Below are 71,380 nucleotides of genomic sequence, written 5' to 3'. Positions count from 1 at the left end.
TGTCTCGGAGCAGACGGCGATAGGAGCTCGGTCCCCAGCCCTAGAACAAGGTGGGGTGACTCCAATCGCCAGCAGTCGGCACAGACAGGCAGAGCCAGACGTGTCTCCTGCCACTGTGTCCGTGTCAACCACAACCTTCACAGCCCCTTGCGGGGCTGCCCCTTTGTGACGCGCTGGCCCGTGGTTCTCTCGTTTCCATGGCCACAGAGCCCCCACCCCAGCTCCATCCCCTTCCCTTCCCAAGGGCAGCCAGTCCTGGGCCCGGCCAGGCCAGGTCAGAGGGTTTGGCACTGTCTAGGAAGTAGCCGCTTTCCTAAGCTGCTTTTCAAGGCCTTTATTTCTGTAATTCCCACTCCGTTCTGCCTTGCAGCTTGTTGGTTGCGGATTTTGATTACTTCTCTTCACAACAAATAAAGTGGTGCCTTCCCCTCAGCAGCCCTGGGGATGTTCCTATGTGAAGCCATCTGTCTCACACGGTTTTAGACAATTTAAAACAGAACACTATGGATAAGCCGTCTCCTCTAAAGTGTTCCAACAATCCCGTTTCCAGCAAGAGGAAGTGAACAGTAAGAGATAAAGGTGGAAAAAAGGCCTGCCTCACCGCCCACACGGCCTGGGGGAGAGACAGCTGGGCCCCGATCTGGCAAGGGCCCCAACCTCGGCTGCTGGCAAAAGGAAAAGGAAAACCACCAGCCCACCACTAACACTACATACAGCAAACGCCAAAAAACAACCTTACAACCAAAAAACTCATCTCCGCTTTCTGGCCGGGCCCTACAATCCCAGCCCTGCCCCGGCGCGGCCTTAGAAGGCTCCTTATGGTAAAGAGCTCCGGCCGCCCCACCTAAAAACAATCACAGAACCCTCTGCTGCCCTGGCAAAATATTAACTTTTTCACTGCCCAAAATATGACTTTACAAATACTTTATTCTCTGTCCTGTGGAAAAAAGGAGAACCAAAATGATAATATGTACAAAAACAGCACAAAAAACACCAAAATCAAAGTACGAGAAGAGTCAAGTCTCAGCTGAGGGAAGGAAGACATAGAATGAAATTCTTCCCTTTTTTTATGCTACAGAAAAGCAACCCTTGTTTCCCTATAACACATAAAAAAATATGGGGTGGATTAAAGATTCTAACTCTAGATGTAAGAAGAAGCGTTGGTGTTAAAATAAACCAATGTTAAAATTGCTGTAAGTGCCCTAGGTTTAAATAGTGAAAAAACCCCTGCTTCTCCCTAGGGAAGAAGAAAAACACCCTCTATTTTTAAAAGTGGAGTAAGCTTTTGTTTCAACTATTATAATCCTTTAAGTGTGCCTCATAATTTGATATGGTCCTCAGTATTAGTTATGAATTAAAATGTTAGTTGAGAAAAAAAATATTACATAATAACCAGATCTCTATCCTCCCTGACGGCTAAACACTAGAACAGCAAGACCACCTAAAAATGGTTTCTTATGAAAAATCTCTATAGGCTGAAGAATCTCCTCTCTGAAAGAAACAAGTAAATGACTATTTTAGAAATGGTAAACTAACTGAGTTGTTCTTTGTATGCTGTCAATGCAAAAAAAACAAATGTGTGGAAAGAAGAAGAGTAGTCTGAAGTTTTATTCTAATTTTTCTTCTTCTTTTTTCCCCTATAGTTTCTGGTAATAAAGTTTGTCTTTGTACCATTTAAAGCTAAGCCTGTTTTATCTTCCTCCTAATCCTATCTCACAACTAAAAACGTTCAAATTAACAATCCAAAACCACTACACTAAAGCAGTGTCTCCACCCAAACTCAAACTGAACCCAAAACACCCCACTGTGGAGACCCTAAAAGGCATTCCCTAGTTAGGGAGACACGAGAGGCTTCTCTCATAGCAAGCCCTGTTCTGTCATGCCAATGTAGCCCTGTTCTGTTCCCTGGGCCAGCCCCCTGCCCTCTCCCTGTCTCTCAGGCTTTTGGTCACTCCCACCCTGTTTCCCTGTTGGCTCCCATGCCCTAACCCCACCTTTGTGCCACCCCCATGTCCCCTGGTAAGTGCTCCCTGATGCTCCCCCTGCCCAGGACACCCATCTGCTTCAACCTGGACCCTCACCCCGACGTTCCCCTTTGTCTTTGCCTCTGACCCTGGACTATCCACGCAGTGGCTGAAATAAGCATCTCCGTGGATCCCATACAAAGGCCCTTGCTGCTCCTTTACCTGCAACCATCTTAACAGCTATCCAGGCTACAACACCTGGGGAGACAAAGGAGTCAAGAAGGATGTCCCAGCTCCCAACATTTCCTTTATCCCTACAGTAGCTGTACTCCAATTACTGCATACGAGAGTTTTACTTGATCCCTTTAATGCCAAGGGACCATGAAGGACTTGAACCTTGTTCAAGTCCAGCCTTGCCTGCCTATTTTGGAGTGGAGGGCAAAGATGCAGACAACTTTGGGCGGGGGTAGAGCTGAAATTGCATTTTGCTGCTTCTGATTTCCTCCCTGCTTTTGCAGCAGAGGGACATCTTTGTCCCTGCAAACCACTCCCCTTTCCAAGTGAAATGTGGGCCTGGCTACCAACTCCAGGTTCTTGAAGAGACTGCTGCGGTTGGCAACAGGAATTGTTGCTGAACTTTTTGTGTTACTTAAACCCCCCCCACCAATTCCACCAAGTGGATGAGGAAAGAGGCAAAGAGATTTCGGTGGAAGAAGGGAGGCCAAAAGCTTGAAAAAAGGATGAAAGAAATGCTCCGATGATGATGATGATGTTAGTAACATGAATGATTTATTTTTGGCAGCAAATGAACACCCGCTGCCGTCCAGCCCTCCCAGACTGGCAGGTCGAGCGGTGCCGTTTCCATGGCATGAGCTGCTGGTAGCCTGGGGACAGAAACCAGAAAGCCACGGTCAGTGGCAGCAGGCTCCTGTCCCCCCTGTCCCACCATAGCCTATACTCAGGCCAGGCTGCTGGCTGTGCTCAGAGCCCAAACCTCCCAGCCCATTCCCTCCTTGTTAGAGGAGAGCAGCGTGGCAGGACACGCTCCACCTCTTCTGCTCAAGCATGGCACAACAACCTCCTCAGCAGCTGCAAGAGCGACATTCTCGTGTGCCTGCTGCCATTTGCCCTATGCCCTTCTGCCACCCGAGCTGTGGAACCGGGTACCCACCTCTGGAGACCTGCTGCCAGGAGAGGAGCCGATCCCACACAAGGTCCTCATCCTTTTGCAGGGGACATCCACACCGTGGACCCTCCCCGGGTAGCACCGGCACGGGATGCACTCCAGGGACGGTACTGGTGCTTCTCCATCTGGTCTGGACACAAGCTGCAATCTTTCTGGAAAAAACAAAGAACAATTGCATGAAAGTCATTTCAAAACAAGACCTGGAAACAAGAAAAAGCACCAAAGGTTGTCACCGTTTCACAGGACTGGGGAAGGTCTGACCGCTCTTTATGATACTAAAATCTCTGCTGTGGTGGGGAAAAACCCTACCTTTCCCACCTGTATGCCCACCCCTTCCTCAAGGGCCTGCAAAGCAGAGCAGCTGGGCCATGGCTAAAGAACCCGTCCCCCTCTGCTGCTCCCCATCCACACGGATGGACGCTTATGTCAGGCCGGATGCCCCCACCCCAGCCTGTGCCATGTTGGCAGGAAGAAGCTGTCAGCGAGGCCAGGAGCCGGCTCCCCTTCCACAACATCCATCCCCTGCCCCACCAAAAAGCAGCTGAGCAGTTGGCAGAAAGATTAATATTGTCCACTGCCACCCCACGGGGAACCACCGGCACGTGGCCAGGCCGAGCCCTGCCATGCCTGGAGGCACGAGCATCCCCCCACCCCTGCACCGCCTGGGGACTCATCTTGATTTCGTCGGGGTGCAGAGCGTGTCCTCTAGGAAGGGGCTGCAACCAAAGCCCATCAGCTTTGCCCTGCCAGTGGCCAGCTCGAGGACGGCGTTCTCCAGCTCTGCGCTGATCTCCAGAAGAACACGCCAGATGTGCCTTGGCTCGCGGGGACATCACGAGGCCATTGAGCTGCAGGGGGATGTTTCCCCTTTTCCACTCTGTGGCAACTTCACTGCACTGTGCCACAATTTCTCCAATAGGATGGGGAGCCCTGAGCCGCTCCCTCCACAAATCGCCGGGGACCTGAGGAAGCACCTCCTTGGCTGTGCTCTCTGCTCCATGCCAGGGCCACTGGGAAATGCTCTGGGGAATTCTTTGAGAGCCACAAGACACGAGCAGCTGCTGCTTGCGGGCATCCTGGATTCTACTGTGCAGAGGGATGGATCTCTGCTGTCTCCTGGGCCAGGTGGGGCTTCTGCACCCAAGAATGTTCTAAAAGGTCATCCAAGGATGGCCTGTCTGCAGGGTCCATGGATAAGCACCACCTGATCAGGTGCTGGCACTCTGCAGAGAGAAACCAGAAACTGCTGGTCAGCTCCTGTCCATGCTCTCCCAGATTTCACAGTGCCCACAGCACACTAAGAGTGCTCAGAGCTGTTCGCACAGCTTCCCATCCATCCTCTCTTCTGGAAGAGAGCAGCAGAGGTACACGTGCTGCCTCCTCCAACTCAGCCCAGGAGATGAACCTCCTCCCCAGCTGCAACAGCAGGACACTTATGTGCCACCTGCCCTCTCCCAAAGCCGTTCTTGCTCCCGTGCCTTGAAGGCCCATCCCCACCTTGAGACACCCGGGGCGGGAAGAAGAGCTGTCCCTGGACGATGTCCTCTCTGCTTTTGAAAGGAAGGTGCCTGCACACCAGCTGATAGAGCAGGATGCCCAGGGACCAGATGGTGGCTGGCTGGCCATGGTAGCGGCCAAAGAGGATCCACTCCGGTGGGTAGTACTCCCGCGTTCCTATGGCACACGGGCACAGCTCATCAGGCCAATGCTGATTGCTCCCTCCCTCCCAGCCAGCTCCTCAACAGCCAGCCCCAGCTCCTGCCAAAATGCAACTTGGCTGCAGCCCGCTGAAGCAGCATTCCCCCTCCCTCCCTCCCTCCCTGTGTGTTCCACCTGTGGAAGCACAGGGGAGAAGCTCCACTGCCCGGCTGGGCCCCGGCTTTGGGCTCACCGGCCATCTGGGTGTAGAACGTGTCCTGCAGGATGGTGCCGCAGCCGAAGTCGATGAGCTTCGCCTCGCCGGTGGCCAGGTCAACGAGCACGTTCTCGGCCTTGATGTCGCGGTGCAGGACGCCGCGGCTGGTGCAGTGCCGCACGGCCCCCAGCACCTGCCGGAACAGCGCCCGCGCCACGGGCTCTGGCAGGAACCCCCCCGCGTGCAGCAGGTGCCAGAGGTCCTGACAGCGCTCCGGACGCTCCATGACCAGCGCGAAGCCGTCGGGCAGCTCGAACCAGTCCAGGAGCCGCACGATGCCGCGGAAGCCGGGCCACGACGCCATCCAGAGCAGCACCAGCTCCAGGGGCACAAGGGCGCCGTCGTGCTGCGGGGGAGCCGCCATGCCGTCAGCGGCGCCGATGCTGCGCTCGCCTTCGCCACCCCCTGCCCGGCGCCACCGCAGCTCCCATTGCCCATGGCCCGGGACGCTGCGCGGCCCCCGCTCGCTCCACGCTCGCTCCCATCGCAGCGTCCCGGCTCCCACCCGGCCGGGCCTGGCCTTACCCCGCCCGCCACGCCCCGCCGCCTGCTCCCGCTGGCCCCGCTCACTCACCAGCCGCGCCCACTCCAAGACGCGGTCCCGGGACACTCGCTTGATGGCCACCTGCAAGCCAAGGCGAGCGGAGGGCTCAGCTCGCCGCCCGCCGCCCGCCGCTCGCCGCCCCCCTCCCCGCTCCGAGCCGGCCCCGTCTCTTACCGGGACGCCGTCGGCGAGCCGGGTCCCGGCGTAAACGCTGCCGAAGCCGCCGCTCCCCAGCAGCGGGCCCTCCCGGTACAGCTGCTCCAGGGGAGGCTTCTCCGCCCGTGCGGACGGCACCGCGCTCTCGGCATTCTGCCCGGGGCACCCGCCCGCCCCGGCCGCCGCTGCTTCCCGAGCCGCCCCGGGCTCCGGCGCCTCGGGGCCGGCGGCCGAACTGCCGGGCGGCGAGGCTCGCTCGGGGGAATGCGCCGGCGGCGGGGCGGGAGCCGGGCGGCTGCGGGCCAGCTGTGGGCGGAACCGCGGGAGGGGCCTCGGTCGGGGCCGGGCCAGCGCCAGGGCCCGCGCCAGGCGGAGCCAAGAGACGCTGCTGCTCCACCACCGCCACCAGCGCAGCGAGGAGCTCGTCCACAGGCTCTTCAAAAGGTGCCACAGGCGGTACGGACTGAGCCCCGCGGAGGCGGCACCGCGGCGTGCCCGACAGGGGCGGGCAGGGGGCCGGCTCGCCCATGGCCGCCTTGCGGGGCGCGGCATGAGCCGGGCTGGGAGAGGCGCAACAAGGACGGGACCGAACGGGATCACAGGGAGTCTGAGAGGGAGAAGGGCACGGAGGGCGAGCGGGAACTCGAGCGGAAAACCGATCGAGACAGGCGCTGCTGCTGCTGCTGCTGCTGCTGCGGAGCCGCCGGAGCGCGCGGCCGTTCTGCCGTTGCCTCCGCGAACCCAACGGAGGAGCCGCCGCGCGCCCCGGGGAACACAGGAAACAAAGTAAGAATAAATGAAGCTAATTCCTATCAGAGAAATAGCCAAATAAAGCAGTGGAGGAGTAAAGAAGACTGTTGGCTTGTGGCTTTCTTGTTTGAGTGAGATGAAGCATTTTGTGGGGAAGAATTGCCTCTTCTGACAATTTTGCCAGTGTGGGCTGGAGCGGAGCTTTTAAATTTCAAGTAGCAAAGAGCAATCGTGTCAGTATTGTCATCCCTTTTCATTCTCTGCTGAGACACTTGCAGGCTGCCCAAAGACATCGTCTGCAATATGGAACTTGGACCCAAATGGATTGTTAAGTGTGTCTGGATGTCACCAAATCTATGGGAATGACAAAAACTCTCCAGCAATATTTTTAGTGTTAGAGAATCTAGGAACAATGATATTCTGACCACGATGTTGTTCTGGCTGGGATGTGAAACAGAAATAATGTAATCCATACGTAGCCCTGGTGTGCACAGAAATTTTGTTTGTTTATTTCCTGTCAGTGTTAGTGGCAGAAGCATCCATTGCTCAGTTTGGGAAGGCTGACCCCTGACATGGACTCTCCTCAAGTGTGTCTCTGCCTCTGACACTAGAGAACACTGAGTGCCTTGAGAGCTCGTGTTGCCTGTGGAATGTTCCAGCTGACTGCCACCAGAAGCTGTGGACGTTCTTTTGGTATCTGATGCAGAAAAGGAGTTCTCCATAATACCATGCTACTTAAACCCACATTGGGATGCGGCTGTGTAGTGGCTCACCATGGAGCAGATTGCCTGCTTTGTCACTGCCAGCCCTGCTGATCCTGCAAGGGACCCTAGTGTATCCCATGCCTGTTTTGCCTGCAAGCAAAGCTTGGCTTGCCTTAGTAGTGTGGAGTAAATAGAGAAGTAACAAAATGGACAATTAAACAAGTTACTTTGGAGGAGATCCTCATGCTTTCACACATCAGCCCTGCACCTCATGCTCTGTATCCTAGTTTGAATGGACAGGTGTGTGCTAGGGAAAAAGCAGGACCTTCCCTTGAAATGGAGAAAGTAAAATCCTTCCCACTGAGTCAGTATAATTTTGAAATCAAGAGGTTCTCAGGGAAAGATAGGGGGACAGGAAGAACAGTTCTCTACTAAATATATAACAAGGCCAATCTAAACAACAATAACTATGAAATTAACAGGAACCCAGTCACAGTTCCTTTGGTTGTGTGCTCTTTTCCCCTCTGGTGCAGTTACCATCGCCATTGGCAGTGAGCTCTGGCAGGTTCCCAGTGGACAGGGCAGGTGTGTGGATCCCTGCACAGCTGCAGGAGAGCTGGGGGTGATGGCAGCTGTGTCCCAGATGGGAAGGGTGGAGGAGAGACTCTGCTCACGAATCCTTGGAGCAGTGTCGGTCCCGGTGCTCCAACAGGATGCTTGGAGATAGCAAACTGAAGCAGGACAGCATCCTGGCAGGGGTGTGAGGTCCAACACCAGAAGAGGCAGCTCCTGGCACTGGGATGGCGCGGTGAGGTTTCCCAGCTGCCTTCCTCCTTCCAGAGCCAAAAAGGGGTGAGTACCAGTAACTGCCCCCCCACGCTCCTTTACCTGCTTCGAATCTCGTGGCCTTGGCCCCCTTCCCCACACTGGCCCCGCCCTCCCAGAGAAACTCACAAAATCAGGGAGGCTCTCCCTTCCCCATCTCAAGCTCTCAAGGACCTGGCCACCCTTAGCATGTCAGTGGGAAAAAATATAAAACTATAAAATATAAAAAAACAAAACATACCACCAAAAATATACACAATAAAAAATATAACAACAAAATTATTAAGATACAATCAAAATATATTTATTGAAACCTACAGATAACTATCAGAACATATGTACATCTGGAACTATACAGGCTAATGCATAAATCCTTGTCTTCAAACGCTCATTGGATAGGCAGCAGCTTCTTCCTGGGCTTGGAGGAAAGAGCTCTTCTGGACAGCAGGAAAGGACTTTGTGGGTAAATGCACAAAAGAATGTCCAGAGAAAACTTGGTGGAAACACAGAAGCCAGGCAGGTCTGCAAAATGGAGACACAAAATGTAACAGAGGCTGCAATGCAAACCTAAAGCATCTGAAGCTCCATATTTCATAGAACACATTTCTTGGAAATTCATAAATAGCTGCACAGGGAAACATTCACCTACCATCACCCTCTGGAGGCAGGCCAGGGGCACACCCTGAGCCACTTCCACAGAGCTCCCAGGGGAACTCCCTGGCCTCTGGGCTGCCCTGGGACAGCAGGGAGCCCAGAGCCCTGTGCTTCCCAGCAATGGCTCAGCTGCACATGCAGCCTCCTGCTCCTCTCCCTGCCCCACAGCTCAGCAGCCCTACAGCTCCACGGGGCACTGGCAGCAGCACAGCTCATGGCAGGGGGCACCTGCAGGGCACAACTGCTCCCTGGCAATGTGCACAGGCTCTCCAGGCTGGCACAAGACCCTTCCTCCCACCAGAGAGCGGCCCAGCTCCCACCTTACCTCGGTGGGAGGCTTGAGCCATGCTAGTCCTTCACTTTGTCCTCAATCCAGAGTGTCTTCAGGCCCCTGAGCATGCCATGACTAGGAAGGGCAGTGGAGAGAGCAGGGGCAGATGCACACCCTTCCTGAGTATTTTGTCAATTTTGGCCCAGCTAAAAGGTCAGAAGCGCAGGTGTCCATCTCAGCACTTGGTCAACTTGCTGGAGAACATCAAGCCTTCACCAGCCCAGGATGTTGGAGAGGTTTTCCTGGACATGTGGGGACTGGCTGGCAGCACGCTTCTTCAGCTTGGTGCCCATCACCTCGTAGAGGGCAGAGGCGAGCCTGGTGACCACCGTGCGCACATTGGCGCTGCGGACAGGCAGCGCCTTGTTCTCCAGGAAGGACCAGAGCACGGGCAGGGCGTAGCGCTGGGCCACTTCAGGGCTCCTGGCATAAACCCCTTCCACAAGCACTGCCGGGACAGAGACACAAGCTTCTGAAACAACAACCTTAATGCAAACAAGGATCCACCTCGAGATTTGCTTCTTGGAAGCCTCTCTGGCTAAGAGCAGTGAAATAGCACACAGAGCCCAACGATCCAGAAATGGCCAAAGCAGCTAATCCTCCCCAAAATAGAACCACCAACACCTCAGGAGTACTGTCTCCAAACAAATACTTGCACCTGTGGCAGAACTTGTACCTTTACTGGATCATTTCACAACCTGTTTCAACATCAAGAATGACTAAAATGTCAACTTCCCTTTCATTTCCATTAGGAAGTTGTCTAAACCCACACTGAAGATTTGGAAATGCACCATGGAGATTCAATTGAAAGGTTTCTAAGAAAAAGGACAATTCCATCTTTGTGACCCTTGATGTCAAAGTGCCAGAATCCAATCTGGCTCTTCCCTTTGCTCAGTGGCACACAGCAAAGGGCACTATTAGACCAGACTTCCAAACTCCAGCCCACCAGACATGGGTGCTGCTTGACAGCTGGATTAGAAACATCAGTGACTAGCTGCTGTCTTTGGCACAATGCTTTTGTGCCTTCCAACAAACAGCTGCTTCAAACCTCAGGGTGTCTTAGGTAATTACCCAGACCTCATTGCTGTGGCATTTGTGCATCTCCACATTTTAATGTCATTCCCCCTCCCAATGTTAATGGCATTTTTCTTGCAATGTGCACTGGAATAGTAGAATGTAGAGAGAAAAATGCAACACAGATGAATGAAATTTAACCACAACACGAGTGTCTTCTCCCTTTCTCTCTGAAGCCTACTCCCTGCTCAATTTCTGAACTGAACTTTGTCAAACACAGGCAAAAAATTGACAACCAACAGGCTCCTTGCATGGCAGATGTGGCTGAGACATCAAAACCTGAAATACTCTGGACACCATTCATATTTTCTGATCAGGGAAAATGTTATGCAGTAACCACTTCTTATTCTGTGGTGGAAGAGACTTCATTTTCTCTATGCTCGTAATCCACCAGCAATCATCAACATTTAAACATTTCCTGAAAGTGCCCAAAATCAAATCTGCCAAGCAGGAAAAGGGTTATGGCATCCATTTCAAAATGGGTGTTAATTTCAGTTAAAATCCAATTCAAGACATTGGTCACAATGGAACTTGAGAAAACATTGTTTGTTCCCACTAAATCTCAGAGAGAACATCTGCTCTTCCTAAAAGAGTCCTAATTTATGTTTATTTCCATTATTTCAAGAAGAGATCAAAATATCTCCAAAACTAAATTCCCTCTTCCTAGACATCTACTTTATCCCAATGCCCTTTCAAGGGCTTTTGACATTCTCAATCACCGAACACTGAGCATTTGAGATTGCTGAAGAAGACACAACATCTATGAAACATTGCATTTAAAGATGCTGGCACACTTAGCAGTGCATTTAGACCCCGTTAAAGCAAGGCTGTAAATCATCTTGTCCACTATATATAGAGATTATCACTTTTCCATTCCTGGGCTGTTGCTGACATAGCAAGCTCCTCTGAGGAATCAATTATCAGCTGCATTTGTAGCATTTTGGACAGCACTGACACAGGAAGACAATGTTGGCACACCCTGAAATGCTCAGTCCAATGCCACTTTGACAGCACAGGCAGGGAGCCTCAGCACTCTGCTTCTGCCCCTCTGGCCCCAAAGGCTGCCTTGCACCAAATCCGTGCCCCCAATCTGGGTGCTGAGTTTTGACCTAAGTTGTGACCCCCAGGCACTGCAGGGTTCAGTCTCAAAACTTTTCAAGAGCAAGATGAGAATTCTGTGAGGACAAAAGAAACGGATTGCCTGAAACAGCACTTGCTACATTTTCCCTAAAGGACCAGAGATGACCCTGAGCTCCCAAGAGAAGAGCCAGGTCGGGTATTTTTAACCCCTCCCTTTCCTGGAGGTGGGCTCTGAGATGCCCCAGTGAGAGCTGGGCCCCAAGGCCGAGCACCACCCCCGTGCCAGGTACTGCACACCTCTGCAGCAGCCAGGGAAAACCTGCCAAACACAGCTGCCATGGGCATTGGGCAGGAGGGACAAGCTCAGCACCTCCCGATTTGGAGCAGCTACTCTACTGTCTATTGCCAGGAATGCCCTGGAAATGCTCCCTGGGGAGACCTCTTGGCTTAGCAGAGGCCATACCTGTGATACGCTCTGTCACATCCAGCAGAGCTTGGCCACTCAGCTGACTCCATTGGTGGCTGAACTCTTTCATCAGTGCTACTTTATCTACAAGAGAAACACACGTTTCTGCTCACTCTTCTGAGGTCCTAGGAGAAAGGAGAGTGGGGAGGGGAAGGGCAGGGGCAGCCCCAATTTATAAAATCAAGTAATTTTCTGCTGATGTATATCTTTCCTTCCAGCCTACTTGAGGGGGGTTCAAATTCCCAAAGAAAACCTCTCCGTTCACATTTGTCAATGCAAAGTTGTCTGCTGGACCTGGAGCTACGTTAAACATTTCAGATCAAGGACCTCAAGAGTTCAATCACACGTAAGCAGTGAAAAGGTTTTGAACTCCAGAGCAAACAGGAAGAAGCCCAGACTTGGGATACACAAAGGCACAGCGTCAGGCAGTTCAGGAGTTCACAGAGCAGCTGAGGTGGAGAAAGTGGAAACTCCCCTTGAAGATCTGCCTCTTCAACACTCCATTTGTCAGGCATATTTCTCCCGAGCAGCATTTTCAGTGCTGACATAAATCTCTGTGACAAAGGAATTTAGAGCAGTCCTTGCCTGTGTAGGTAATTGCCACAGCCATCCTGCTCCATGAAAACAACATGTGGAACAAGACATCACTGACAGCTGTATTTCTATCTGCTTGTTTTAAGGAAATGCACTTGGTGAATCATAAGTGTCCCATTTGAAAAAAGAAGACAAATGGGAAAGGTGGAACGGAGGCAGCTACTGCCTATAATGTGGAGCCTTCCAGGGGGCTGCTCTGCAGAAGCCATGATGGGCCAGTGTCCCTTCATGGCAACAGCAAAGCTGTTCATTTGGGAAATCTAATGGGGTCCAAGCAAACTCCAAAATCCCCTTTGCCTCTGAATTGTAGCAAAGCTGTAGTCCAGGACCTCCTCTCCAGACAAGCAGCACAGAGCCAAGGGCTCCTGGCACTTGTGGGAAATGCTGATGCACATTCAAGCCTCTTGGGGGACTGGTGCCTAAGGACTGCACCCCCACAGCTTCTGGTGGATGTCAGCTGCAGTGTTCCACGGGCAACAAGAGCTCTCATGGCACTCAGTGTTCTCTTGTGTCAGAGAGGCAGAGACACAGTTGAGGAGAGTCCATGTCAGCCTTACCAAAATGAGAAACGGATTTTTCCAGCGCTTTCACAGCTGCAGCATGAACCCCGGTATCCTTTGAGTTCAGGCTCTTTAGTATTCCTTCCACTAAACGGACAATCACGGGGTTCAAGGCATCTTCCAGGATGGCTATCATTTCTGCCAGCACGTCCAGCGCCATCTGCTTCACTCTCTTGTGCGTGTCAGATATTCTCAGGACAAAATGATCAAAAATCTGTGAAGAGAACAAGCAGCAGGAAAGGTGGATTAAAATGTCCTTGTTTGGAGAGGGGATGTAGAAATGAGCATTCAATACCCGAGAAGGTTACACACCATCTTTACCAAGTGCAATAGAGACAAGAATGGAAACGAGTAGCCACAGTTGTGTTTGTGCAAGACAGGATGGAGTTTGGAGAAGTATGTCTGTAAAAACATTTGGGTTATACCAACCCAGCCTGATACTTCTCTTCCACATCCAAACCCATTTTTCATCAAGAGAAGAATTGCCATGCTTTCAGTGGCTGGATTCCTTTCATTGAACCCAGCTGGGAGTAGGAGACAGCAAAGGTTAGGGCAGTGGAAAATTCTGTCATCATGTGATGAACAACATCAATAGGCACCTGCCAGACAAATACAGCTGGACTGAAAGAACTTGTCCTGCATGCTGGACCTGAATTAAATTTGTCTGGGTAAGAGGGACCAGCCTGTCCCAACAAGGCAGGATGTAGTGCCAAGACAGACTGAATTAACTTCATTGCTACAGGCTTGGGAGAGGAGCTGAAGGGAAGGAACAGTGAAGATACCCTACATACTTGGACAATGTTTGTGGTGATGAGCTTGGGGCTGTTTTTGCACAGGTCTAGGAGGAGTGCCACTCCTTCCATCCGTGTCTCAAACCCCTTGGCTTCCAGGAGATCATAAAGCTTCTGGAGCATCTCCATTTCATCCACAGCTGGAGGCAACGTGACCTGGACTTTTGGATGGTGTAGGAGGCGTCCATCCGAGGTCGACTTCACCCTGGAAAATAAAAGCAAATGATGGCTTGTTGGTGATAATACCTGCAGATAATTGTGAGCAAAACATCCAGAGGTGCTTTACTCATGATGTGATTTCAAGCTAGAGAATCATGAGGCTCTGAAAACAGCATGGACTTCAAGACAATCATTACGGGAGACAATCTACAAATATTATTAATGCAGATATAGGCATTTTTATCAAAGAAAATTTGTAGGTTAAGGAAAAAATCAGTGGCACAGGCCATCTCTCCAGAATGATCTTCCTGAGGAAGAGAAATGTCAAGCTTGTTGTGTGCTTTGTCACATCTAACAAAAGTGCTCAGTACCGTTGACTAGAAGGAAATGTGGCCTGGGGCTTCTTTGAGACATGGCTCCTCATCTTCACAGGGCTCTTGACACATGGGCGTTCACCCTTCTGCTCTTCCATCCCCTACAAGGACACAGAGAAACCCCACCAACATTTAGAATATAGAATAGGAAACTGTCTGCTTAAAAACACAAGTTAGAACCTGGATCACTGCAACCAAGTCTTAGGGAAATATTTCCAAACCTACAGAAGGAAACAGACCAGAGATTCAGTGATGCCAACTCTTTGTTTGCAATAGCCCAAGGCAGGTTATGGGTGCTGCCATAGTGAGCAGCAGTTTAAACTCCCCAATTCATGAGTCTCGAGCATAAATGGGAATAATGGAAACTGCTAGGCACCAAGAGTTCTTATAGGAAAAAGCAGAAAAATTAGGACTCTTTGGGGTGGGCCAATTTTGTTGGAAGGTGATTTGGTTCAACACTCGCTCTCCCTGTTTGTGCACAAAGGACACGCTCCCTTCTATAATGTAGATAAAAACAATGAAAGTCCCCCCAAGACAAATGATTTTCCTCTGGATGCTGCTGGATTCACCAAGCTTCTTCCAGCTCCACAGGGCTTGACAGCAGAGCAGTATTCCCAAAAGACAGACGGTAATTGTAGCAATTAGGATTGACTGGGACATCTGCTGCAGTTTTGGAAATTCTCTTGGCACTACTGCTTCCAGTGTCTTTTGCAAAGACTCTGTTCTCCTCAGAAGCACTTTTCTCACTTCATTGCTTTACTGGGAGCAGAGCAGGGACAGCAGGGTGGGGAGTTATGCTTAAATGTAAACCCACTTTCTCCTCTTCCCCTTTCCTCTTTGTGACCAATAGTCAAAATATTCAAAGCCCCACTTTTCCCCTAAGAATATCAGCTCCTTTGTGGTCTGCAGATGAACAGGCTGGGGATTAACAGCTCATTCCCAGGAGCAAAATGATTGAGCAGAAGGGGAATGAGATAAAGACAGATTAGGTATGTTTGATGCCCTATTAGCTGTGGCTATACTTGCACAAAGGAGACATTTCTCCTGCCAAGCACTTACTTTCTTCTTTATTCTTCTCAGAATATCTTCCAGGTCACAGGCAGGAACGGATCGCTCCAAAAGCATTTTACATTTTGGATGATTTATCAACATCTTCACCATCTCCTGTCCATAATTCCTATGGAAGGAAGGAAGGAGGGAAGGAAGGAAGGAGGAAGGGAGGAAGGGAGGAAGGGAGGAAGGGAGGAAGGATTCCAGGAAGGAAGGATTCCAGGAATCCAGGAAGGATTCCAGGAAGGAAGGAAGGATTCCAGGAAGGAAGGATTCCAGGAAGGAAGAAAGGAAGGAAGGAAATCGAACAAACAAAGGAAACCTGTTAACCGAAGAGGCTGAAATTTAGAGGTCATTGAGCCACAGACAACAGCATTCTAGAAAGCTGCAGAAGAGGTTTAGACAGACTGAATACATTAGCCCTGAAATACTTCTAGAAAAGTTTTAAGTTAACAAGAAAGATCTGCTTTGGGTCTTTCAGTGATGAACATGAGGCAACATTTTGGCTCTGTGTTGTGCACCTAAGATCAAACAAAACTGTTTGACTGCCAAATCTGAGCTCTTTTGATCTCAGGAAAGAATCCTTCAAGTCACAGGAAGTTGGCAATGCTCCTTCTTGCTGGACAACCTCAGCTTACCCACTACAGTCATTTCCCCAGGTAATCCAGAGCAGTGGTCACAGCACCAAGGCTGACAGAGCTCAAGAAACGTTTGGATGATGCCCTTGGGCACATGGAGTGACTCTTGGCATGTCCTGCACATGGCTGGCAGCTGGACTCCATGGCCCCAATGGATCCCATACAACTCCGGGTATTCCATGCCTCTATGGCCCTTATCCACACCGTGAGGTAACTTAATATTGCCTTTCGTTTCCACTCTTTTGTGGTTTTACCTTTCTAGACAGACACAAGACAGTTTTCCTGCGTGAGGAGGTGAAATGAAGATGGTTACCTTGTGTCCTTGTGGCAGTCCTGAGCAAGCGTCCCTGCCGCGTGCGCCAGCCTCTCAGCCCTGGGTGTGCCTGCGAGCTTCGTGACTCCAATTTTCTTCATCAAGGACAGCAGCAGTTGCGCCGCACACTTCCGCACCTGGGCGTGGCGGCTCCTGGCAAGAGGAGAGCAAACACTGATGCACAGGGAGAAGGAGCAACAGCAGCACAGGCCTTGGCCAGAGCGTGCTCCCTGCCACTGCTGCGGGAAGGAGGCCTGGCTTCTCCCTGCAGCTTCAGACATCTGTAGAAGCTTCTGTCCTCAGAGAAACTCAAATTAGCATTGGACACAAGGACTGTCTGCAAGGAAGACGAAGGAATTCAGTCTCCCTGCACTACCTGATATTCAGTGTCTTTGCCACAATTTCCACTGAGAAAGATAAAAAAATAGATTACATATGAATTCTTTAGAAATGAAAGACCATTCATGCTAACCTATCAGAGGGCACCCATTACACAGAGCTGCAGCAGGACTGAGGCTCATTCCAGCCATTTATCCCCAAATCTGCAGAGCTTTGGAAAAATACAGATGCAGAGAAAACACACTGTGGGCCGTGAAGTTGCAGAATATGCAGCAATGCAGCCTGTTTCTTTTGTGAGGATGGGCAAGGGGTACATCTGAATGTTTTATCCTATTGCAAAGATGGGGAAAGTGTGGCAATCAATTTACCCAGATTGTCCAGTTCTAGAGAGTGTCTTTTGATAATTATCAGGCTCAGCACAAACACTTAAGGCAGCATTTGCATCAGCTATTCCATAGTAGTGGGCCTGTGAAGGTGTATGTGCAGTGATTCATCATCTCAAGGCTAACATGAAAGACCAGTTTGATTAGAAAGTAGAGCTCTATGGCCAGGACAGTCATTCAGGACTCCTTTTGGCAGGAGCTGCACCTGCTGTGCAGGCTGTGTCACAGCCAGCACATTCTCCCCTAGGTGCTCCATACCCCAGCAAGTACCCTCCTTATTTCTCCAGTTAATGGCATCATGAGGATGCATGTTTTTTCCCAGGGCCTCTGTGCTTAGTGCAGTGAAATATCAAAGAGCACTCATAGCTGCAATTGCAATTGTCCCTCTTCCCACAGAAGCACAAGGCTCTATCCTTAGCCTTTGCAGGCACTTGCACTTCCCCACCATTCACCACATCTAGGCAACTCTGACAGACTGGGAGGACTCCAGGAAGCAGCGGGAAGATGAGTCAGAAGAGGTTTAGGTTGCATATCAGGAAAAGCTTTTTCACCCACAGGGTGCCTGGGACACTGGAACAGGCTCCCCAGGGCAGTGGTCAACAGCACCAAGCCTGACAGAGTTCAAGAAGCATTTGGACAACAATCTCAGGCACATGGTGTGACTCTTGGGGGGCTCTGTGCAAGGCCAGGAACTGGATTTAATCATCCTCATGGCCTCGTCCAACTTCCCATGTTCTACAGCACTTTCATTCTGAGAACTCATAGGCTGAGGGAGGGCAGAAATAAGGGAGAAGAGGAAAGAAATGAGGTGGATTGGAGAATCCAGTCACTGAGTTGACAGAAGATGCAGGATACAGGACCCTTCCCTCCCACCATTCCCATTCTTTCTCTCATCCCTTCCCCCACCTAGAAGTACTCTAGAAGGTGAAGAATAGCACTGAAAGAAGAAACCTACTTGACTCCACTGTCCAGGAGAGCAGTCATTGCTCGTGCAGGAGTTACATTCTCCACCATGATCCCCAGGGTGTGACTGGCTGCTTTCTCAACAAACTCTGGCGAATTACACATCATGTGCAGAAGGACCCGAGCCACCTCATCCACCTCAGAGTCCATGTCCTTCTTCAAGGTCACAAAGAGCTCTCCCAGAGTGACAATGGCCGAGTAGGACACCTTTGAGCGGAGGTTGGTCACCTGGGGAAGTCATGAGGGGAAACATAAGAATGACCTCGGAAAGAAAACCAGTTGCCTTAGACAGACGACTCAGGAAATGACAACACATCCCACTGTGTCCAGAGGAACATAAAAGCACAATAAGAGCAGAAGAGCACATGCACAGCATGACACTTCCACTGGCACCAGTATCTGGCCTCAGACTTGCATGTAACAGGCCTAAAAATAAGAAATTTCATAAAGTATCTACTTAAGCCTTCTTTAATGTCAACTGCTTTCCCTTTAGGCTCTTTTCTTTGAAACACAAAGAACCAAATTAAAGTAAGGGCTGCTTTCAAACCATAAAGGCGTCAGTCATAAAGATAAAAGAGTCACGTGCTCCTGTTTAAAAAAGCAACACCAGCAGTTGAAGCACTCAGCCAGGAAACAGAAAACACACGCTCAGGTCTACAGACTAATTTGCAGTGTTGAATGACAGCTCGGGCAGAGACTAGGACTCTGAAAATAACATAATTAGAGTATCTTTTTCTGCATTTGCACATTTCATGATAATGGCAGCTCACTCAAAGATGAGTGTCAGATACCCGACCTACCAGTGAATACAACTACATCTACACACAGATCCCATAGAAAGCTGACAGACATTAGAAATACAAGATCTAAAAAGAGAAATGAAGGCAGTCTCTGAGCACACATGGAGATGAACAAGCACATAGCTACTCTACACACTGTGTATGAAGTACAGGGCACAATTCACAAGAGTGTTCTCACCTCACTGGTAACTGCCAAGCAAATGTCAGGAAGCCTTGAAAGCAGGACTTCTGAATGGGACCCAGCCAGGAGTTTGATGCTGACCAGTCCCTTCTCCTTCATCTCCCTGAAAGGCAAGTACCAAAAAGATGGATTTTTCTCTCCACCCAAGAACTAGGCAGCACCCTCTGAAATTACCAGGCTGGCAGCTCAGTCAAACAATGGCAGGTGCTTTTCAAGGAGTACTTAATGAAATTGTGGAGCTCCTTCCTGCAGGATGTTGTTGCTGTCAAAAGCATACACAAATCCAAGAGACAAATAGAGGGGTTTCAGTGTCTTCATTTGTGGCTCTTTTACAAGACAGCCTTTCTGAAATGTCTGGCCTATGGAGTCCCTTTGTCACGGTCTCCTAGAAGCTGTGAGACTGGGTCATGCTCCTGTTTCTTGTCACCTCCCTATACCTGTCCCTAAGACACAATCCCCTTGGGCAGTTATTGGGGCATTTTCCTTCTTTTTCATCCCCAGCAGGCAGTTCAGCAATAAAAGTCTGCACTGGCACTCTGGAGCTCAGTTTCCATGCTACAATCCAGGCTTGTTTCTCACTCACTCCACTCCACCTCCACATTCCCCAGAAAAGGAGCAGCAGGGTGTCCCATAAGATTCCACGCCTGGGAAAGAACAGTTGAAACTCTGCCTTTTCCCAGAATCCCCTACCAAAAACAATGCCCACTACAGCAACATGTTATTTAAAAGGTGTAAACAACTCTGTCTCTCAGCACTTGCTCTAGGCAGCCCTGAGCTACAGAAAGGTGTGTGAGGCATCAGGGCTGCAGCACAGGGCTGGTGACCGATCCCATGGGCACCCCTGAGAGTCACCGGGACCCCCCACACCTGCAGAAGCTCTCTTGTACCTCAAAGGGCACCAAACAAAAAGGGGGAAGAGGAAGCAGAAGAGAATTGCAAAGCAAATGTGACTGCACAAAGAGATGCATGTGGCAGATTTTTCATGCTTATCCCATTGTGAATGGAGTCCGTACACCTGTGTGAATGAAGCATCCAACAGTGAGTTTATGCTAACCCCGACATCACAACCAATATCACCAAAAATTTAACTAGCATCACCTAACATTCGTAGGGTTATCACCTCTGGGCCTCCTTCTCTCTGTGTCTAATTGTGGGACACATGTTGAGTATTGGCAAAACACCTCCAGCCCATATGAAGCAGTGAGAAGAAAAAAGTTGAATTCAAAAAGTCCAAGATTCCTAGAGGGTTTCATTGCTTTCTCCTTCCCTTCTGCCATGAGCCTTTCAGGAGTAAAGACAGGCTGGGGATTTGAAAGCACAAATCAGTCCATTTCTCAGAAAGAGTGACTCCCTGGAGCTGCTTCTGGGACTCACATGCAGGAGGTCACAGGGAGACCCTGTCACCTGCCATTGCTGTCAGCACTGGGAGCAGAGAGAAATCTTACTCAGTCCCACTGGGCCAGTGCCCCAAGGCACCCAAATCTCTACACTCAAAACTGCTGCCATCCTGCTGCTGCCTTCAGCCAGCAAATCATCTCATCCCACAGCTTCCTCTCTTCCCTCAAGACTTCCTTTGCAGCTCCATGGAGCAGCAGGCAAAGCGAGGGAGCAGCACAAAGCGGCAGCAGCTGGAGCACAGCTGCAGACCGAGGCCAAGCAAAGGCTGCTCTCAAATCTTGATCCTCTCACTGCTCTGGAGTGGTTTCAGCAGAGTCCTTTGCCCTCTGGGCTGTCGGGGCTCAGAGGCACTGGCAAGATCCACTTGTAAGCTTCCTTAACGCTAAGAGGGAGACAGAGTGACCGGGGCCTTTCTTACCAGTCATCGCTGCCCAGCCAGGAGAGTGCCTGGAGCAAGGACTGCTGTGGGTCAGCAGAGGCTGTGTCCTTGTGCCCACGCTCACGGAGCAGCTCCTGTCGGCGCTCAGCACCAGTGGCCGTCTGCGAGGTCACTGTGAGGAGAGGGTCAGCCCTGAGCGCTGCAGCCCCGGGCAAGGCACCCCGCCATGGAGCGGCCTGCAGCCCCAGCTCCCAGCCAGGCTTCCATGTGCTGCAAACTGGCACTGCCTCACACACCTCCCTGCTGTCTGCCTCCTTGGGCTCCTTGCTTTCTCCCAGCCCCCCCCAGCTGGGCACAGCTCCAGGCTAAACCTGACCATTGCCCACACAGTGCCAGCTCCCAAGTGCCACAGGTAGCACAGCCAGCGGCAGGTTCCTGAGGCCGCAGAGCTCCCACTCCCTGACAGACAGGGACGACCAGTGGGAATGGCTACACCTAGAGGGAACCCCCCAGGGGCCTCTCTTGTCCCAGCGCCCTCATTTCCCCCAGCCCTGAGGACTGAGGCACTCTGCAACTCCCTGAGGAAATTCCTGCAGCTGCCCTGCCACAGCACCAAGCCAAGCCGGAACAACCCAGGCTAAATTCTGGTCAGTTCTCAACGTGGAAGTAGCATCAGTAGAAAAGAGCATTCCAATTATTATTCCTTGCTCCCTTCTTTTTATCTCACCCTAGTTGGGATGATAGCACAGGCAACCTTGGAGCACCAGGCAGCCCCTCCTGACTGTCACCTCCTACCAGCAGCCACTGTGTTTGGCTGCAGTGACACAGGAGGCTCTGCTTGTTTCCTCTTGGAATTGCAGGCCATGGGATGGTGGCAGCCAGGAGCCATTGATCGCTTCAGGGAGCAGCAGCACGACTGTACCAAGGCACTGACTGCCATGCAGAGACAACCCTTACTAGGATAGCAGAAAAGCTGGCTGCAGACCCAGACAGCAGCACAGGCAGAGGGCCCCGATGGGGAGTGGTCAACTGATGGTGGTGGTACTCGTAGGTGCACAGTGAGCACACCCTGGCACACTGCCCCCAGCTCCTCTCTGCACTTACAGCTGTCTCCTGGCACCAGCGCTGTAGTTGGGATTATCAGGATGGACAAAAGCCCGAGCTTAGGCCTTTACCTCTACTTTATTCAGCTCAACTTTCCAATGCATCTCTAAGAACCGACTACGGCAAGACAACCAAGCTGGAGGAACTCAAAAGTGGATTTGGTGCTCATTCCCGGACAGGCTATTGACCAAAGAGCCCAGTTGTGCTGGCTGAGGCAGGAGGCACTTTGTGCTCCTTTTGCAAGGAAATAACTATGGGAAAAAGCTGCCACAGAGCAGACTTACCTGAGGAGTTGCATGGGACACTGCCTTCCTCTTGGATGATGGGCATAGTGGGCAGTAAGGGCATCTTGTCCTGCTTCCTCAAGACCTTCTTCTTCAAGGCATTACCAGGGTGTTTTCTCTGCACACTGGAAACTGTGCCATTGACAGCTGCTTGGCTGAGGCCTGCAGGGACCAAAGAGGAGCTTGTAAGTGGAGGGTGCTGGACAGGGTCACTATGGAAAGGGCCAGAAAATTTGCTGGAGCTGGGTAACATCTCTGTGTTATCCCAAAGAACTTCAAGTAGAACACTGGCACGCTAGTATGGGACAAGGATCATACAATCACCCAGGAAAACCTACAACAATTTTGGTGGGAAGGCCCCTTTAACCACCATCTAGTCCAACCCCTGGGAAACGGAACATCTTCATCTGGATCAGGTTCCTCAGAGCCCCATGTAAACTGGCCTTGAACACCTTCATAGATAAATCAACAACAGCTTCTCTGGAAAAACCCTTGCAGCATTTCATTGCCTTCATTATAAAATAAATTCTACCTAATATCTAATCTAAATCTACCTTCTTCCAGTTTAAAAATCAAACTGCAGTGATGCTTCCCCTAAGAAACAAGGAGAAGCCAGTGTTGCTATGCTTTCGTTTTCCTGTTTCAGAGGCAGGCTGGGCAAGTTCCCAAAAGAAAGTGCAGATAAGCTTGGGTGGTGCCCTGGGGCTGAGTGCTGCCCCCGAAGGTCCCTGCTGCCGCCCTCGGGGCAGCGCACACAGCGCTGCAGCCAGAGCCCCTCAGCCGGGATTCACTGGGGAATGCTGCTTGCTCCTGGGGCTACAACAGAAGCACTGCCTCAGGGCTTCAGCACAGCTCTACAGTGCCAGCTCCTTGGAGGGGAGTGGCTCGAGAAGGATCTCTGGTCTTTTCATCAGAAGGTGCTGAATTTGGTTTCTTCCAGGTTGCACCTTGGTGGAAAAGCATTCTTCTGCATTCACATTGCCTGGAAGCTGCTCTTCAGAACAGAGTCTGAAGGGCAGGCGACTTTCCAAGACTGAATTTTCTACTCTGAAAGATTTTAGAGGTGAAGGTGGGAAGCTGATACTCTGTTACTAAGTGAGGCCATGGGCAAGACAATTAATGCCTCTGTGTTTTTCTCTGCAAAATGGAAATCATTCCTATGCAGGTTTCCACTCAGATGCAAGTGCAACAGCCCCCCAGTCTGATTGCAACACTGTGCAGAGGGTAAGGAAGAGCTCAAAAAGGACCAGCAGTGTAGACACCACTTACTTGCTTCAGCTGCATCCCTGGGCTCAACTCTCAGTGGAGGCAGCTTTAAGGATGATAAAATTTCATTCCTCTTCTTCATCTCATTCTCAAAAATCTCAGTTTTCTTCTGCTCTAACTTCTTTTCAGCCAACTTGCACAATGAAGAACGAACCTAGTTGCAATGGAAATACATCACAGACTGTAAGCAGAGACACACAAACCAGGCACATCATCTCATTGGGAGCATAGAGTCCACAGAGTGCCACAGACATTAATCCAGCTCCATATGCATTCCAATAGTTTCAGGAGAATGTCTCCCATCCTCACCTTGGCAATTATACACAGTGAGGTGGAACACTTTAGTGCCACAGCCTTACTCTGCTCCAACTGTGACAGGAAACCCTACTTGAAACATGGAAGTCATAGGAATGCTCCAAGACAAAGGAAGAGCTCCCATGAGCAGGCAGTTCAGCTCCTACAGGCCAGGGCAGGAGAATAAAAGCCATGTGCATTATGCAGCAAGGAGGGGTAATTGGCTGATGCTTAACACTTATGGCCAGGAAGTGCAGCTGTTTGTCACTTCCTGGCTTCTGAAGGACTCAGCTCTGAAGGACTCTCAACGACTTGGTCTCTGAGACCAGGAGACCAAAAGGAGGAGGGAGTCATGTGAAAACAATTTGGAGGAACATGGATATTAAGGAGCAGAAAATGTGAGAATGAGAGGGCTGTGAGATACAGCCAGAAAGGTAACCAGGAGACATCGAACTGTCCCGTTTTTATTTTGAAGCCTTGCTTATACTCAACGTTAGCATCTTTGCTTCTCTGCTTCTGAGGGTGCCCTTTGCCCACATTCACTGGTTTACAGTTTGCTCTGCCAATCAGAACTTCTCTAAAATGGCCTTTGCATATAAAGAATGCTTCGGGCATGACCTTGGCACCATCTCCATGCAGTGACTTTGGCACCACTGGAAGTAGCCAAGCAATTGCTCAGTAGCCATCAAATATATTCCCAAGACAATCCCCAACCCCCAAGAGTGGAGGATCATGGTTTTCAGAGGCATTTTGGGCCAAGCACTAAACAGCCACTGGAATGGAAGTCTGCTCATCCCTGTTCTTATCCCTTACCTTTCCAAAGCCCTCTCTCAGGTCTCTGTCACTTGTTAGACCAGGACTGGTGGGATGATCCATCTCCTTGAGCTGGCTCAGTGGGAGGCCTAGTACTGGAAGCAAAGGTTCCTGTAAATCTCTGGCACACTTCAATTGCCCAAAAATGTCATGCTTGGCAACAGGCAAGACAGGTTCCAGATTACAGAGCTCTAACAGGGCACAGAGATGGTGCATGAGAGCAGCAAGCTACATATGCCTAGACCCTCTCCCAGTGGATGGGCTCCTGGAAGGAGACATGACATTACTCTGTGGGCCAGCAGACTGACACCTGCTGCCTCAGCCCCTGGATGCTGGAGAGCCTCTGTGTTTGATAGAGAAGGGCAGAGATGGAGATTGCTCTTGACAGAGATTCTTATCTGCCCTTATGCTGATTTTAGTAAACATCTTTCTGGTTCCTAAAAGTAGTCCCAGGTTCTAAACCTGTATGCTTTCAGATCAACATTTTGGGGCACCAGGGAACCCAGAGCCCTGTGCTTCCCAGCAATGGCTCAGCTGCACATGCAGCCTCCTGCTCCTCTCCCTGCCCCACAGCTCAGCAGCCCTACAGCTCCACGGGGCACTGGCAGCAGCACAGCTCATGGCAGGGGGCACCTGCAGGGCACAACTGCTCCCTGGCAATGTGCACAGGCTCTCCAGGCTGGCACAAGACCCTTCCTCCCACCAGAGAGCGGCCCAGCTCCCACCTTACCTCTGTGGGAGGCTGAGCCATGCTGGTCCGTCCCCTTGTCCTCCTCCCTGGCAGTGACCCTGGGGACAGCGCTGCTCAGCTGCCTCTGCCGGGGCTCCTGGGCCAAGGCCCCCTGAGCCGGCCGGGAGCCCACACCTCCATTCCCAACGCTGGGCTTCCGCATGCAGGTCTCCAATCTGAGCAATTCATCGTTTTTCCTTGGGAGCAGAGGCATCCCAGCTCCTGTCACACACCAAGAGCTCTTTCCCTTCATCCTCTGGTTTTGTGTCATAGACTCAGAAGGATCTGTAGATCAAGTACAGGCAAAGAAGTGAGTTAATTGAACTCACTCCTTTACAATCAACTCATCTAATGGGTAGCGAATTCAAACTTTATTTTTTTGACTGCAAACATTTGTTGTTTCTTTATTTTTCATGAATCTAGCATAATTTGAATTTCTCTGAACAATGTGGAGCTGGCAAGCCAGGAGAGATGGGTTCTATGCCTGTTGCCTCCCCACTACTCCAGGAATCATTTCCTTCCAAAGAGTTGGAAACTCACACTGGTCTCTGGAATTTGACACTGTCTAGGAAGTGATTGTTTGCCAATCCTGTAATCAGGGCCATTGTTTCTGTAACTCCCACTCAATTCTATTTTAGGTTTTACACTTCTGTGTTTTCTTTATTTCTCTTTCAAACAAAGGAATTGCTGGTACACAAACTTTGGCACCACATGTTAGATGCAAAAGAAGCTTTGCTTTCCCAATAGATGTCCTCAGGAATATGCAAGCCCCTCACTGAAGGGAATAAAGAGATCATCCAGAAGTTTCACTTTTGTTCTACTTCACTCTTGGAGGACTTTATTCCCTACCTTCTTTCCTGCAGAAACACCCAAGCCCAACATAGATATGACCTGTCTCAAAACATTTCTGATCACGGCCGATACTGACAAATTAGATTTTGTCTAATGGCAGGTCATTCTCAAATACTCTCCAACACAGCTCTTAGAACTATTTCTTTACATGGCTTCACAGGGGATAAAATCATGTAGCAGCCAAGCAGTAGGGGAAGAATAAGTGCCTCATACCAAGATTTTATTTCCCTTGTAGGATGTCAGGACAATTACAAAACTACAACCGGTAAGGGTTAATGCTATAGCTAATTTCTAGTCCAGAATAAATCCAGCAAAAATGTCACCTTACTTATTGAGCAATACTTCTCCCTAGCTGCATTAAGCATTCCAGCTGCATATCACCAGTTAAGGAGTCATTCCAAAGGGCCTCTGCCCAGGATTTGGCAGAACTAATCCTGAGCAAAGGGGCCTGGGCATCTGATCCCTTTTTCTGCATCAGCACAACTGTTTCTTCAAATCTCATCTCTCCTATCATGACATGCCCCAAAATGGCAAAGGAACAACAACAACAGGCTTTGCTGGAGGCTTTCAACTCAAAGGCATTGGCTGGCACAGACGCACCAGAGACCGCAGTTTGTCTGGCACAATTCTACTTGTCAGGGATCAGGCAAGGCAGGGACAGGGGGACAAGGCAGAAGGCATCTCCTCCCCCAGCCTCAGCCTGCAACACTGACACAGGCAGAGGCAGTGGGGCAAGAGATTTGCCATGGTGAACCTGCCATAGGTGGCTTTGGGCTTGTGCTGTCAGAGGATGACAAACTCAGACCCTGCATATGCTGCATCCATTTGGAATTGTCCTTCTCCTGAAATGCAAAATTCAACAGGATTTTCTGTCATAGGAGGTTTCCTGATTTCCCCCTGTGCAAAACCAGGCGGTGTCCATGAATCTGCCTTAGATCTCAAAGAGTCCAGCTGAGAAATTGCCCAAAGGAAAGGTTTTCTCCTTGAAGGGCAGGAGGAAGGAAAGGGAACATTTCTCATTTCCTGCTAAATGAGGATTTCCTTCTTTTTCTCTCCTAATTGAAACACTACAAAAGCTGCAGGGAGATAAAATCCAAATGCAGGATGGAGAAGAATGTTTTCTTTTCCCACACTACAATACCAGTGCCCCAAAGTACCACTCTAGCTCCTGCCACTCAACACTTCACAATGCAGGAATTTTCATTGTACCACCGGAGCGCACTCCCAGTAACTGGGCTCTGGGACAGTCCACTGAGGCCATCAAGGAATTGAAACAAATTTAAAGAAATTCTTAAAACCATGGTTCATAACCAAGTTTTCAAGATGTCACCTCTGATTCAATATGCCAATGGTCATTTTAGGACCGACATGCCCTGTACCTACCTGCATGTTCAGACTTCTCTTTGATGCTGCCGCTCGGTCTTGGCCTTGAGAAAGGGAGAACAAAAGCACATATGAGGAGGGAGAAAGAGAAGGGAGGGAAGAGGTGTAGCATGAGAGGAGGCAATCTTTCCTAGCTTGTTCACTCTGATGAAGGAGGAAATGCAAGAGACATCAAGCCAACAAGATGCAAAGCTGATTAATTGTCCTTAAGCTTTCAGTTGCTGCAGTCAGACAGAGCTGGCCAAGCTCCAGCTGAAACACAGCAGTCATTCTCCAACTTGCATCATAACTCCCCAATTGTGGTGTCTCTCCTTTTGAAACCTGGGGGGCTCCTACAGCCTCTCTGAAGCAGCAAAGGTTGCTAAGCTGAGACACGAGTCTGTATGGAGGGCAGCTACTTTGGTTCTGCTGACAAAGCTTGGCTTTGCCTGCTCATGCCTTGCGCTGGTGCCAGTCTCGTGCTACATGTGGTCAGAGCACTGGAGTGTTCTGAGAAGGATATTCCACCTCCTTGCTTTTTGAATAAGAAAACTACTTTTTCCAACTCAGCTGATAGCCAAGGATATTCAGATTGCACTTTCAAAGCCCTACCTAAGCTCTTCAATAGGAATGATACTCCTGAGTCCTTCTTTCTTCTTATTTATCCTTCTTTCTAATTCAGATAAGCATGACAGCTACATTTTATCACACATTTCCAAACCAATCTTTCCATCAGGTACAGTGCTAGAACTCTTCTCTAGCACCATGACCTCTTGGATTTTGAATCCAGGCCTCAATATTAAACACTGATTAAATCGTACATCTATAACCCAAAACTTCCCTGGAATCTCAGTTCACAGTGGAGGCCAAGGAAGATAGAAGTTATGCCTGACATTGTCTTTGGGATCCCTTCCCTTCCAAACAGATGCCAACCCACAGAGATGTCCAGAATCTGACAATAACTCCCAGGAGGTAATTGCTTTCCTAAGCTAGATTTCATGGCCTTTCTATTTGCAACTCCCACTGAGTTCTGGATTGGGTTTTATGTGCTGTTTATATTTCTCTTTACAACAAAGGAATGTTGTAACATGAACAACAGCACCCCGTGTTAAAAGTAAAAAAAGCAATACTAGAATTCGCAGACCCCTCTCCAGCAGCCAATATTTCTACAAGCATATGCTTGTGGGTGCTGAAGGTGGCAGTCACGGATTATAGTATTCTATCATCTTCAGGAGACAGACCCATGCAATACAGTTCCCAAATGACACCACAAACATTACAGAGGGAATCAATACCAAGCCCAGCAGAGGACCCATCTTCAGATGCTTTTAAGCCCTGCCTCCTCTTCCCCACCACCACCACCTCTGCCCTTGTGACATGCGGTGTGGGGTTTGACATGGAGCTGGATCATCACGGATGGGCCAAATGGTGAATACACAGAGGTTTCCCTAAGTACATGGGAGAGAGCTGACTGTGCAAAGGAACCTCACAAGATGGCAAGAGGGAGCTGAACAGCAGAGTGGAGCAGCAGACACCTTGGCTTACCTCATCTCCTGGGACTCTTGGACATCCAGCTGCACAGAGCTGAGCAGAGACCCTGCAGCATTGCCAACACTGGGACTGACTGCCTTGGGTATAGGGGGGATCAAAGGCAGTCCCCATGACCCCTTCTTCATATCCACACCTCTGGGATACAGCAAGGATGCCTGGAAAGGGAGGTACACAGTGCTCAAATATAGCATCCAGCCTTGCCCTCATTCATGACTCAAGACAGTTACACATGCCCTGACAGGAAAAGTCAATATCATATATAGCAGATTGTCCTAGGAAGGGGAAGGGTGGCATAGGAAAGGGAATTGGTGAGGGAGAGACCATCCCAGCAGGAATCCACATGGTTGGCATCAGCATGTTCTGCAGTGCCACTGCCTCCACTGGCCTTTTGGATGGTATGGGAATGGGTTCAGATCACTGTTCTCTCCCTGTCTCTTAGGCACCTCACAGCCAGTGCTGATCACCAACCAAGTCTCCACAAAGCCATTCTGCAGGATGTCAGAACCTGCTTTTCTCAAGCCCCTCAATTCTTCTGCTGCTGCCCTTCCCTCTTACAGTTGCCCAGCAGCCTTTCAGCCCAGAAGCTGCTGAGCTCTCGCGATGCTCCGTGCTCTCCAGCTCCCACACCTCCATCATCTCAGGCTCACTGGCATTTAGGAAGTTCAGCAGAGCTCCCTGCCCTGCTGCTCTCTGCAAGGTCTCTGCTTGCCCAAGTTGCTCCAGGGCCCCCATGCCATGACCAGGAAGGAGGGTGGAGGTAGGAGGGGCAGGTGCACACCATTCTTTAAGTGTCCCTTCCTTTCTGGCACAACTAAAGCCCCAAATCAAGTCCTCTTCAAACTATAGTTAAAGGACCACATCCTGTCAGGGATACACTGGGCCCTTCCTCAGCAAGGCTGGAATCAAGTACATCAGCCTTTGATTGGACATTCTGTTTGCCAGACCTGTTGCTCATTTGCCTCCTCCTGCACCCCATGGCAAACCCAGAACAACTGCAGGTGCTGGTCCTGCTGCAAAGGCAATCGTGAGCCTGGGCTTGGGGCTGCTCTCCCCATGGCCACCTCCCATCCCTTCCCTCTGGACAAAGCCATGCCACAGCACACAGCTGCCCAGAAGCTGAAGAAATCTAGAAATAGCATCAGAGACAACTGTGTAGGAGGCCATGGCTGTACAACTCAAACGCTGTGACAACCTGGAACTGACTTTGCAGGACTGCCTGTTCCAGCAAACTCCTTTTTCCATCCCCACCAGACAGAGCTGATGGAAACCACCACCAAGACATAGACATGGTTCACAGATACCCGTGGGTTACTGAATGCAGGAGGATTGCTTAGCTGGAGCAGACAACTTTAGCAGCGCTGCCTTCTTGTTGGTGTTTTCTCAGCTACAAGACAAAGGAGCAACCATGACAGAACCCAGAAATCATTCAAAGCACTCTCCTGCTATAGATACACAGTGAGGACTTGAAATCTGCACTACACACCCATTTGCAAAGACAGCCTGAAGTGCAGAGTCCAGCTGAGACCTTCCTTTACTCAGGGGTTTCCCTTGCCTCACACCATAGGAAAAAGTCTGAAAACTCTGCCTGCAGCACATAATCTGAAAATCTATCACATGGACTTATCTTGGTCTTCTTACCTTATGCATTTTTCCCTCTGAATCCAGCTCCTGCTTGTTCTTACTGTCACTGGTGCTGCTGCCATTTTTCCCTCCCTCCTGCTCCACACTGCAGATTTTAATTGGTTTAGAAGAAGGAGAGCTCTTCTGGATGGGAGGCAACAGTTTAGAAGGAGGGAGCATGGAGGGAGATGGCCGGAACAACTTGGAAAACATGAACCTAGTCAGGCCTGCAATGTGGAGACATAAAATAGAACAGAGGCTGAGATGCAAAGCTAAAGCATCTAAAGCTCCATATACCATGGAACACATTTCCTCAAAACTTCTAAACATCTGCACAGGGAAACATGCACGTAACAGCAGCCACGTGAGGCAGGCCAGGGGCACACCCTGAGCCACTTCGCAGAGTAACCAGGGGAACTCCATGGCTTCTGGGCTGCTCTGGGACAGCAGGGAGCCCTGTGCTTCCCAGCAATGGCTCAGCTGCACATGCAGCCTCCTGCTCCTCTCCCTGCCCCACAGCTCAGCAGCCCTACAGCTCCACGGGGCACTGGCAGCAGCACAGCTCATGGCAGGGGGCACCTGCAGGGCACAACTGCTCCCTGGCAATGTGCACAGGCTCTCCAGGCTGGCACAAGACCCTTCCTCCCACCAGAGAGTGGCCCAGCTCCCACCTTACCTCGGTGGGAGGCTGAGCCATGCTCACAAGGGAACAAGTGAGTTAGGTGAACTCCCACCTGTAGAACCAATATATCTAATGGATGAGGCAACCAAGGGGTCTTTTTAGTTATTCAGAAAATTGCTTTGCTTTTATTTTTCAGGAAATTAGTATCACTTTAATTACTCTGAACAGTATGGTGCTAGCAAGCCAGGAAAGAGAGCTTCTACTGCATTGCTTATGTGTTTCTCATTGCCACCCCACTACTTAGGGATCTCTTTCCTTCCAAACAGCTGGCAACCCACAGTGGTCTCCAGAATTTGACAATTACACCTAGGAAATCATTCCTTTCCAAAGCTAGATTTCATGGCACTTGTTTCTGTAACACCCACTCAGTTCTGGGTTGGCATTTGTTGGTTGCCTTTATTTCCTTTTGCAACAAAGGAAGGGCAGGCTCATGAATGATGGCAACCCACATTAGAGGTAAAAGATGCTTTGCCCTCCCCATTGCTTGTCCCCAGTATTCAAGGAGCCCATATCTGTAGGGGACACACTGGCTTGCAAACATTCTGTTTTTGCAAAGCTTTATTGCTTCATGGGTTTTGCTTCATGGGTTTTTTCCCTGCTTTCTTTCCTGCAGAGAACCCAAAACCCAACATAAGACCTACATCCAAACATTTCTGATCATTGCAGTTAAAAACAATTCCAAATTCGCTTGGTGGAAATGCCATAGGGCAGATCATCAAAAGAAGACCTTGCATAAATCTGTATTTCTTTATGCCTGTAGATGGAACAGGTCATTTGTAAAAGCACACCAGATAAGGAGTAATGATACAGCTCATTTCCAGTCCAGAACTAATCCAGCAAAAATGTCTCCTTACTTATTGAGCAATACTTCTCCCTAGCTGCATTAAGCATTCCAACTGCATATCACCAATTAAGGAGTCATTCCAAAGGGCCTCTGCCCAGGATTTGGCAGAACTAACCCAGAGCAAAGGGGCCTGGGCATCTGATCCCTTTTTCTGCATCAGCACAACTATTTCTTCAAATCTCAACTCTCCTATCATGACATGCTCCAAAATGGCAAAGGAACAACAACAACAGGCTTTGCTGGAGGCTTTCAACTCAAAGGCATTGGCTGGCACAGACGCACCAGAGACCGCAGTTTGTCTGGCACAATTCTACTTGTCAGGGATCAGGCAAGGCAGGGACAGGGGGACAAGGCAGAAGGCATCTCCTCCCCCAGCCTCAGCCTGCAACACTGACACAGGCAGAGGCAGTGGGGCAAGAGATTTGCCATGGTGAACCTGCCATAGGTGGCTTTGGGCTTGTGCTGTCAGAGGATGACAAACTCAGACCCTGCATATGCTGCATCCATTTGGAATTGTCCTTCTCCAAAACTGGAAAATTCAAAAGGACTTTCCCTCACAGGAGGTTTCCCTATTTCTCCCAGTGAAAAACCAGGCAATTTCCATGACATTCCTTCCGATCTCAAAGGGTTCAGCTCAGAATATACCCCAAGTTAAAGTCTTCTCCTTCAAGGGCAGGAGGAAGGAGTGGGAATATTTCTCATTTCCAGCTAAATGCTTTCTTTTTTTGGTTCTAATTGCAACACTAGAAAGGCTTCAGGGAGATAAAAGGCAGGCAAAGAATGGAGAGGAATGTTTTGTTTCCTGCAATGCATTTCCAGGGCCTCAAGATACCACTCCAGCTTATGCCACCTAAGACTTCACATTAGAGGAGTTTTCAGAGCATCCCCGGAGCATAATCCCAGTGACTGGGCTCTGGGACAGTCCACTGAGGCCATCAAGGAATTGAAACAAATTTAAAGAAATTCTTAAAACCATGGTTCATAACCAAGTTTTCAAGATGTCACCTCTGATTCAATATGCCAATGGTCATTTTAGGACCGACATGCCCTGTACCTACCTGCATGTTCAGACTTCTCTTTGATGCTGCCGCTCGGTCTTGGCCTTGAGAAAGGGAGAACAAAAGCACATATGAGGAGGGAGAAAGAGAAGGGAGGGAAGAGGTGTAGCATGAGAGGAGGCAATCTTTCCTAGCTTGTTCACTCTGATGAAGGAGGAAATGCAAGAGACATCAAGCCAACAAGATGCAAAGCTGATTAATTGTCCTTAAGCTTTCAGTTGCTGCAGTCAGACAGAGCTGGCCAAGCTCCAGCTGAAACACAGCAGTCATTCTCCAACTTGCATCATAACTCCCCAATTGTGGTGTCTCTCCTTTTGAAACCTGGGGGGCTCCTACAGCCTCTCTGAAGCAGCAAAGGTTGCTAAGCTGAGACACGAGTCTGTATGGAGGGCAGCTACTTTGGTTCTGCTGACAAAGCTTGGCTTTGCCTGCTCATGCCTTGCGCTGGTGCCAGTCTCGTGCTACATGTGGTCAGAGCACTGGAGTGTTCTGAGAAGGATATTCCACCTCCTTGATCTTCCAAGAAGGAAAAGGCCTTTTCCAACTCAGCTGATAGCCAAGGATATTCAGATTGCACTTTTAAAGCCCTACCTAAGCTTTTCAATAGGAATGATATTTCTGTGACTCATTCATTATTGTAATCACTCGGATAAGCTTGACAGCTACATTTCCTCAAACATATCCAAGCCAATATCTTTCCATCAGGTACCATCCTATAAAACTTCTTTAGAACCTTTCCCTCTTTGATTTTAAGGCAAGATCTAAGCATTAAACATTGATTGGCTTACACATCTATAACCCAAACTTCTCTGGGAGCTCATTTCAGACCGGAGGCCAAGATACAGACAAGTCACACAGCATGTTTACAGAGGCAGCACCTGACTGTCCAGACACCTCTCCAGCAGCTAATATTTGGCAAAACGTAATTTTTGCGTGCTGAACTTGAGACTCAAGGATCACAGTATTCTATCATCTTCAGGAGACAGACCCATGCAATACAGTTCCCAAATGACACCACAAACATTACAGAGGGAATCAATATCAAGCCCAGCAGAGGACCCATCTTCAGATGCTTTTAAGCCCTGCCTCCTCTTCCCCACCACCACCACCTCTCTGCCCTTGTGACATGAGGTGTGGGGTTTGACATGGAGCTGGATCATCACAGATGGGCCAAATGGTGAATACACAGAGGTTTGCCTAAATACATGGGAGACAGCTGACTGTGCAAAGGAACCTCACAAGATAGCAAAAGGGAGCTGAATTGCAGAGGGGAGCAGCAGACACCTTGGCTTACCTCATCTCCTGGGACTCTTGGACATCCAGCTGCACAGAGCTGAGCAGAGACCCTGCAGCACTGCCAACACGGGGACTGACTGCCTTGGGTATAGGGGGGATCAAAGGCAGCCCCAATGACCCCTTCTTCATATCCCCACCTCTGGGATACAGCAAGGATGCCTGGAAAGAGTGGTACACAGTGCTCAAATGTAGCATCCAGCCTTGCCCTCATTCATGACTCAAGACAGTTACACATGCCCTGACAGGAAAAGTCAATATCATATATAGCAGATTGTCCTAGGAAGGGGAAGGGCGGCATAGGAAAGGGAATTGGTGAGGGAGAGACCATCTCCCAAATTTGCCACCTCTCTCTTCCTGCTCATTTGTCTGCAATTGCAGCTACACTCCCAGCAGGAATCCACATGGTTGGCATCAGCATGTTCTGCAGTGCCACTGCCTCCACTGGCCTTTTGGATGGTATGGGAATGGGTTTAGACCACTGTTCTCTCCCTGCCCCTTAGGCACCTCACAGCCAGTGCTGATCACCAACCAAGTCTCCACAAAGCCATTCTGCAGGATGTCAGAACCTGCTTTTCTCAAGCCCCTCAATTCTTCTGCTGCTGCCCTTCCCTCTTACAGTTGCCCAGCAGCCTTTCAGCCCAGAAGCTGCTGAGCTCTCGCGATGCTCCGTGCTCTCCAGCTCCCACACCTCCATCATCTCAGGCTCACTGGCATTTAGGAAGTTCAGCAGAGCTCCCTGCCCTGCTGCTCTCTGCAAGGTCTCTGCTTGCCCAAGTTGCTCCAGGGCCCCCATGCCATGACCAGGAAGGAGGGTGGAGGTAGGAGGGGCAGGTGCACACCATTCTTTAAGTGTCCCTTCCTTTCTGGCACAACTAAAGCCCCAAATCAAGTCCTCTTCAAACTACAGTTAAAGGACCACATCCTGTCAGGGATACACTGGGCCCTTCCTCAGCAAGGCTGGAATCAAGTACATCAGCCTTTGATTGGACATTCTGTTTGCCAGAGCTGTTGCTCATTTGCCTCCTCCTGCACCCCATGGCAAACCCAGAACAACTGCAGGTGCTGGCCCTGCTGCAAAGGCAATCGTGTGCCTGGGCTTGGGGCTGCTCTCCCCATGGCCACCTCCCATCCCTTCTCTCTGGACAAAGCCATGCCACAGCACACAGCTGCCCAGAAGCTGAAGAAATCTAGAAATAGCATCAGAGACAACTGTGTAGAAGGCCATGGCTGCACAGCTCAAAAAGCTGCGTCAACCTGGAACTGACTTTGCAGGACTGCCTGTTCCAGCAAACTCCTTTTTCCATCCCCACCAGACAGAGCTGATGGAAACCACCACCAAGACATAGACATGGTTCACATATACCCATGGGTTACTGAATGCAGGAGGATTGCTTAGCTGGAGCAGACAACTTTAGCAGCGCTGCCTTCTTGTTGGTGTTTCCTCAGCTACAAGACAGAGGAGCAACCATGACAGAGCCCAGAAACCTTTCAAAGCCCTCTCCTGCTATAGATACACAGTGAGGACTTGAAATCTGCACTACACACCCATTGCAAAGACAGCCTGAAGTGCAGAGTCCAGCTGAGATCCTACTTTGCTCACCTTCTTCCTTAGGCTCACACCACAGTTAATGGTCTCCGATCTCTGCTTACCGGACATTAACTAAAAATCTGCTACACAGGACTTATCTTGGTTGCCTTACCTTATGTGCTTTTCCCTCTGAATCCTGGTCCCGGTTGTTTCTAATATTGTCCTCCTTGTAGCCAGTGCCATTTTTCCCATTGTCCCGCTCTCCTCTGGACATCATATTTGACTTGGTTGAAGGAGAGCCCTTCTGGATGGGAGGCAATGGCTTGGAGGGAAGGAGCATAGAAGGATTTGCCAGGGAAAACCTCTTGGCAAGAGGGTAGCCAGTCAGGCCTGCAAAGTGGAGACACAAAATGTAACAAGAGGCTGCAAAGCAAAACAAAAGCATCTGAAGCTCCATGTTTCATGGAACACATTTCCTGGAAACTTTCCTGGAAAATAGCTTGAAAAGGAAACCTGCTCCTGCCATCAGCCCCTTGAGGCAGGCCAGGGGCACACCCTGAGCCACTTCCACAGAGCTCCCAGGGGAACTCCATGGCCTCTGGGCTGCTCTGGGACAGCAGGGAGCCCAGAGCCCTGTGCACCAGCAATGGCTCAGCTGCACATGCAGCCTCCTGCTCCTCTCCCTGCCCCACAGCTCAGCAGCCCTACAGCTCCACGGGGCACTGGCAGCAGCACAGCTCATGGCAGGGGGCACCTGCAGGGCACAACTGCTCCCTGGCAATGTGCACAGGCTCTCCAGGCTGGCACAAGACCCTTCCTCCCACCAGAGAGTGGCCCAGCTCCCACCTTACCTCTGTGGGAGGCTGAGACACTCTCACAAGGGAAGAAGTGACGTTGGTCAATGCCCACCTCTATCCCAGCATCAACATGTCTAATGGGTGTGGCACTTAAGGGATATTTGATATTTTTAAAAACAATTGTTTGGTTTTAGTTTTCCTTAGACTGGCCTGTGTTTATTTCCTCCAAACTCTATTGAGTTAGCAAGTCTGAAGTGAAAGGTGCAAGGATCCAATAATAACAGGGGAATAAGGATTCCTTCTAGAGATTGGCTTTGTCAAAACCCAGGAAAAACCCTCACAGCGACGAATGCTATTTCTGCAAGCTACAGAGACCTCTCAGCATGCAGGCAGGCCTTGCTGGGGTTTTTATATTATCCTGTCATGCTCAGCGTTGGACCCACCCAGTCACCAAGCAGAGGAAGAACAGGAAATTTATCAGTAGTGAGACCCAACATTGATGGCAAAGAAAGAAGCAGAATTTGCATCACATGACCACGTTGTATTTGTCATGGCCACAGTCCCTGTCCTGGCTGACAGTATGAGTGATTTGGCTACTGTCAAAAAGCAGGAAGCAGAGTAAACTAAAGGTAGAATGTTGTGATGCCAGGGCTGTCCTTGCAAGATCACCTGTAGCTCACAGCCACCAACTCTGACACAGAGCCAGAACTGACCACCATGGACCAATTTTCCTGGAAATCTGGTGGAATTTGTCTCCATTTGACTCGGGCCTTTCAGCTCCTTTCTATCCTCACCTTTTCCTTCCGTGGTCTTTCCTTTTGCAGTAAAATCCATCTTTGAACCCGTGCTTCTGTCTCGCAGAAGTACCTGGGGTTGAATTTGGGAACTGTCTCGGAGCAGACGGCGATAGGAGCTCGGTCCCCAGCCCTAGAACAAGGTGGGGTGACTCCAATCGCCAGCAGTCGGCACAGACAGGCAGAGCCAGACGTGTCTCCTGCCACTGTGTCCGTGTCAACCACAACCTTCACAGCCCCTTGCGGGGCTGCCCCTTTGTGACGCGCTGGCCCGTGGTTCTCTCGTTTCCATGGCCACAGAGCCCCCACCCCAGCTCCATCCCTTTCCCTTCCCTTCCCAAGGGCAGCCAGCCCTGGGCCCGGCCAGGCCAGGTCGGAGGGTTTGGCACTGTCTAGGAAGTAGCCGCTTTCCTAAGCTGCTTTTCAAGGCCTTTATTTCTGTAATTCCCACTCCGTTCTGCCTTGCAGCTTGTTGGTTGCGGATTTTGATTACTTCTCTTCACAACAAATAAAGTGGTGCCTTCCCCTCAGCAGCCCTGGGGATGTTCCTATGTGAAGCCATCTGTCTCACACGGTTTTAGACAATTTAAAACAGAACACTATGGATAAGCCGTCTCCTCTAAAGTGTTCCAACAATCCCGTTTCCAGCAAGAGGAAGTGAACAGTAAGAGATAAAGGTGGAAAAAAGGCCTGCCTCACCGCCCACACGGCCTGGGGGAGAGACAGCTGGGCCCCGATCTGGCAAGGGCCCCAACCTCGGCTGCTGGCAAAAGGAAAAGGAAAACCACCAGCCCACCACTAACATTATGTACAGCAAACGCCAAAAAACAACCTTACAACCAAAAAACTCATCTCCGCTTTCTGGCCGGGCCCTACAATCCCAGCCTGGCCCCGGCGCGGCCTTAGAAGGCTCCTTATGGTAAAGAGCTCCAGCCGCCCCACCTAAAAACAATCACAGAACCCTCTCCTGCCCCGGCAAAATATTAACTTTTTCACTGCCCAAAATATGACTTTACAAATACTTTATTCTCTGTCCTGTGGAAAAAAAACCAGAGAACCAAAATGATAATATGTACAAAAACAGCACAAAAAGCACCAAATTCAAAGTACGAGAAGAGTCAAGTCTCAGCTGAGGGAAGGAAGACATAGACTGAAATTCTTCCCTTTTTTTTATGCTACAGAAAAGCAACCCTTGTTTCCCTATAACACATAAAAAAATGTGGGGTGGATTAAAGATTCTAACTCTAGATGTAAGAAGAAGCGTTGGTATTAAAATAAACCAATGTTAAAATTGCTGTAAGTGCCCTAGGTTGAAATAGTGAAAAAACCCCTGCTTCTCCCTAGGGAAGAAGAAGAAAAACACCCTCTATTTTTAAAAGTGGAGTAAGCTTTTGTTTCAACTATTATAATCCTTTAAGTGTGCCTCATAAGTTGATATGGTCCTCAGTATTAGTTATGAATTAAAATGTTAGTTGAGAAAAAAAATATTACATAATAACCAGATCTCTATCCTCCCTGACGGCTAAACACTAGAACAGCAAGACCACTTACAAATGGTTTCTTATGAAAAAATCTCTATAGGCTGAAGAATCTCCTCTCTGAAAGAAACAAGTAAATGACTATTTTAGAAAAGGTAAACTAACTGAGTTGTTCTTTGTATGTTGTCAATGTAAAAAAACAAATGTGTGGAAAGAAGAAGAGAAGTCTGAAGTTTTATTCTAATATTTCTTCTTGTTTTTTTCCCCTATAATTTCTGGTAATAAAGTTTGTCTTTGTACCATTTAAAGCTAAGCCTGTTTTAGCTTCCTCCTAATCCTATCTCACAACTAAAAACGTTCAAATTAACAATCCAAAACCACTACACTAAAGCAGTATCTCCACCCAAACTCAAACTGAACCAAAAACACCCCACTGTGGAGACCCTAAAAGGCATTCCCTAGTTAGGGAGACACGAGAGGCTTCTCTCATAGCAAGCCCTGTTCTGTCATGCCAATGTAGCCCTGTTCTGTTCCCTGGGCCAGCCCCCTGCCCTCTCCCTGTCTCTCAGGCTTTCGGTCACTCCCACCCTGTTTCCCTGTTGGCTCCCATGCCCTAACCCCACCTTTGTGCCACCCCCATGTCTCCTGGTAAGTGCTCCCTGATGCTCCCCCTGCCCAGGACACCCATCTGCTTCAACCTGGACCCTCACCCCGACGTTCCCCTTTGTCTTTGCCTCTGACCCTGGACTATCCACTCAGTGGCTGAAATAAACATCTCCGTGGATCCCATACAAAGCCCTTGCTGCTCCTTTACCTGCAACCATCTTAACAGCTATCCAGGCTACAACACCTGGGGAGACAAAGGAGACAAGAAGGATGTCCCAGCTCCCAACATTTCCTTTATCCCTACAGTAGCTGTACTCCAATTACTACATATGAGAGTTTTACTTGATCCCTTTAATGCCAAGGGACCATGAAGGACTTGAACCTTGTTCAAGTCCAGCCTTGCCTGCCTATTTTGGAGTGGAGGGCAAAGACGCAGACAACTTTGGGCGGGGGTAGAGCTGAAATTGCATTTTGCTGCTTCTGATTTCCTCCCTGCTTTTGCAGCAGAGGGACATCTTTGTCCTTGCAAACCACTCCCCTTTCCAAGTGAAATGTGGGCCTGGCTACCAACTCCAGGTTCTTGAAGAGACTGCTGCGGTTGGCAACAGGAATTGTTGCTGAACTTTTTGTGTTACTTAAACCCCCCCACCAATTCCACCAAGTGGATGAGGAAAGAGGCAAAGAGATTTCGGTGGAAGAAGGGAGGCCAAAAGCTTGAAAAAAGGATGAAAGAAATGCTCCGATGATGATGATGATGTTAGTAACAAGAATGATTTATTTTGGGCAGCAAATGAACACCCGCTGCCGTCCAGCCCTCCCAGACTGGCAGGTCGAGCGGTGCCGTTTCCATGGCATGAGCTGCTGGTAGCCTGGGGACAGAAACCAGAAAGCCACGGTCAGTGGCAGCAGGCTCCTGTCCCCCCTGTCCCACCATAGCCTGTGCTCAGGCCAGGCTGCTGGCTGTGCTCAGAGCCCAAACCTCCCAGCCCATTCCCTCCTTGTTAGAGGAGAGCAGCGTGGCAGGACACGCTCCACCTCTTCTGCTCAAGCATGGCACAACAACCTCCTCAGCAGCTGCAAGAGCGACATTCTCATGTGCCTGCTGCCGTTTGCCCTAAGCCCTTCTGCCACCCGAGCTGTGGAACCGGGTACCCACCTCTGGAGACCTGCTGCCAGGAGAGGAGCCGATCCCACACAAGGTCCTCATCCTTTTGCAGGGGACATCCACACCGTGGACCCTCCCCGGGTAGCACCGGCACGGGATGCACTCCACGGACGGTGCCGGTGCTTCTCCATCTGGTCTGGACACAAGCTGCAATCTTTCTGGAAAAAACAAAGAACAATTGCATGAAAGTCATTTCAAAACAAGACCTGGAAACAAGAAAAAGCACCAATGGTTGTCACTGTTTCACGGGCCTGGGGAAGGTCTGACCGCTCTTTATGATACTAAAATCTCTCCAGTGGTGGGGAAAAACCCTACCTTTCCCACCTGTATGCCCACCCCTTCCTCAAGGGCCTGCAAAGCAGAGCAGCTGGGCCATGGCTAAAGAACCCGTCCCCCTCTGCTGCTCCCTATCCACATGGATGCATGCTTTTGTCAGGCCGGATGCCCCCACCCCAGCCTGTGCCATGCTGGCAGGAAGAAGCTGTCAGCGAGGCCAGGAGCCAGCTCCCCTTCCACAACATCCATCCCCTGCCCCACCAAAAAGCAGCTGAGCAGTTGGCAGAAAGATTAATATTGTCCACTGCCACCCCACGGGGAACCTCCGGCACGTGGCCAGGCTGAGCCCTGCCATGCCTGGAGGCACGAGCATCCCCCCACCCCTGCACCGCCTGGGGACTCATCTTGATTTCGTCGGGGTGCAGAGCGTGTCCTTTAGGAAGGGGCTGCAACCAAAGCCCATCAGCTTTGCCCTGCCAGTGGCCAGCTCGAGGACGGCGTTCTCCAGCTCTGCGCTGATCTCCAGAAGAACACGCCAGATGTGCCTTGGCTCGCGGGGACATCACGAGGCCATTGAGCTCCAGGGGGATGTTTCCCCTTTTCCACTCTGTGGCAACTTCACTGCACTGTGCCACAATTTCTCCAATAGGATGGGGAGCCCTGAGCCGCTCCCTCCACAAATCGCCGGGGACCTGAGGAAGCACCTCCTTGGCTGTGCTCTCTGCTCCATGCCAGGGCCACTGGGAAATGCTCTGGGGAATTCTTTGAGAGCCACAAGACACGAGCAGCTGCTGCTTGCGGGCATCCTGGATTCTACTGTGCAGAGGGATGGATCTCTGCTGTCTCCTGGGCCAGGTGGGGCTTCTGCACCCAAGAATGTTCTAAAAGGTCATCCAAGGATGGCCTGTCTGCAGGGTCCATGGATAAGCACCACCTGATCAGGTGCTGGCACTCTGCAGAGAGAAACCAGAAACTGCTGGTCAGCTCCTGTCCATGCTCTCCCAGATTTCACAGTGCCCACAGCACACTAAGAGTGCTCAGAGCTGTTCGCACAGCTTCCCATCCATCCTCTCTTCTGGAAGAGAGCAGCAGAGGCACACGTGCCGCCTCCTCCAGCTCAGCCCAGGAGATGAACCTCCTCCCCAGCTGCAACAGCAGGACACTTATGTGCCACCTGCCCTCTCCCAAAGCCGTTCTTGCTCCCGTGCCTTGAAGGCCCATCCCCACCTTGAGACACCCGGGGCGGGAAGAAGAGCTGTCCCCGGACGATCTCCTCTCTGCTTTTGAAAGGAAGGTGCCTGCACACCAGCTGATAGAGCAGGATGCCCAGGGACCAGATGGTGGCTGGCTGGCCATGGTAGCGGCCAAAGAGGATCCACTCCGGTGGGTAGTACTCCCGCGTTCCTATGGCACACGGGCACAGCTCATCAGGCCAATGCTGATTGCTCCCTCCCTCCCAGCCAGCTCCTCAAAAGCCAGCCCCAGCTCCTGCCAAAATGCAACTTGGCTGCAGCCGGCTGAAGCAGCATTCCCCCTCCCTCCCTCCCTGTGTGTTCCACCTGTGGAAGCACAGGGGAGAAGCTCCACTGCCCGGCTGGGCCCCGGCTTTGGGCTCACCGGCCATCTGGGTGTAGAAGGTGTCCTGCAGGATGGTGCCGCAGCCAAAGTCGATGAGCTTCACCTCGCCGGTGGCCAGGTCAACGAGCACGTTCTCGGCCTTGATGTCGCGGTGCAGGACGCCGCGGCTGGTGCAGTGCCGCACGGCCCCCAGCACCTGCCGGAACAGCGCCCGCGCCACGGGCTCTGGCAGGAACCCTCCCGTGTGCAGCAGGTGCCAGAGGTCCTGACAGCGCTCCGGACGCTCCATGACCAGCGCGAAGCCGTCGGGCAGCTCGAACCAGTCCAGGAGCCGCACGATGCCGCGGAAGCCGGGCCACGACGCCATCCAGAGCAGCACCAGCTCCAGGGGCACAAGGGCGCCGTCGTGCTGCGGGGGAGCCGCCATGCCGTCAGCGGCGCCGATGCTGCGCTCGCCTTCGCCACCCCCTGCCCGGCGCCACCGCAGCTCCCATTGCCCATGGCCCGGGACGCTGCGCGGCCCCCGCTCGCTCCACGCTCGCTCCCATCGCAGCGTCCCGGCTCCCACCCGGCCGGGCCTGGCCTTACCCCGCCCGCCACACCCCGCCGCCTGCTCCCGCTGGCCCCGCTCACTCACCAGCCGCGCCCACTCCAAGACGCGGTCCCGGGACACTCGCTTGATGGCCACCTGCAAGCCAAGGCGAGCGGAGGGCTCAGCTCGCCGCCCGCCGCTCGCCACCCCCCTCCCCGCTCCGAGCCGGCCCCGTCTCTTACCGGGACGCCGTCGGCGAGCCGGGGCCCGGCGTAAACGCTGCCGAAGCCGCCGCTCCCCAGCAGCGGGCCCTCCCGGTACAGCTGCTCCAGGGGAGGCTTCTCCGCCCGTGTGGACGGCACCGCGCTCTCGGCATTCTGCCCGGGGGACCCGCCCGCCCCGGCCGCCACTGCTTCCCGAGCCGCCCCGGGCTCCGGCGCCTCGGGGCCGGCGGCCGAACTGCCGGGCGGCGAGGCTCGCTCGGGGGAATGCGCCGGCGGCGGGGCGGGAGCCGGGCGGCTGCGGGCCAGCTGTGGGCGGAACCGCGGGAGGGGCCTCGGTCGGGGCCGGGCCAGCGCCAGGGCCCGCGCCAGGCGGAGCCAAGAGACGCTGCTGCTCCACCACCGCCACCAGCGCAGCGAGGAGCTCGTCCACAGGCTCTTGAAAAGGTGCCACAGGCGGTACGGACTGAGCCCCGCGGAGGCGGCACCGCGGCGTGCCCGACAGGGGCGGGCAGGGGGCCGGCTCGCCCACGGCCGCCTTGCGGGGCGCGGCATGAGCCGGGCTGGGAGAGGCGCAACAAGGACGGGACCGAACGGGATCACAGGGAGTCTGAGAGGGAGAAGGGCACGGAGGGCGAGCGGGAACTCGAGCAGAAAACCGATCGAAAAACCGATCGAGAGAGGCGCTGCTGCTGCTGCTGCGGAGCCGCCGGAGCGCGCGGCCGTTCTGCCGTTGCCTCCGCGAACCCAACGGAGGAGCCGCCGCGCGCCCCGTGGAACACAGGAAGCAAAGTAAGAATAAATGAAGCTAATTCCTATTAGAGAAATAGCCAAATAAAGCAGTGGAGGAGTAAAGAAGACTGTTGGCTTGTGGCTTTCTTGTTTGAGTGAGATGAAGCATTTTGTGGGGAAGAATTGCCTCTTCTGACAATTTTGCCAGTGTGGGCTGGAGCGGAGCTTTTAAATTTCAAGTAGCAAAGAGAAATCGTGTCAGTATTGTCATCCCTTTTCATTCTGTGCTGAGACACTTGCAGGCTGCCCAAAGACATCGTCTGTGTTATGAATGAGCACAAGGGGCCATATTCCGGTTCAATTTTAGAGAATTTATTAATTATAAAAGAAAAAGGCAAATGTCAGCGCTGGGTGGCAGGGAGTCCGTGCTCCGAAAAACTGCCACACTTCTTCCTAGAGTTCGTCTCTCTTAAGTCCTCCAGTCTCCGGGTTCGTGATAGGCCTTGCACACGTTCTTCCGGTTGTTATGGTGTCTTCCGTTGTCTTTGCTGACCTCGCATGTCTTCCGTCGTCTTTGCTGACCTCGCAGTACTCTTTGTTTCCCTGGGAAATACTGAGACGTCTGGTTATTGAGTCAAGCTTAAACAATCAGTAACCACCTACCTATCTGTTTACATAGTAACTAGACTGCATCAGGTTTCAAGGCTATCTATCTATCTATCACAACGAACCAAAAAGGCCTTCAATCTCTCACAATCCCCCCTTTTTCTATTTTCTTATTTTTGTTCGTTGTATCTTTGGAGTTCCCTTCGGTTGAGCTCTAGGTGGTCCTCAGTTCTTACGCTATTTAGGGGCTCATATTTTGCCCGTACCAGCATAAGGTGGGCAGCTTCCAATCTTCCTTTTACTATATTGATTAATTTGTTAAAAATGCAAGGACCAAATGTTAACCCAGTTATCAGTAAAATTAGGGGTCCCGCTATGGTTGATAAAAGAGTAGTTAGCCAAGGGGAGTGATTGAACCAGGATTCATACCAGCTTTGTTGAGCTTCTCTTTCTCTCTTAAGTTGTTCCAGTTGTTTTCGAAGCTCAGCCATGGTATCTATAACTATACCAGTCTGATCCGCATATGTACAACACTCTTCCCGTAGGGCCACACATAATCCTCCTTGTTGTAAGAATAGAAGGTCTAACCCCCTACAGTTTGTAATACTACTTCTGACAGAGATCTTACTGATTTTACTAAACCATCGATAGCCTTTTCAATTCTACTTAGATCTTCATCTACTGACATTCTTAGATCCTTCATCCCCTGTTGTTGATTTACTAGGGATGCTACTCCAGTTCCAACCCCAGCTCCCCCGATGCTTAACAGTATTGCTACAGTGAGGGCTGTGAATGGCTCTCTCTTGACTAAATGATGTTCCGGGGTGATATGCTGTTCATACACATACTCCTTTGGGTGATATGAGATTCGGGGGATAATTAGAACTTGTATGCAATACTCATGTGTCTTGTTAAAGTTGTTAATCGCTAGACACGGGGTAACTCCCAGAGTATTGCAAACCCATTTAGTATTTGCAGCTGGAATTATCCATGAGGCTGGTTTTCGGGGTTCAGTTATGGACATTTTTACTTGACAAAGGATGTCCTTGTCCCTGGGTACATTGCCTATGCACCTGCCTTTTCCTCTTACTTGTGCCATTGATATTCCGGGAGTATTGTCCCTCCCCTTTTTCCACAAGCATTCCCTAGGGTTTGTCCCATTAATACGTTTTGATTTTGCAGCAGATCCCAAAGCCTCATAGAACGGTGGATTTACTATATAACACAACCAACAACCCTTGGTTAAATTCAGATAGGTGTTATTTAAGATCCCAAACGTGGCCTGCATTATTTTCCAGAGAGAATTATCTTTCGGGGTAGGTTGGGTTATGGGCCAGCTCAGAGGCTAATTCTCTTCTCTAGAAGTTTCGTTGGTTATCTCATTTGTATTGTTCCACCCTACTCCTTTTTCTCCGATTACTGGGTTGGGTCCTATGGCTATTGGGTCATGTGGGATGGATTCCTTCTTTATCAGAATATGCCCCCCTCTGTCTTTTCCGGGTTCCCATAGCCTCACTCCCCAGAACTTCCCTGTTAACCAAGCAGGATCTTGGGGTTGGGTGACGTTGAGGTAAATCCATTTACAATCTCCTGCATATGTTACTACCCCCGATGGATCTGTCCAGGGGTTTTTTTTTACATCCATGTGGACCCCTCTCTACCTTTAAGAATTTATCTGGATTCTCAACTTTCCATCCCAGGGAAATAGTTTCGCAACCCCAATATCCACAATAGAATTCTCCGGGATAATTACAATATCCTTTTCCTGGATTTGATGCTGGGCACATGTAGATTACTCCTCTTGGTATTGACCAAGCACCCCCGGCACCCCATCTGTCCAACAATGGTTCTAGAGTTATATTGAAACTGGGAGCCCCTGAGGTAATCCGTGTTTGAATCGATGGGTCTGGTCTCTCCCATTTTGCTAAGGACCACTTAAAGGGTTCATGCGATGGTTCTGCCCCATATGCTAACATTACATTCATCCATATTATACATCCCCTTAGAACTAGGTGATATTCACTGCCAGAATAAATTTTTCTTTTTTATCTTTGCTCCTACTGTTTTTCCTTTGTTACCTCCTCTCAAACCCTGTTCCTTTGAGGTTTTGAGTGCTGTATTCATGCTTCTTTTATTCTGGCGGATCCCTCTTTCCCCACAACTCATCCCTCTGCCTCGCCCGTCGACTCGGTTGCTACGAGCCACGGGGTAAGCCATCTTCTCGGCAGCAAGGATGTTCTTCAGGGGCAGGATAGGCTCTTCTTTCCCACTTTCTCCTTTTGGAGTTCCAATTTATTCCCTTTAATGGTGGAATATCGCACCTGAGTTTCTTTTCTCTTTTTCGGCACTTTACCTCTAGGATGTCCACAACGAATGGAACAAAGGGCTCGTTAGGATGGCAACAATAAAGGTCAGGGTTTACTCCCTTTGAATATACCTGCCACCAAGACGCAGATCCTACTTTCAACTCCCGCGCTGCTACCTTCTGGTTCAAGACCCAGGTAGTCAGCTCCCGTTGTTCTTCCCAACAGGGTTGACACACACTCCTAGGAGCCCTCCCTCTCTGGCAGTGAACCCACCACAGTTCTTTACAAATTTTACAAGAAAAACACACAAACGGATAACAGTTACAATCTAACCAGCTACACTTTACTCTTATGTCCCTATGATCTACGTGCCCTTTTCCATTCCACAATTGAGATTTATATTCTAGTCTAATAGGTCGATAATAGGGTTGTTGAGCAAAATCTTCTAAATATTTACAGTATCCAGGGGGCTCTGAGTGTCCAATTAATTCTTTTTGCAACACCCAGTTTTCCCCCACCCAAATGTCTCCTGAGTCCATTCGGCAATATCTTGAAGTTTAGGTATCCCGGTATTCCTTAGGATTGTGTTTTTCTCTTTAGAGTCAACTTCAAATCCCCAGCTGTGCCCTTTACTTCCCAACCAGAGTCTTTAGCGAACTTGGGTGGGTCCACTGGTCCTTTTATTCGGCTCGCGTGGGTCCACCTTCTTTCCGCGGTTCGTACTGCTGTATCTGTTGTGAGCAACACCAGGTAAGGCCCTTCCCACTTGGGTGTTATTGGATTTTCTTTCCAATTCCGGATCAATATCCAATCTCCGGGCTGCACCTGGTGTAATGCAAGATCCAGTGGTGGTTTCTGGGCCCACATTCCTTTTTCCCACAGTTGTTTCTTAAACTTCATCAGGGTTACTAGGTACTTGTTAATGTATTGTTCACTAAGGTTTGGGTTAGTCTGTACCTCTTGTAAATCATATGGCATACCATATAACATTTCATATGGGGAAAGCCCCACGTCTGCTCGTGGTTGAGTTCGGATATTTAACAAGGCCAGTGGGATGCATTTTACCCATGATAACTTAGTTTCTAATACTAGTTTAGTAAGTTGTTTCTTTATTTCTCCATTCATTCTCTCTACTCTACCTGAACTTTGGGGATGCCAAGGGGTGTGCTGTTCCCATTTTATTCCTAATGCATCTGCCAATTCTTGTGTTATTTTGGATGTGAAGTGGGGCCCTTTATCAGAGTCAATGGTTTCAGGTACCCCATATCTAGGGACTATTTCCTCCAACAGGGTCTTTACAACCGTCTGTGCCGTTTCCCTTGCCGTTGGAAAGGCTTCCACATAGTGGGTGAGGTGATCTACTATTACTAAAAGGTATTTGATCCTTCCTACTTTTGGCAATTCAGTAAAGTCTATTTGTAGATTTGCAAAGGGTCTTTTTGCCAATGGTCTTCCCCCATGAGGTAGCTTCCTAAGGTTACTCCGGTTCACTCGTAAACAGATGGGGCATCTTTTAGTAATATGCTTGGCCATATCGTGGAGCCCGATACTTATAAACCTAGTGGCAAAATGATCCACTAACCCTTGGGCTCCCCAATGTGTTTTCTGATGTAGTTTGTATAATATTCGTTGGGCCACTGCCCTAGGTAACACTTCCCGTCCATCCTCTAATACCCATTTTCCTGACTCCTCTTTAACTCCCATTTTCCTCAACTTTTCTTTTTCTCCATTGGTGAAAATTAGGTTAGTCTCTTCCTTATTGTGTACTCTCTTGTTCTCTTGCCCCCCTTTTTCTTTTAGGACCATTTCCTTCATCGCTGCCCGTTTTGCTTCTTGGTCTGCAGCGTTATTTCCTCTACTTCTGAGGTCTATGCTCCGTTGGTGTCCTTTGAGATGAACCACAGCCACCTTCTTAGGTCCCCTTAAAGCTTGTAGTATTTCAATTATTAGTTTTTGGTGCTCTAGGTCTTTTCCCTGCGAATTGATCAAACCTCTTTCTTCCCATAATTTTCCAAAGGTATGAACTACCCCAAATCCGTATCTGGAATCAGTGTATATCGTTCCCTCTTTTCCCTTGAGGAGTTTTAAGGCTCTTAATATAGCATATAGCTCACATGCTTGTGCAGTCCAGGACTTATCCAAAGTGCCTGCTTCTATTACTTGCAGGTCTGGACCTCCTACGATTGCATATCCTGATCTTCTTTTTCCTTCTATTACTCTAGAGGATCCATCTACGAATAACCTTTCGCCATCCTCTAATTCCTTCTCCTCCAGATCAGGCCTAATTTTTGTTTGTTCTTCTATGGCAACTATACAGTCGTGGGTTAAAGGCTCATACTCCGGTTCCCCGTATAAAAAGGCAGCTGGGTTTTGTAATGTGGTAGTCTCTAGGGTAAAATTGGGTGCCTCTATTAAAATTCCTTCATATTTTAAAAGCCTTGCGTCAGAGATCCATTTGTCTGCCTTCTGCTGCAGTACACTCCGAATGTTATGGGGAGACATTACTCTGAGACTACTGTTAAAGGTGATTTTTCTAGCTTCTTCCACTAATAGAGCACATCCTGCTACAATTTGCAAACATGTGGGCCACCCCCTGCTTACCGGATTTAAAATTTTTGACAAATAAGCAACTGGCTTCTTTTTCCCCGCCCAATCCTGAGTAAGCACCCCGAATGTGACCCCCTCTTCTATATTCACAAACAAAGAGAATGGTCTTTTTAGATCCGGAGGGCTCAGGACTGGGGCATGGATCAAATTTTCCTTTAATTCTTGGAACTTGTCCGTGTCTTCTGGGTTCCATTTCATCAGCCCTTCCTGTGCTAATTTCTGATACAGGAATCTGGCTTTGCTACTGTAATTTTCAATCCACTGCCTACAGTATCCAGTGAGTCCCAAAATCTGACGAATTTGTCTCTTATTCTTTGGTATTGGTAGTGACACAATTGCTTGGATCCTTTCAGGGTCTATTTTCTTTACTTTTCTCTTTTTTTTTTTTTTTTTTTTTTTTTTTTAAGTAATGTCCCAAATACGCATTCCCTCCCTCTTAATCATATTCTTTTCCTCTGCGGTAAATAAAATGTTTAGAATGGGCTGTAACTCTTCCCATGTGTACGTGTTTGGGCCTAAAAACTGATCCACTCTCTCGGCCACTCCCAGTGGATCCTCTAATAAGTGTCCCATCTCCTTTTTAAAGTCTCTAACATCTCCCGAACTAAGGGGTACTGATATAAATCCTATTCCTGCCTGTGGACCCCCCCTTGGCATCTCCCTCAGAGGATACAACCCTTTCCGAGCCCTGCTCCGAGTTGTCGGCCCGGTGTAGTCTGATTGGTCTGAATCAGATTCCTCCCCTGAGGGTGCATTAGGACCCGCTGCTTCCTGCGCTTGGGGAGGAGGCACATACGGGGGAGGGGCTATAATCGTCTCCTCGGCCCGACTTCCCTTTCCCTTTTCTTTATTTTTCTTGGATTTCTCAGTCAGCTTAAAAATAAATACTTCTGGGCGGCCTACCCACACCTTTGCGTACTCGCTCTCCTCTATACAAAAGGTTTCTTTGTATTCACCCAAATATTTGGTTTTTGTTTCACCCAGTCCTCAGAGGACCCAAATATTGGCCAAAACACATTTTTTGAAATTTCCTTTCCACCCCACACCTCCACACAATAATGTATCATCCTAGCCTTATCTTTTCCTTCCGTATTTGGAAAATGTTCCCAATTATCTAATAAAAACCCAAAGGGACTATCTCTTGGTAGGGGTGGAAGTTTAATCTCTGCAGGAGGCTTACTCTTCCCCTGCCCCATTTCTTCCGGAGTACCTTCACTCGCACACAAAATATCGCTTTCGCTTCCCCTGTTTCGTGGCCCAAGCCCTCGCGGGTCAGTGGGAACCGCACTACTAAGGGTCCGCACTCGCTTGGGGAATCCGGCTGCCAGTTCCCCTCTCACACACACATCGAGTCACCGTACTCCGGGATCCCGACCCCGCCCGAACGGATCCCGTATACTTACGCGTCCTGCGTCTTCGTCTGGACTTTGTGCACAAATTTTAAGGGGTCTACCGGGCCCTCTTCCCTTTGCCTTTGCCTTTTAGGGTTTTAGGTTCGTTGGTCGAGGCGAGAGAGTGAGCTCCCGTCCCCCCGGGACCACCAACAAAGGTGGGGCGCGCCTTCCCGCAAGGGGAGACCCCCCCCCCCCAGTCTCGATCCGAGTCACGGCACCAAATTGTTATGAATGAGCACAAGGGGCCATATTCCGGTTCAATTTTAGAGAATTTATTAATTATAAAAGACAAAGGCAAATGTCAGCGCTGGGTGGCAGGGAGTCCGTGCTCCGAAAAACTGCCACACTTCTTCCTAGAGTTTGTCTCTCTTAAGTCCTCCAGTCTCCGGGTACGTGATAGGCCTTGCACACGTTCTTCCGGTTGTTATGGGGTCTTCCGTTGTCTTTGCTGACCTCGCATGTCTTCCGTTGTCTTTGCTGACCTCGCAGTACTCCTTGTTTCCCTGGGAATTACTGAGACGTCCGGTTATTGAGTCAAGCTTAAACAATCAGTAACCACCTACCTATCTGTTTACATAGTAACTAGACTGCATCGGGTTTCAAGGCTATCTATCTATCTATCACAACGAACCAAAAAGGCCTTCAATCTCTCACAGTCTGCAATATGGAACTTGGACCCAAATGGATTGTTAAGTGTGTCTGGATGTCACCAAATCTATGGGAATGACAAAAACTCTCCAGCAATATTTTTAGTGTTAGAGAATCTAGGAACAATGATATTCTGACCACGATGTTGTTCTGGCCAGGATGTGAAACAGAAATAATTTAATCCACACGTAGCCCTGGTGTGCACAGAAATTTTGTTTGTTTATTTCCTGTCAGTGTTAGTGGCAGAAGCATCCATTGCTCAGTTTGGGAAGGCTGACCCCTGACATGGACTCTCCTCAACTGTGTCTCTGCCTCTGACACTAGAGAACACTGAGTGCCTTGAGAGCTCGTGTTGCCTGTGGAATGCTCCAGCTGACAGCCACCAGAAGCTGTGGACGTTCTTTTGGTATCTGATGCAGAAAAGGAGTTCTCCATAATACCATGCTACTTAAACCCACATTGGGATGCGGCTGTGTAGTGGCTCACCATGGAGCAGATTGCCTGCTTTGTCACTGCCAGCCCTGCTGATGCTGCAAGGGACCCTAGTGTATCCCATGCCTGTTTTGCCTGCAAGCAAAGCTTGCCTTGCCTTAGTAGTGTGGAGTAAATAGAGAAGTAATAAAATGGACAATTAAACAAGTTACTTTGGAGGAGATCCTCCTGCTTTCACACATCAGCCCTGCACCTCATGCTCCGTATCCTAGTTTGAATGGACAGGTGTGTGCTAGGGAAAAAGCAGGACCTTCCCTTGAAATGGAGAAAGTAAAATCCTTCCCACTGAGTCAGTATAATTTTGAAATCAAGAGGTTCTCAGGGAAAGATAGGGGGACAGGAAGAACAGTTCTCTACTAAATATACAACAAGGCCAATCTAAACAACAATAACTATGAAATTAACAGGAACCCAGTCACAGTTCCTTTGGTTGTGTGCTCTTTTCCCCCCTGGTGCAGTTACCATCGCCATTGGCAGTGAGCTCTGGCAGGTTCCCAGTGGACAGGGCAGGTGTGAGGATCCCTGCACAGCTGCAGGAGAGCTGGGGGTGATGGCAGCTGTGTCCCAGATGGGAAGGGTGGAGGAGAGACTCTGCTCACGAATCCTTGGAGCAATGTCGGTCCCGGTGCTCCAACAGGATGCTTGGAGATAGCAAACTGAAGCAGGACAGCATCCTGGCAGGGGTGTGAGGTCCAACACCAGAAGAGGCAGCTCCTGGCACTGGGATGGCGCGGTGAGGTTTTCCAGCTGCCTTCCTCCTTCCAGAGCCAAAAAGGGGTGAGTACCAGTAACTGCCCCCCCACCCTCCTTTACCTGCTTCGAATCTCGTGGCCTTGGCCTCCTTCCCCACACTGGCCCCGCCCTCCCAGAGAAACTCACAAAATCAGGGAGGCTCTCCCTTCCCCATCTCAAGGTCTCAAGGACCTGGCCATCCTTAGCATGTCAATGGGAAAAAATATAAAACTATAAAATATAAAAAACAAAATATACCACCAAAAATATACACAATAAAAAATATAACAGCAAAATTATTAAGATAGAATCAAAATATATTTATTGAAACCTACAGATAACTATCAGAATATATGTACATCTGGAACTATACAGGCTAATGCATAAATCCTTGTCTTCAAATGCTCTTTGGATAGGCAGCAGCTTCTTCCTGGGCTTGGAGGAAAGAGCTCTTCTGGACAGCAGGAAAGGACTTTGTGGGTAAATGCACAAAAGAATGTCCAGAGAAAACTCGGTGGAAACACAGTAGCCAGGCAGGTCTGCAAAATGGAGACACAAAATGTAACAGAGGCTGCAATGCAAACCTAAAGCATCTGAAGCTCCATATTTCATAGAACACATTTCTTGGAAATTCATAAATAGCTGCACAGGGAAACATTCTCCTACCATCACCCTCTGGAGGCAGGCCAGGGGCACGCCCTGAGCCACTTCCACAGATCGCCCAGGGGAACTCCATGGCCTCTGGGCTGCTCTGGGACAGCAGGGAGCCCAGAGCCCTGTGCTTCCCAGCAATGGCTCAGCTGCACATGCAGCCTCCTGCTCCTCTCCCTGCCCCACAGCTCAGCAGCCCTACAGCTCCACAGGGCACTGGCAGCAGCACAGCTCATGGCAGGGGGCACCTGCAGGGCACAACTGCTCCCTGGCAATGTGCACAGGCTCTCCAGGCTGGCACAAGACCCTTCCTCCCACCAGAGAGCGGCCCAGCTCCCACCTTACCTCTGTGGGAGGCTGAGCCATGCTAGTCCTTCACTTTGTCCTCAATCCAGAGTGTCTTCAGGCCCCTGAGCATGCCATGACTAGGAAGGGCAGTGGAGAGAGCAGGGGCAGATGCACACCCTTCCTGAGTATTTTGTCATTTCTGGCACAGCTAAAAGGTCAGAACCGCAGGAGTCCATCTCAGCACTTGGTCAACTTGCTGGAGAACATCAAGCCTTCACCAGCCCAGGATGCTGGAGAGGTTTTCCTGGACATGTGGGGGCTGGCGGGCAGCACGCTTCTTCAGCTTGGTGCCCATCACCTCGTAGAGGGCAGAGGCGAGCCTGGTGACCACCGTGCGCACATTGGCGCTGCGGACAGGCAGCGCCTTGTTCTCCAGGAAGGACCAGAGCACGGGCAGGGCGTAGCGCTGGACCACTTCAGGGCTCCTGGCATAAACCCCTTCCACAAGCACTGCCGGGACAGAGACACAAGCTTCTGAAACAACAACCTTAATGCAAACAAGGATCCACCTCGAGATTTGCTTCTTGGAAGCCTCTCTGCCTAAGAGCAGCGAAATAGCACACAGAGCCCAACGATCCAGAAATGGCCAAAGCAGCTGATCCTCCCCAAAATAGAACCAACAACACCTCAGGAGTACTGTCTCCAAACAAATACTTGCACCTGTGGGCAGAACTTGTACCTTTACTGGATCATTTCACAACCTGTTTCAACATCAAGAATGACTAAAATGTCAACTTCCCTTTCATTTCCATTAGGAAGTTGTCTAAACCCACACTGAAGATTTGGAAATGCACCATGGAGATTCAATTGAAAGGTTTCTAAGAAAAAGGACAATTCCATCTTTGTGACCCTTGATGTCAAAGTGCCAGAATCCAATCTGGCTCTTCCCTTTGCTCAGTGGCACACAGCAAAGGGCACTATTAGACCACACTTCCAAACTCCAGCCCACCAGACATGGGTGCTGCTTGACAGCTGGATTAGAAACATCAGTGACTAGCTGCTGTCTTTGGCACAGTGCTTTTGTGCCTTCCAACAAACAGCTGCTTCAAACCTCAGAGTGTCTTAGGTAATTACCCAGACCTCATTGCTGTGGCATTTGTGCATCTCCACATTTTAATGTCATTCCCTCTCTCAATGTTAATGGCATTTTTCTTGCAATGTGCACTGCAATAGTAGAATGTAGAAAGAAAAATGCAACACAGATGAATGAAATTTAACCACAACACGAGTGTCTTCTCCCTTTCTCTCTGAAGCCTACTCCCTGCTCAATTTCTGAACTGAACTTTGTCAAACACAGGCAAAAAATTGACAACCAACAGGCTCCTTGCATGGCAGATGTGGCTGAGACATCAAAACCTGAAATGCTCTGGACACCATTCATATTTTCTGATCAGGCAAAATGTTATGCAGTAACCACTTCTTATTCTGTGGTGGAAGAGACTTCATTTTCTCTATGCTCGTAATCCACCAGCAATCATCAACATTTAAACACTTCCTGAAAGTGCCCAAAACCAATTCTGTCAAGCAGGAAAAGGGTTATGGCATCCATTTCAAAATGGATGTTAATTTCAGTTAAAATCCAATTCAAGACATTGGTCACAATGGAACTTGAGAAAACATTGTTTGTTCCCACTAAATCTCAGAGAGAACATCTGCTCTTCCTAAAAGAGTCCTAATTTATGTTTATTTCCTTTATTTGAAGAAGAGATCAAAATATCTCCAAAACTAAATTCCCTCTTCCTAAACATCTACTTTATCCCAATGCCCTTTCAAGGGCTTTTGACATTCTCAATCACCGAACACTGAGCATTTGAGATTGCTGAAGAAGACACAACATCTATGAAACCTTGCATTTAAAGATGCTGGCACACTTAGCAGTGCATTTAGACCCCGTTAAAGCAAGGCTGTAAATCATCTTGTCCACTATATAGAGAGATTATCACTTTTCCATTCCTGGGCTGTTGCTGACATAGCAAGCTCCTCTGAGGAATCAATTATCAGCTGCATTTGTAGCATTTTGGACAGCACTGACACAGGAAGACACTGTTTGCACACCCTGAAATGCTCAGTCCAATGCCACTTTGACAGCACAGGCAGGGAGCCTCAGCACTCTGCTTCTGCCCCTCTGGCCCCAAAGGCTGCCTTGCACCAAATCCGTGCCCCTAATCTGGGTGCTGAGTTTTGACCTAAGCTGTGACCCCCAGGCACTGCAGGGTTCAGTCTCAAAACTTTTCAAGAGCAAGATGAGAATTCTGTGAGGACAAAACAAACGGATTGCCTGAAACAGCACTTGCTACATTTTCCCTAAAGGACCAGAGATGACCCTGAGCTCCCAAGAGAAGAGCCAGGTCGGGTATTTTTAACCCCTCCCTTTCCTGGAGGTGGGCTCTGAGATGCCCCAGTGAGAGCTCGGCCCCAAGGCCGAGCGCCACCCCCGTGCCAGGTACTGCACACCTCTGCAGCAGCCAGGGAAAACCTGCCAAACACAGCTGCCATGGGCATTGGGCAGGAGGGACAAGCTCAGCACCTCCTGATTTGGAGCAGCTACTCTACTGTCTATTGCCAGGAATGCCCTGGAAATGCTCCCTGGGGAGACCTCTTGGCTTAGCAGAGGCCATACCTGTGATACGCTCTGTCACATCCAGCAGAGCTTGGCCACTCAGCTGACTCCATTGGTGGCTGAACTCTTTCATCAGTGCTACTTTATCTACAAGAGAAACACACGTTTCTGCTCACTCTTCTGAGGTCCTAGGAGAAAGGAGAGTGGGGAGGGGAAGGGCAGGGGCAGCCCCAATTTATAAAATCAAGTAATTTTCTGCTGATGTACTTCTTTCCCTCCAGCCTACTTGAGGGGGGGGGGTTAAATTCCCAAAGAAAACCTCTCCGTTCACATTTGTCAATGCAAAGTTGTCTGCTGGACCGGGAGCTGTGTTAAACATTTCAGATCAAGGACCTCAAGAGTTCAATCACATGTAAGCAGTGAAAAGGTTTTGAACTCCAGAGCAAACAGGAAGAAGCCCAGACTTGGGATACACAAAGGCACAGAGTCAGGCAGTTCAGGAGTTCGCAGAGCAGCTGAGGTGGAGAAAGTGGAAACTCCCCTTGAAGATCTGCCTCTTCAACACTCCATTTGTCAGGCATATTTCTCCCGAGCAGCATTTTCAGTGCTGACATAAATCTCTGTGACAAAGGAATTTAGAGCAGTCCTTGCCTGTGTAGGTATTTGCCACAGCCATCCTGCCCCATGAAAACAACATGTGGAACAAGACATCACTGACAGCTGGATTTCTATCTGCTTGTTTTAAGGAAATGCACTTGGTGAATCATAAGTGTCCCATTTGAAACAAGAAGACAAATGGGAAAGGTGGAACGGAGGCAGCTACTGCCTATAATGTGGAGCTTTCCAGGGGGCTGCTCTGCAGGAGTCATGATGGGCCAGTGTCCCTTCATGGCAACAGCAAAGCTATTCATTTGGGAAATCTAATGGGGTCCAAGCAAACTCCAAAATCCCCTTTGCCTCTGAATTGTAGCAAAGCTGTAGTCCAGGACCTCCTCTCCAGACAAGCAGCACAGAGCCAAGGGCTCCTGGCACTTGTGGGAAATGCTGATGCACATTCAAGCCTCTTGGGGGACTGGTGCCTAAGGACTGCACCCCCACAGCTTCTGGTGGATGTCAGCTGGAGTGTTCCACGGGCAACAAGAGCTCTCATGGCACTCAGTGTTCTCTTGTGTCAGAGAGGCAGAGACACAGTTGAGGAGAGTCCATGTCAGCCTTACCAAAATGAGAAACGGATTTTTCCAGCGCTTTCACAGCTGCAGCATGAACCCCGGTATCCTTTGAGTTCAGGCTCTTTAGTATTCCTTCCACTAAACGGACAATCACGGGGTTCAAGGCATCTTCCAGGATGGCTATCATTTCTGCCAGCACGTCCAGCGCCATCTGCTTCACTCTCTTGTGCGTGTCAGATATTCTCAGGACAAAATGATCAAAAATCTGTGAAGAGAACAAGCAGCAAGAAAGCTGGATTAAAATGTCCTTGTTTGAAGACGGGATGTAGCAATGATCATTTAGTGCCCAAGAGAGGTACACACCATCTTTACCAAGTGCAATAGAGACAAGGATGGAAACGAGTAGCCACAGTTGTGTTTGTGCAAGACAGGATGGAGTTTGGAGAAGTATCTCTGTAAAAACATTTGGGTTATACCAACCCAGCCTGATACTTCTCTTCCCCATTCAAAGCCATTTTTCATCAAGAGAAGAATTGCCATGCTTTCAGTGGCTGGATTCCTTTCATTGAACCCAGCTGGGAGTAGGAGACAGCAAAGGTTAGGGCAGTGGAAAATTCTGTCATCATGTGATGAACAACATCAATAGGCACCTGCCAGACAAATACAGCTGGACTGAAAGAACTTGTCCTGCATGCTGGACCTGAATTAAATTTGTCTGGGTAAGAGGGACCAGCCTGTCCCAACAAGGCAGGATGTAGTGCCAAGACAGACTGAATTAACTTCATTGCTACAGGCTTGGGAGAGGAGCTGAAGGGAAGGAACAGTGAAGATACCCTACATACCTGGACAATGTTTGTGGTGATGAGCTTGGGGCTGTTTTTGCACAGGTCTAGGAGGAGTGCCACTCCTTCCATCCATGTCTCAAACCCCTTGGCTTCCAGGAGATCATAAAGCTTCTGGAGCATCTCCATTTCATCCACAGCTGGAGGCAACGTGACCTGGACTTTTGGATGGTGTAGGAGGCGTCCATCCGAGGTCGACTTCACCCTGGAAAATAAAACCAAATGATGGCTTGTTGGTGATAATACCTGCAGATAATTGTGAGCAAAACATCCAGAGGTGCTTTACTCATGATGTGATTTCAAGCTAGAGAATCATGAGGCTCTGAAAACAGCATGGACTTCAAGACAATCATTACGGGAGACAATCTACAAATATTATTAATGCAGATATAGGCATTTTTTATCAAAGAAAATTTATAGGGTAAGGAAAGAATCAGTGGCACAGGCCATCTCTCCAGAAAGATTTTCCTGAGGAAGAGAAATGTCAAGCTTGTTGTGTGCTTTGTCACATCTAACAAAAGTGCTCAGTACCGTTGACTAGAAGGAAATGTGGCCTGGGGCTTCTTTGACACATGGCTCCTCATCTTCACAGGGCTCTTGACACATGGGCGTTCACCCTTCTGCTCTTCCATCCCCTACAAGGACACAGAGAAACCCCACCAACATTTAGAATATAGAATAGGAAACTGTCTGCTTAAAAACACAAGTTAGAACCAGGATCACTGCTACCAAGGCTTAGGGAAATATTTGCAAACCTACAGAAGGAAACAGACCAGAGATTCAGTGATGCCAACTCTTTGTTTGCAATAGCCCAAGGCAGGTTATGGGTGCTGCCATAGTGAGCAGCAGTTTAAACTCCCCAATTCATGAGTCTCGAGCATAAATGGCAATAATGGAAACTGCTAGGCACCAAGAGATCTTATAGGAAAAAGCAGAAAAATTAGGACTCTTTGGGGTGGGCCAATTTTGTTGGAAGATGATTTGGTTCAACACTCGCTCTCCCTGTTTGTGCACAAAGGACACGCTCCCTTCTATAACGTAGATAAAAACAATGAAAGTCCCCCCCCAGACAAATGATTTTCCTCTGGATGCTGCTGGATTCACCAAGCTTCTTCCAGCTCCACAGGGCTTGACAGCAGGGCAGTATTCCCAAAAGACAGACGGTAATTGTAGCAATTAGGATTGACTGGGACATCTGCTGCAGTTTTGGAAATTCTCTTGGCACTACTGCTTCCAGTGTCTTTTGCAAAGACTCTGTTCTCCTCAGAAGCACTTTTCTCACTTCATTGCTTTACTGGGAGCAGAGCAGGGACAGCAGGGTGGGGAGTTATGCTTAAATGCAAACCCACTTTCTTCTCTTCCCCTTTCCTCTTTGTGACCAATAGTCAAAATATTCAAAGCCCCACTTTTCCCCTAAGAATATCAGTTCCTTTGTGGTCTGCAGATGAACAGGCTGGGGATTAACAGCTCATTCCCAGGAGCAAAATGATTGAGCAGAAGGGGAATGAGATAAAGACAGATTAGGTATGTTTGATGTCCTATTAGCTGTGGCTATACTTGCACAAAGGAGACATTTCTCCTGCCAAGCACTTACTTTCTTCTTAATTCTTCTCAGAATATCTTCCAGGTCACAGGCAGGAATGGATCGCTCCAAAAGCATTTTACATTTTGGATGATTTATCAACATCTTCACCATCTCCTGTCCATAATGCCTATGGAAGGAAGGAAGGAGGGAAGGAAGAAAGGAGGAAGGGAGGAAGGGAGGAAGGGAGGAAGGGAGGAAGGGAGGAAGGGAGGAAGGGAGGAAGGGAGGAAGGGAGGAAGGATTCCAGGAAGGCAGGATTCCAGGAAGGAAGGAAGGATTCCAGGAAGGAAGGAAGGATTCCAGGAAGGAAGGAAGGATTCCAGGAAGGATTCCAGGAAGGAAGGAAGGATTTCAGGAAGGAAGGAAGGATTCCAGGAAGGAAGGATTCCAGGAAGGAAGGAAGGAAATCGAACAAACAAAGGAAACCTGTTAACAGAAGAGGCTGATACCTTAATGTCATCCTTTGCAATCCTTGCATGAGATGGCATTACCTACTCAGCAAAGTGAGAGAAAAATATCATTTCACTCTGAAACTGTGGGTGTGCTTCTGTGGGATCAAAGGATCCCAGGGAACAAGTGAAACACATCTGTTTTGTTGTCAGATCCCATTAGAAGTACCTTGCTGCCATTGCTCAATAATTTGCCTTCCATTAACTGGCAGAGAATCCAGCACAAAACACCTCAGGCCTCCTCTTGACTATTCCATATGTGTGCAGAGCAGCAGCTAGTTGCTCCTGTATTTTTGGCAGCTATTAATTGAATCATCAAAGTAAGGGGATTTGGGTGGCTTGGGTTGATTTTGCCACTAGGAAACCAGTTTTCCTCAAGAAGAAATTTAGAGGTCATTGAGCCACAGACAACAGCATTCTAGAAAGCTGCAGAAGAGGTTTAGACAGACTGAATACATTAGTCCTGAAATACTTCTAGAAAAGTTTTAAGTTAACAAGAAAGATCTGCTTTGGGTCTTTCAGTGATGAACATGAGGCAACATTTTGGCTCTGTGTTGTGCACCTAAGATCAAACAAAACTGTTTGACTGCCAAATCTGAGCTCTTTTGATCTCAGGAAAGAATCCTTCAAGTCACAGGAAGTTGGCAATGCTCCTTCTTGCTGGACAACCTCAGCTTACCCACTACAGTCATTTCCCCAGGTAATCCAGAGCAGTGGTCACAGCACCAAGGCTGACAGAGCTCGAGAAGTGTTTGGACCATGCTCTTGGGCACATGGAGTGACTCTTGGCATGTCCTGCACATGGCTGGCAGCTGGACTCCATGGCCCCAATGGATCCCATACAACTCCGGGTATTCCATGCCTCTATGGCCCTTATCCACACCGTGAGGTAACTTAATATTTCCTTTCGTTACCACTCTTTTGTGGTTTTACCTTTCTAGACAGACACAAGGCAGTTTTCCTGTGTGAGGAGGTGAAATGAAGATGGTTACCTTGTGTCCTTGTGGCAGTCCTGAGCAAGCGTCCCTGCCGCGTGCGCCAGCCTCTCAGCCCTGGGTGTGCCTGCGAGCTTCGTGACTCCAATTTTCTCCATCAAGGACAGCAGCAGTTGCGCCGCACACTTCCGCACCTGGGCGTGGCGGCTCCTGGCAAGAGGAGAGCAAACACTGGGGCACAGGGAGAAGGAGCAACAGCAGCACAGGCCTTGGCCAGAGCGTGCTCCCTGCCACTGCTGCGGGAAGGAGGCCTGGCTTCTCCCTGCAGCTTCAGACACCTGTAGAAGCTTCTGTCCTCAGAGAAACTCAAATTAGCATTGGACACAAGGACTGTCTGCAAGGAAGACGGAGAAATTCAGTCTCCCTGCACGACCTGATACTCAGTGTCTTTGCCACAATTTCCACTGAGAAAGATAAAAAAATAGATTACATATGAATTCTTTAGAAATGAAAGACCATTCATGCTAACCTATCAGAGGGCACCCATTACACAGAGCTGCAGCAGGACTGAGGCTCATTCCAGCCATTTATCCCCAAATCTGCAGAGATTTGGAAAAATACAGATGCAGAGAAAACACACTGTGGGCCGTGAAGTTGCAGAATATGCAGCAATGCAGCCTGTTTCTTTTGTGAGGATGGGCAAGGGGTACATCTGAATGTTTTATCCTATTGCAAAGATGGGGAAAGTGTGGCAATCAATTTACCCAGATTGTCCAGTTCTAGAGAGTGTCTTTTGATAATTATCAGGCTCAGCACAAACACTTAAGGCAGCATTTGCATCAGCTATTCCATAGTAGTGGGCCTGTGAAGGTGTATGTGCAGTGATTCATCATCTCAAGGCTAACATGAAACACCAGTTTGATTAGAAAGTAGAGCTCTATGGCCAGGACAGTCATTCAGGACTCCTTTTGGCAGGACCTGCACCTGCTGTGCAGGCTGTGTCACAGCCAGCACATTCTCCCCTAGGTGCTCCATACCCCAGCAAGTACCCTCCTTATTTCTCCAGTTAATGGCATCATGAGGATGCATGTTTTTTCCCAGGGCCTCTGTGCTTAGTGCAGTGAAATATCAAAGAGCACTCATAGCTGCAATTGCAATTGTCCCTCTTCCCACAGAAGCACAAGGCTCTATCCTTAGCCTTTGCAGGCACTTGCACTTCCCCACCATTCACCACATCTAGGCAACTCTGACAGACTGGGAGGACTCCAGGAAGCAGCGGGAAGATGAGTCAGAAGAGGTTTAGGTTGCATATCAGGAAAAGCTTTTTCACCCACAGGGTGCCTGGGACACTGGAACAGGCTCCCCAGGGCAGTGGTCAACAGCACCAAGCCTGACAGAGTTCAAGCAGCATTTGGACAACAATCTCAGGCACATGGTGTGACTCTTGGGGTGCTCTGTGCAAGGCCAGGAACTGGATTTAATCATCCTCATGGCCTCGTCCAACTTCCCATATTCTACAGCTCTTTCATTCTGAGAACTCATAGGCTGAGGTAGGGCAGAAATACGGGACAAGAGGAAAGAAATGAGGTGGATTGGAGAATCCAGTCACTGAGTTGACAGAAGATGCAGGATACAGGACCCTTCCCTCCCACCATTCCCATTCTTTCTCTCATCCCTTCCCCCACCTAGAAGTACTCTAGAAGGTGAAGAATATCACTGAAAGAAGAACCTACTTGACTCCACTGTCCAGGAGAGAAGTCATTGCTCGTGCAGGAGTCACATTCTCCACCATGATCCCCAGGGTGTGACTGGCTGCTTTCTCAACAAACTCTGGTGAATTACACATCATGTGCAGAAGGACCCGAGCCACCTCATCCACCTCAGAGTCCATGTCCTTCTTCAAGGTCACAAAGAGCTCTCCCAGAGTGACAATGGCCAAGTAGGACACCTTTGAGCGGAGGTTGGTCACCTGGGGAAGTCATGAGGGGAAACATAAGAATGACCTCGGAAAGAAAACCAGTTGCCTTAGACAGACGACTCAGGAAATGACAACACGTCCCACTGTGTCCAGAGGAACATAAAAGCACAATAAGAGCAGAAGAGCACATGCACAGCATGACACTTCCACTGGCACCAATATCTGGCCTCAGACTTGCATGTAACAGGCCTAAAAATAAGAAATTTCATAAAGTATCTACTTAAGCCTTCTTTAATGTCAACTGCTTTCCCTTTAGGCTCTTTTCTTTGAAACACAAAGAACCAAATTAAAGTAAGGGCTGCTTTCAAACCATAAAGGCGTCAGTCATAAAGATAAAAGAGTCACGTGCTCCTGTTTAAAAAAGCAACACCAGCAGTTGAAGCACTCAGCCAGGAAACAGAAAACACACGCTCAGGCCTACAGACTAATTTGCAGTGTTGAATGACAGCTCGGGCAGAGACTAGGACTCTGAAAATAACATAATTAGAGTATCTTTTTCTGCATTTGCACATTTCATGATAATGGCAGCTCACTCAAAGATGAGTGTCAGATACCCGACCTACCAGTGAATACAACTACATCTACACACAGATCCCATAGAAACCTGACAGACATTAGAAATACAAGATCTAAAAAGAGAAATGAAGGCAGTCTCTGAGCACACATGGAGATGAACAAGCACATAGCTACTCTACACACCATGTATGAAGTACAGGGCACAGTTCACAAGAGTGTTCTCACCTCACTGGTAACTGCCAAGCAAATGTCACGAAGCCTTGAAAGCAGGACTTCTGAATGGGACCCAGCCAGGAGTTTGATGCTGACCAGTCCCTTCTCCTTCATCTCCCTGAAAGGCAAGTACCAAAAAGATGGATTTTTCTCTCCACCCAAGAACTAGGCAGCACCCTCTGAAATTACCAGGCTGGCAGCTCAGTCAAACAATGGGAGGTGCTTTTCAAGGAGTACTTAATGAAATTGTGGAGCTCCTGCCCGCAGGATGTTGTTGCTGTCAAAAGCATACACAAATCCAAGAGACAAATAGAGGGGTTTCAGTGTCTTCATTTGTGGCTCTTTTACAAGACAGCCTTTCTGAAATGTCTGGCCCATGGAGTCCCTATGACACAGTTTCCTAGAAGCTGTGAGACTGGGTCATGCTCCTGTTTCTTGTCACCTCCCTATACCTGTCCCTAAGACACAATCCCCTTGGGCAGTTATTGGGGCATTTTCCTTCTTTTTCATCCCCAGCAGGCAGTTCAGCAATAAAAGTCTGCACTGGCACTCTGGAGCTCAGTTTCCATGCTACAATCCAGGCTTGTTTCTCACTCACTCCACTCCACCTCCACATTCCCCAGAAAAGGAGCAGCAGGGTGTCCCATAAGATTCCACGCCTGGGAAAGAACAGTTGAAACTCTGCCTTTTCCCAGAATCCCCTACCAAAAACAATGCCCACTACAGCAACATGTTATTTAAAAGGTGTAAACAACTCTGTCTCTCAGCACTTGCTCTAGGCAGCCCTGAGCTACAGGAAGGTGTGTGAGGCATCAGGGCTGCAGCACAGGGCTGCTGACCGATCCCATGGGCACCCCTGAGAGTCACCGGGACCCCCCACACCTGCAGAAGCTCTCTTGTACCTCAGAGGACACCAAACAAAAAGGGGGAAGAGAAAGCAGAAGAGAATTGCAAAGCAAATGTGACTGCACAAAGAGATGCATGTGGCAGATTTTTCATGCTTATCCCAGTGTGAATGGAGTCTGTACCCCTGTGTGAATGAAGCATCCAACAGTGAGTTGATGCTAACCCCGACATCACAACCAATATCACCAAAAATTTAACCAGCATCACCTAACATTCGTAGGGTTATCACCTCTGGGCCTCCTTCTCTCTGTGTCTAATTGTGGGACACATGTTGAGTATTGGCAAAACACCTCCAGCCCATATGAAGCAGTGAGAAGAAAAAAGTTGAATTCAAAAAGTCCAAGATTCCTAGAGGGTTTCATTGCTTTCTCCTTCCCTTCTGCCATGAGCCTTTCAGGAGTAAAGACAGGCTGGGGATTTGAAAGCACAAATCAGTCCATTTCTCAGAAAGAGTGACTCCCTGGAGCTGCTTCTGGGACTCACATGCAGGAGGTCACAGGGAGACCCTGTCACCTGCCATTGCTGTCAGCACTGGGAGCAGAGAGAAATCTTACTCAGTCCCACTGGGCCAGTGCCCCAAGGCACCCAAATCTCTACACTCAAAACTGCTGCCATCCTGCTGCTGCCTTCAGCCAGCAAATCATCTCATCCCACAGCTTCCTCTCTTCCCTCAAGATTTCCTTTGCAGCTCCATGGAGCAGCAGGCAAAGCGAGGGAGCAGCACAGAGCGGCAGCAGCTGGAGCACAGCTGCAGACCGAGGCCAAGCAAAGGCTGCTCTCAAATCTTGATCCTCTCACTGCTCTGGAGTGGTTTCAGCAGAGTCCTTTGCCCTCTGGGCTGTCGGGGCTCAGAGGCACTGGCAAGATCCACTTGTAAGCTTCCTTAACGCTAAGAGGGAGACAGAGTGACTGGGGCCTTTCTTACCAGTCATCGCTGCCCAGCCAGGAGAGTGCCTGGAGCAAGGACTGCTGTGGGTCAGCAGAGGCTGTGTCCTTGTGCCCACGCTCACGGAGCAGCTCCTGTCGGCGCTCGGCACCAGTGGCCGTCTGCGAGGTCACTGTGAGGAGAGGGTCAGCCCTGAGCGCTGCAGCCCCGGGCAAGGCACCCCGCCATGGAGCGGCCTGCAGCCCCAGCTCCCAGCCAGGCTTCCATGTACTGCAAACTGGCACTGCCTCACACACCTCCCTGCTGTCTGCCTCCTTGGGCTCCTTGCTTTCTCCCAGCCCCCCCAGCTGGGCACAGCTCCAGGCTAAACCTGACCATTGCCCACACAGTGCCAGCTCCCAAGTGCCACAGGTAGCACAGCCAGCGGCAGGTTCCTGAGGCCGCAGAGCTCCCACTCCCTGCCAGACAGGGACGACCAGTGGGAATGGCTACACCTAGAGGGAACCCCCCAGGGGCCTCTCTTGTCCCAGCGCCCTCATTTCCCCCAGCCCTGAGGACTGAGGCACTCTGCAACTCCCTGAGGAAACTCCTGCAGCTGCCCTGCCACAGCACCAAGCCAAGCCGGAACAACCCAGGCTCAATTCTGGTCAGTTCTCAACGTGGAAGTAGCATCACTTGAAAAGAGCATTCCAATTATTATTCCTTGCTCCCTTCTTTTTATCTCACCCTAGTTGGGATGATAGCACAGGCAACCTTGAAGCACCAGGCAGCCCCTCCTGACTGTCACCTCCTACCAGCAGCCACTGTGTTTGGCTGCAGTGACACAGGAGGCACTGCTTGTTCCCTCTTGGAATTGCAGGCCATGGGATGGTGGCAGCCAGGAGCCATTGATCACTTCAGGGAGCAGCAGCACGACTGCACCAAGGCACTGACTGCCATGCAGAGACAACCCTTACTGGGATAGCAGAAAAGCTGGCTGCAGAGCCGAACAACAGCACAGGCAGAGGGCCCCAATGGGGAGTGGTCAACTGATGGTGGTGGTACTCGTAGGTGCACAGTGAGCACACCCTGGCACACTGCCCCCAGCTCCTCTCTGCACTTACAGCTGTCTCCTGGCACCAGCGCTGTAGTTTGGATTATCAGGATGGACAAAAGCCCGAGCTTAGGCCTTTACCTCTACTTTATTCAGCTCAACTTTCCAATGCATCTCTAAGAACCGACTACGGCAAGACAACCAAGCTGGAGGAACTCAAAAGTGGATTTGGTGCTCATTCCCGGACAGGCTATTGACCAAAGAGCCCAGTTGTGCTGGCTGAGGCAGGAGGCACTTTGTGCTCCTTTTGCAAGGAAATAACTATATGGGAAAAAGCTGCCACAGAGCAGACTTACCTGAGGAGTTGCATGGGACACTGCCTTCCTCTTGGATGATGGGCATAGTGAGCAGTAAGGGCATCTTGTCCTGCTTCCTCAAGACCTTCTTCTTCAAGGCATTACCAGGGTGTTTTCTCTGCACACTGGAAGCTGTGCCATTGACAGCTGCTTGGCTGAGGCCTGCAGGGACCAAAGAGGAGCTTGTAAGTGGAGGGTGCTGGACAGGGTCACTATGGAAAGGGCCAGAAAATTTGCTGGAGCTGGGTAACATCTCTGTGTTATCTCAAAGAACTTCAAGTAGAACACTGGCACGCTAGTATGGGACAAGGATCATACAATCACCCAGGAAAACCTACAACAATTTTGGTGGGAAGGCCCCTTTAACCACCATCTAGTCCAACCCCTGGGAAACGGAACATCTTCATCTGGATCAGGTTCCTCAGAGCCCCATGTAAACTGGCCTTGAACACCTTCATAGATAAATCAACAACAGCTTCTCTGGAAAAACCCTTGCAGCATTTCATTGCCTTCATTATAAAATAAATTCTACCTAATATCTAATCTAAATCTACCTTCTTCCAGTTTAAAAATCAAACTGCAGGGATGCTTCCCCTAAGAAACAAGGAGAAGCCAGTGTTGCTATGCTTTCGTTTTCCTGTTTCAGAGGCAGGCTGGGCAAGTTCCCAAAAGAAAGTGCAGATAAGCTTGGGTGGTGCCCTGGGGCTGAGTGCTGCCCCCGAAGGTCCCTGCTGCCGCCCTCGGGGCAGCGCACACAGCGCTGCAACCAGAGCCCCTCAGCCGGGATTCACTGGGGAATGCTGCTTGCTCCTGGGGCTACAACAGAAGCACTGCCTCAGGGCTTCAGCACAGCTCTACAGTGCCAGCTCCTTGGAGGGGAGTGGCTCGAGAAGGATCTCTGGTCTTTTCATCAGAAGGTGCTGAATTTGGTTTCTTCCAGGTTGCACCTTGGTGGAAAAGCATTCTTCTGCATTCACATTGCCTGGAAGCTGCTCTTCAGAACAGAGTCTGAAGGGCAGGCGACTTTCCAAGACTGAATTTTCTACTCTGAAAGATTTTAGAGGTGAAGGTGGGAAGCTGATACTCTGTTACTAAGTGAGGCCATGGGCAAGACAATTAATGCCTCTGTGTTTTTCTCTGCAAAATGGAAATCATTCCTATGCAGGTTTCCACTCAGATGCAAGTGCAACAGCCCCCCAGTCTGATTGCAACACTGTGCAGAGGGTAAGGAAGAGCTCAAAAAGGACCAGCAGTGTAGACACCACTTACTTGCTTCAGCTGCATCCCTGGGCTCAACTCTCAGTGGAGGCAGCTTTAAGGATGATAAAATTTCATTCCTCTTCTTCATCTCATTCTCAAAAATCTCAGTTTTCTTCTGCTCTAACTTCTTTTCAGCCAACTTGCACAATGAAGAACGAACCTAGTTGCAATGGAAATACATCACAGACTGTAAGCAGAGACACACAAACCAGGCACATCATCTCATTGGGAGCATAGAGTCCACAGAGTGCCACAGACATTAATCCAGCTCCATATGCATTCCAATAGTTTCAGGAGAATGTCTCCCATCCTCACCTTGGCAATTATACACAGTGAGGTGGAACACTTTAGTGCCACAGCCTTACTCTGCTCCAACTGTGACAGGAAACCCTACTTGAAACATGGAAGTCATAGGAATGCTCCAAGACAAAGGAAGAGCTCCCATGAGCAATGAGCAGGCAGTTCAGCTCCTAGAGGCCATGGCAGGAGAATAAAAGCCATGTGCAATATGCAGCAAGGAGGTGTAATTGGCTGATGCTTAACACTCATGCCCAGGAAGTGCAGCTGTTTGTCACTTCCTGGCTTCTGAAAGACTGAGCTCTGAAGGACTCTCAACGACTTGGTCTCTGAGACCAGGAGACCAAAAGGAGGAGGGAGTCATGTGAAAACAATTTGGAGGAACATGGATATTAAGGAGCAGAAAATGTGAGAATGAGAGGGCTGTGAGATACAGCCAGAAAGGTAACCAGGAGACATCAAACTGTCCCGTTTTTATTTTGCAGCCTTGCTTATACTCAACCGTAGCATCTTTGCTTCTCTGCTTCTGAGGGTGCCCTTTGCCCACATTCACTGGTTTACAGTTTGCTCTGCCAATCAGAACTTCTCTAAAATGGCCTTTGCATATAAAGAATGCTTCGGGCATGACCTTGGCACCATCTCCAGGCAGTGACTTTGGCACCACTGGAAGTAGCCAAGCAATTGCTCAGTAGCCGTCAAATATATTCCCAAGACAATCCCCAACCCCCAAGAGTGGAGGATTATGGTTTTCAGAGGCATTTTGGGCCAAGCACTAAACAGCCACTGGAATGGAAGTCTGCTCATCCCTGTTCTTATCCCTTACCTTTCCAAAGCCCTCTCTCAGGTCTCTGTCACTTGTTAGACCAGGACTGGTGGGATGATCCATCTCCTTGAGCTGGCTCAGTGGGAGGCCTGGAACTGGAAGCAAAGGTTCCTGTAAATCTCTGGCACACTTCAATTGCCCAAAAATGTCATGCTTGGCAACAGGCAAGACAGGTTCCAGATTACAGAGCTCTAACAGGGCACAGAGATGGTGCATGAGAGCAGCAAGGTACATATGCCTAGACCCTCTCCCAGTGGATGGGCTCCTGGAAGGAGACATGACATTACTCTGTGGGCCAGCAGACTGAAACCTGCTGCCTCAGCCCCTGGTTGCTGGAGAGCCTCTGTGTTTGATAGAGAAGGGCAGAGATGAAGAATCTCTGTCAAGAGCAATCTCATCCGCCCTTATGCTGATTTTAGTAAACATCTTCTTTCTGGTTCCTAAAAGTAGTCCCAGGTTCTAAACCTGTATGCTTTTAGATCAACATTTTGGGGCAGCAGGGAGCCCAGAGCCCTGTGCTTCCCAGCAATGGCTCAGCTGCACATGCAGCCTCCTGCTCCTCTCCCTGCCCCACAGCTCAGCAGCCCTACAGCTCCACGGGGCACTGGCAGCAGCACAGCTCATGGCAGGGGGCACCTGCAGGGCACAACTGCTCCCTGGCAATGTGCACAGGCTCTCCAGGCTGGCACAAGACCCTTCCTCCCACCAGAGAGCGGCCCAGCTCCCACCTTACCTCGGTGGGAGGCTGAGCCATGCTGGTCCTTCCCCTTGTCCTCCTCCCTGGCAGTGACCCTGGGGACAGCGCTGCTCAGCTGCCTCTGCCGGGGCTCCTGGGCCAAGGCCCCCTGAGCCGGCCGGGAGCCCACACCTCCATTCCCAACGCTGGGCTTCCGCATGCAGGTCTCCAATCTGAGCAATTCATCGTTTTTCCTTGGGAGCAGAGGCATCCCAGCTCCTGTCACACACCAAGAGCTCTTTCCCTTCATCCTCTGGTTTTGTGTCGTAGACTCAGAAGGATCTGTAGATCAAGTACAGGCAAAGAAGTGAGTTAATTGAACTCACTCCTTTACAATCAACTCATCTAATGGGTAGCGAATTCAAACTTTATTTTTTTGACTGCAAACATTTGTTGTTTCTTTATTTTTCATGAATCTAGCATAATTTGAATTTCTCTGAACAATGTGGAGCTGGCAAGCCAGGAGAGATGGGTTCTATGCCTGTTGCCTCCCCACTACTCCAGGAATCATTTCCTTCCAAAGAGTTGGAAACTCACACTGGCCTCTGGAATTTGACACTGTCTAGGAAGTGATTGTTTTCCAATCCTGTTATCAGGGCCATTGTTTCTGTAACTCCCACTCAATTCTATTTTAGGTTTTACACTTCTGTGTTTTCTTTATTTCTCTTTCAAAAAAAGGAATTGCTGGTACACAAACTTTGGCACCACATGTTACATGCAAAAGAAGCTTTGCTTTCCCAATTAGATGTCCTCAGGAATATGCAAGCCCCTCACTGAAGGGAATAAAGAGATCATCCAGAAGTTTCACTTTTGTTCTACTTCACTCTTGGAGGACTTTATTCCCTACCTTCTTTCCTGCAGAAACACCCAAGCCCAACATAGATATGACCTGTCTCAAAACATTTCTGATCACGGCCGATACTGACAAATTAGATTTTGTCTAATGGCAGGTCATTCTCAAATACTCTCCAACACAGCTCTTAGAACTATTTCTTTACATGGCTTCACAGGGGATAAA

The 71,380-nt window shown here is 49.7% G+C and overlaps 2 protein-coding genes across 2 annotated transcripts in view; both read right to left on the bottom strand.

The window, feature by feature from the left end:
* The window catches only part of LOC134042006 (serine/threonine-protein kinase pim-1-like), a gene marked incomplete at its 5' end in the record, with an annotated part of 13,513 nt that extends 7,625 nt beyond the window's left edge, over positions 1-5,888 (bottom strand). Inside the window, 5 exons of the mRNA XM_062489079.1 lie at positions 4,291-4,373; positions 4,648-4,824; positions 5,042-5,411; positions 5,640-5,690; positions 5,784-5,888. Coding sequence (XP_062345063.1) covers positions 4,291-4,373; positions 4,648-4,824; positions 5,042-5,411; positions 5,640-5,690; positions 5,784-5,888 — 786 coding nt within the window. The remainder of the gene's footprint in view (positions 1-4,290; positions 4,374-4,647; positions 4,825-5,041; positions 5,412-5,639; positions 5,691-5,783) is intronic.
* A 35,917-nt stretch (positions 5,889-41,805) lies between these two features.
* On the bottom strand, positions 41,806-70,522 carry LOC134042005 (serine/threonine-protein kinase pim-1-like; the record flags this gene model as incomplete). Its single annotated transcript, XM_062489078.1, has 9 exons — positions 70,495-70,522; positions 51,341-51,450; positions 50,764-50,886; positions 44,542-44,637; positions 43,324-43,458; positions 43,187-43,237; positions 42,589-42,958; positions 42,199-42,375; positions 41,806-41,924 (listed from the first exon to the last, which is right to left on the bottom strand). Coding segments are annotated over exons 1-9 (1,209 nt in total), but the record flags the coding sequence as incomplete, so codon positions are not given.
* Positions 70,523-71,380: the final 858 nt, after the last annotated feature.

The sequence above is a fragment of the Cinclus cinclus genome, chromosome 3 (genome assembly GCF_963662255.1).
Source record: "Cinclus cinclus chromosome 3, bCinCin1.1, whole genome shotgun sequence".
NCBI classification, from domain to species: domain Eukaryota; kingdom Metazoa; phylum Chordata; class Aves; order Passeriformes; family Cinclidae; genus Cinclus; species Cinclus cinclus.
This window is presented reverse-complemented; position numbering and strand designations above follow the sequence as displayed.